This window comes from Pinus tabuliformis, chromosome 2_2 (assembly GCF_031772625.1).
Source record: "Pinus tabuliformis cultivar Carrire ecotype Pingquan chromosome 2_2, CPIR1, whole genome shotgun sequence".
NCBI classification, from domain to species: domain Eukaryota; kingdom Viridiplantae; phylum Streptophyta; class Pinopsida; order Pinales; family Pinaceae; genus Pinus; species Pinus tabuliformis.
Window position 1 is genome coordinate 484,655,195 of NC_142300.1, and position 72,089 is coordinate 484,727,283.

Here is a 72,089-nt window from a genome sequence, read left to right on the forward strand (position 1 = left end):
AAGGGGGCTTCAACCCAGGCCTGGATAACCTCCGGAGTTCTCTAAAGCGTTCTATGTCAAAATTCATTTTCTTCATCAGTCTTCTCTGCGTGGCACCGAAGCGAATGTTGAAGAAGCTCTGGAATGAAGGATTTGTGGCTGTGTTCAGGAAAAATATATATCCAGCCATGAAGTAAATTGATGTAAGAAAGAAGCAAATGGGCTCCATCACATCCCATGACAATTCCCAGAATGTCAACCTCATTAAACCCGCTGTCTGAAGTCCAAAAAACCCCAAACCCAACCGTAATTCTGTCATGGCATGACTCTGAGCTTTCTGATCAATCTCCACCTTCTCTTTCTCCAGTCTCTCCAGCTCCTCTTTGCAAGGATCGCTCTTCGTTGCCAGGGGCGTAGGCACGATCTTCTCGAAAGCTCTTGCTATCTGAAACCACGCCAAAGAAAAAAGAATATCAGTGAAACCACAACCAAAAACCCCAAACCAGTGAATCCTGAGCCCGGAAATGCAAGTTCTTAATTAGATATACCTTGTAAGGACGTAGATAGACAGTCTTATTCAATACAAGAACATGGCCCGATTCGTCAAGTAGCTTCGCTATTCCTTTCGCTTCTTCCTCTGAAGTCCCCTCCAGTGACTCCATGCAAACTCGCAGCAGCTCGTCATATGAAATGCAGTCGTCGTGAATCCACTGTAGTCTTTTTTTGGCATCCTCCAACCGGACGAATCTCAGCAATCTCCTGCCGTCCTCCGTCCTCCGCCGATATCTGCCCGCAGGAGGGCGGGCGTTCAAATACTGCAACTGTTCCTGCCACTGGAAGAATAGTTGGGAAGGCGGGAAAAGGTGGGACTGAAACTGAGAATGGCTCACCTTCGTCTGTTCCTGCCTGTACAGGAAACGGGAAGGGTGGCCACCAAAGAAGGTCTGCAGTTTAAAGGTCGAACCTCCGCGGAAACGAAGGGCATCAAGGGCATTGTGGAGGGATGCGCAGGTTCTGCGATTGGCAATAACCATGAATTCAAATCACAGTGAACAATAGAGAAAAAAATCAATGGAACTTCCACCACAAAAATAGCACTGAAGATCGCTCAACAATCCTAGAAACGCATTGCACACACAGAAGGGAGAGAAAATAGATGACACGCGTAGACTCTTTCCTCGTCATGGTATCTTATAAGGACAAGGTAGGCGAACCCCAAGGAAACAGGTAAGGAATCGGGTTCGACCACGGTTATGATTGACAAAAATATTGTATGATGACGTGGACAAGTGAGTATGGTGGAGAACCCACGAAGCCTTTGCATCTGCATCTACAACATAAAGCATTCACCAGTTTGGCGCTTCAATTAAATTTGAGTTGCACGCGGCGGCATGTCAAACGCATCTCGTTGCATCCAATAGATGAAGGGTGTAGTGTAGAGAAGGCAATGTTTTTTTTTTTAATCACATGGTGAATCGGTAACTATCAAGTTTAATCCACGGAGACCCAGGATCAAACCTCATTGCTGCCACTATAACACCAAGAGCATAACCAACCACCTGCAAGTGGTATACTAAGATCCTATGTTTTAGCAAGAGCACACCCACGGTAGGGGTCCTGCCACCACATAGGTCACTGTACTCAATGAGATTTGAACGTCAGACCTCCCGGGCTTCGCCATGTATCTTACCGTTAAACCACACATCACTGTACGCAGAGAAGGCAATGTTACCGGGGTTTTCAGGTTGAGAGTCACATATTGCCCGAACACATTCATTCCGTGTGTGACACTGTCTACATCTAACAACACATAAGTTAAACCTTAACCATTGATACACCGAACATAAGTTAAACATTAACAATTGGTACACCGAAGGAATAAAGATTTACAAAGATTATCCCACTATAGACGGAGCTCACTTACAAAGTTTGCATAATCTATTTTCATTTTACTTTCAAACATGTTTAAAAGAAAACAACAAAGTTTGCATAATTTATTTTCAGATACCGGGAAACATGTTTAAAAGAAAAGAACATTTAATCTCAAATATGTTTAAAAAACAAAATATGGATGCTTAAAATAAAAAATGAATTAATGGTTGCGTACCCAAAAGCAGCGTATAATAATATACTATATAGTTATTATATGATATCAATTGTATGATTCTTATTATCTATGGTTGTGGTCGGGTTGAAGTGGACGAGTAACCAAATTCAGGTTGATTTCTCTAGCTAACGCATAATCTCATCTATATTTGGCCTTGCAGATGGTGTAGGGTCTATATAATGTATAGTTAATTACAAAGTGTTAAGCAACTCATATCGGGAATGGAAGTTTCTTTCATTAATTCCAAGTCAAAAATTTCATTAGTCTACTCTTCTTTCACAATAGAAGCAACCCATTCGGGAAGGTCCATCTCGTTTTCTGCAGTCATGGGCTCTCCTAGTGCCTTGCTAGTCAGAAGCTCTAGTATGACAATCCCAAAGCTATATACATATGTCTTGATGATGGTTTTCTTTAGTTTTGGGCGCTGAGGAGCCCTGTATCTAAGAGCCCCTAATGTGGCAATCACATTGGAATTGACAGTAGTTGTCATCAACCTATACAAGTTAAAATATGCAATCTTGGCATTCATGTTTGCATCAAGCAGGATGTGGTTGGAAGTGAGATTTCCATGAACGATGTTCTCATTGTTGTGTAGATAAGCAAGTCCTCTCTCGACACCAATTGCAATTTTCATTCTCGTGTGCCATATCAAAGGTGTCTCTGGGCCTCTTGCATGAAGAAATATTGTAAGGCTTCCACCAGGCATGAAGTCAAAGACAAAGATATTTTTATCAAGATATTTTTATCTTTAGGACCCCATTAATAAGCTCTTAGAGCAAGCAAATTAGGATGCGTGATCTTCCCAAGAGCATTAGCTTCTGTCTCGAATTCTCTTTGACTCTTTGCTATTCACTCCCTCAGCCTCTTCACTGCAACTTGATTCTCGTCCTCCAAAGTAACCTTATACACAGTTCCATAAGTGCTCTTGCCCATTACTTTTGCAGTTGCACAAAGTAGGTCATCTGTTGTGAAATTTAAGGCCTTAAATTTTGTGGGGTATCTAACAAGTTCGCAAATATTTTTGCTCGTTGAAGTTAAGAATTGTAGTCAAATTCCTTTTGTGCGTCACACATGAATGGTTGTTTTTTCCTTTTCAAAAATTTATTCAATGTTTTATGCAGTGGAATGTGGCGGATCCCATCCGTTTTGCGGCATTTCATGAGTAACAGGGGCCGCTGATCTGGCTCAACTGTTGTTGTACAACAAGCGGGTAACAATGTCAAACTATTTTCTGCTATCGGGGTAGCTGAAGAGAGTAAATTTGCTTTTCTTGGTGTGCCAAATGGAGCTCCAAGCATGAACATTAGCGCCCGTAGGTTGTCGTGCGAGCCCAAGATTCGACCCGTGAAGTATGACGATGGACGTGAGGTCCAGAACGTGAAGGGTGCTGAGCTGGAAAAGTGGAGACTCGAACCTACTTGAGGCGACATGGTCTGATGAACACTTGCAACATTGTCAAAATTTCATAGAGGAGGATGAAATTTCAGCTCTCTCATTCGTTGGCATTGGAGTGAATAATGTTGGACATAGAAAGTCCATAGAGAAAACACCTTCGGTGTAATTAACTAAATACGATCTCTATCAACAATCGACAACATGGAGGAGCAATGAAGTTCTAAGCAATGAGTAGGCCATCCCATGGATTATAAAGTAATTACATAATTAAGACGAAGCCCACAAGCAAAGCAACACTTGAGGGAGCTTTCCAAATCAGAGCTATTTACATCCTATGGTACGTAATGTCAATTTCATTATATTTTAACTTTATTGTTTAATTTTTTTTTACATAAGTTTTATAATCATAACCATGTTTTTAATGATGATAAGGCTAATTTCACTCAAGAGAATAGGATAAGAAGTATTTTCTTTAATTTTTGGATTGTAGGTTATAAATTGTTCTTAGATCAGCTTTATATTTTCTTCATAATTAATTAGAAAAGTTACAACCCAAAATTTTTTATCCATATAAAACGAAAAGAGTGACTAGAGTTTCAAAGAGGACATTTTTTTAATCCCATATTAAAAGATCTGCTAACATGCAATTGTTTCCCATCTTAAAAAAAGTTTTTATTATCTATATATTATTTTCTCAATGCTATAACTCCAATTGATATTGTGATATTAATTCTAAAATATATATATGAAGAAACTTAAACTTCCTCCACATAATTATTATCATAGGGAAATAAATTTAATTATTATAACTTTAATTGTATCCATATTCATAATCATATTGATATGGTAACAAAAATCTTAAAAAATTCTTATCTAAATTACTTGTCATAATCGTAATGGCCTCACCAAGAAAACAATATCGTTCACATAAATGACCAGAGTTATTGTTGTACTAACAATATCGTTCACATGAATGACCAGAGTTATTGTTGTCCCATTGAGTATAAAACAAACACACGTGGCATCTTCTAAGTACTCTTCTAACTTATATTAACATATAACATTGCATTATCAAATGTTACTATCATATACAATAACATAATCGATTATTAAAAAATCACATATAATTTAGCTGTTAAATACATGTTATTTAATTCTTAAATTAATGTAACTAATAGTTATAATTTAAATTAAATTACCATATTGTTTTGTTTAAATGTGATAATGAATCATCAAAAGAAAAAATATTACGTAACTCATCTTTCCGAAAATGATAAGTGAATCTAAATTATTGTTTGTAAAGACAAAACAAAAGTTTTTGATAATAAGAATATTTGGTGTCGGGTTAAAAAATACGCACTAAAAATTGTATTAAAGGTGTAGAAGTCGAAATTTTATAATTCATATTGTTATTATATAATTTATATATTATATTATATTTAAAATATTAAAATATTATAAATTTATATATTATTTTATTAATTGAGTGTATTTTGAAGTTGGAAGGTAGGATGGAGAACAATATATTTTTTTTTTTAAATAAATAATTCCTAAGAACAAAACACATATTTTATATAAACATATTTTTTTATATAAAAAAATTATATATTATTTTATAATATATAATTAATATATATTTTATGTAATAATAATTTCTATATTATATTTTTTATACATGCGTATATTGCTTTTTAGCCTTAATTTATCAGTGAATTTGGATATATTCATATCTTTGGACATATTCGTTCTCACAGTCCCACAAATCAAGTTTAAATCCTTGTGCTCAACTTTTGTTGCCCACTCAATTCTTTTCAGAGGTCTATCAAAGTGGGGGAATATCCAAATATTATGGGTCGGTTGGAGAAAAAGGTATTGGATTATGATAAGGAACCTACACAAATAAATAACTTAGTTGCCCTCCTCACCTTTCCTGTCACACCCAATTCTCTTCTTGCGAGAAATCCAAGGTAATATTGAAAGTGAGATTCTAAACACTACTTTGTTTATACATATACATAGCAATTTTGTGTACGAATCATATTTAATATAGTTTTGGAAATATTATTACTTAAACATTTTATGTATAATTAGGTTTCTCTTTTTTAAATAGGCTGAGTTACATTAGGGTAGTTTATTTTTCCTCATTATCCCGAAAAAGAAAGGCACTTGAGAGGAGTTGAGGTTCCCAACTTTATTTGTACAAATGAGAAAGAAACTTTATTTGTACACATGAGAAAGAATATAAATGTATTTTTTGGACGATGTGTTGCTTTTCATTTCACATAGTATTCAAATTAGAATAATGGTATGATTATCCTGGTTCTAGTTGTGGCATGCGATATTATCATCAAGGTTAACTCTTAACATTCAATATTACTTATGTCAATGGCTAACTATGCTAATGTTAAATTTTGGGATTTATGGATAACTAATGCCCAAGTAAGGGGTTGGTTTCTTCTTACCTAATTTTATGGGTGGAATTAGTAATTGCTTTGGTTAGGTTTGGCCCCACTTAGGCTCAATGTATATATTAAATCCCATAACAATATATGTTTACAACGTTGGATGCCCAAATCCATGTGTGTATGAAATTTGCATGACCACTCCAAGAGCTCCCTTTACTAATCACGTTTTGGTAGTCTTCCTTTAATGGTTTTACACAACTAAGGAATTTAGTCACACAATGTCTTATTAACCTAAATAATTGGAACATGTACTTGTTATGATTACTAGTGAAAATGTTTGTTATGAAGAGATGCAATGATGTGTCAAAGATTTAATGCCTACTACGGACAAGAATTTGTTAGTCCTATAATTAAGGAGGTTCTAGTTGTGATAACCGTTTTGTCAACCCTCTTGTAAAATGTTATTACAAATCATAAATTTATGTAAATTATGGAAATGTAACACATTGAGTGGCAAAGAATTGGACATTAATTTAGAGGACTGAAGAAGGAGGAGTTGCTTGTAAACCCACACCTTACTTTTATCTCATCACGTAAATCCCTGTTGGATTAATAACATTGTTGTGTACCCATTTACTAAGAGGAATCGGCCTCTTGAAAAGAGGACAAGTCTACATACTTGCCTCATAGTTTGTGTTGATAGGGTCAACATGCAAGAGGGGATGGGGTAAAAAGGGAGCTATAGGGAGTCGGTGGACACATAGACACGATGGGAGAGATGCATTCTTGAAAAGAAGGGTGAACGAAGCAGTGATCTCAGAAAGGAGTTAGAATTTGTTGTGGATTTACTAGGAAGACTCGATATTTCTCTAAATTGTGCTCATGCATGAAGGTTGAATTCCCCGTGTTATTACCGATGCCATTTTTGGTGTGCATGTGTGATGTTTTCTTGAGGCTTATGCATGTGCCTATGTGTTTTTTGGCTATACAAAGTTCAATGCAGCTAGGATTCTTAGGTGCTTGCTGGGTTGATAAACCCGTGACGGCTTGATCACTGAAAAACCACCTAAGCAATGGCTTTCCCTAGGGCTAATAAACCATTGAGCAAACTTGTTGGGTTAAGAAACTACTAGATAGGTTGAGACAGCTTAGTGCTTGTGGGACTAATAAACACCGAGTGTAGCCTTAGGGTTGATAGCACCAGTGCTAGTACCCTCTGATAAACTACTAGGATGGGTGTGCTCTTGTCCCTACTATAGATAATTTTGTCGATAAGCTTCGCATTGCACATACATGTCCTTCTCCAGAGTTGAATTAAGACTCCTTGTGCCTATTTGAACCCTTGTGGTGTTCTTGTTGTTGGTTGAGGGTTGTTGTGGTGCTACACCTGGAATTTGTTCAAGAAATTACCGAAGAAGTAGTCTCTGCCTCTTATAATAGATTACGTGGTTGATAAATATTAAGCAATTTACCTCCTCAGACTCTGAATCCAGCTTAAGGGTGGTTGACTGTAAGAAAGAATATCAATGTAGTCATCCTACAGTTGGGTGGAGAGTTGAAGTCCCACTAAATCAACAGTTGATTGCATCATATGATGTTTACTTGTGTCACTGCACATGTTAATGTAATGCAAATTTTATCTATTTTTGTTTCTGCGGCTATATTTTTTATTAAGGAATGTGTGCATCCCTGTGAGTTGGTGATGAGGTATTTATATATTTACTCTCTTGATATGAAGGATTTGGAAATCCCTGTACTGTTGGTATGTTCACGGTAGATGTATGACCATGATGATTGCTCAAATGTTTCAAATATGTTTCCATGGTGTGTGAATCACATGGCTTGTTTGTTTTACTTTAGTAAGGGACACCCTTGTATTCAAGAAGTTGTTATTTAAAGTGTTGAGCATGCATGTCACGTGGTTATGGAGCTTGCAAGACTTGCAGGCTATTATATTACTTACACATGGGGTAGTGGAAGGCATAACATTTCATGTTAATAAGATTTTGAGATTTGGTATTACTATGGTCGAGTCCACAAAGACTTGTTCTCCATAGATTAGTTGGGTGAATGCCTGAGAAGAGGGCTTAATGTTCTCTTCGAAAATGCATTTCATTGTTATCATACGTTGAATATATTCTTGATTATCTTAAATGGATTTAATTGTTTATATTTTTTGGGAAAAGATTCGGTTCATAGAGAAACTTGGTTACACCCCCGAAAGAGCTACAGAGGACTTAGAAAAATATTATAAGTTAAGACAATTCAGCCTATGACTTGTCTCTTAACAGATAAAACTTTCGTAGCACCTTGGGAGTTAAGTGGATTTTTCCATTCCATGATGGTCCTGGTAGACTGGAGATGTGACATGGAAAGTTTTGTTGTTAAGAGATGGGGATGTTTCATGTCATGGTTGTGGGTCCCTAGCATGTCTTGTTGAAGCCTCGAAAATCGCTACAACAACATGGGGGGAAACCGAGTAGTCGGGGACTTGAATACCGTCCCTTTTTCGTTTGGATTAGTGGCTCTGACTTGATATAATGGGACCAATTTCCCAATCAAAATGTGATAGGATGGATAGGGTGTTTTATTGATAAAACTAAGTGATAGATGGGGTGGTTTTCAATTAAAACACACACACACACACACACATATATGTAACCTATCTATGTATATTACCCAGGAATTTAAACTTATATTTGTGTTATCTAAAATGATGAGCCTTAGTATTTGATAATGAAGATTAAATAGATACTAACAGAAGTGAAAAACCTTTGAATTAATTATTCTGATTAAATAGTTAATCAAAATAATTTATAAATCATATATCACATCAAATATCATTTGACCAATTGCTCATCAATATATTAAAAATAATGGTCCTGGTATGTTCAAAAGTGAATCGATACAACACCGTATGAGAAAAGATACATATGATAAACAATATATAGAGTGGTTGTTAATTCATGAACAAATAAATACACAAAGATAAAAGTACCCAATGCATATCAGTCCGCTCATAAAATAAGTAGCTCCAGTCTAGTTTATCTTATTAAGAGGGTTTGCAAAAGTACAAAAATGCAAGCTTCTGTAAGCCTTCTCCAACAAAAGTTCAGGACTCTGATCCAAGGATTCTAAAAGAGAAACTTTAAAGTACAAAAGTGTAAGCTAGTAAAGAGTTTCTTAATAGAATTCCGGACCTTTTCTTAAAAGACATGAAAGGGTTTTTATATTAAAATATAATTACAAAAATAGGCAATGCATGAAGTTCTGAGAAGGTTTAAACAACCCTCCTGGAAATAAGTGACAGAATTATGTAAAAGATAAATTATGGAAATGAGTAGTTCTAGCATGCAGTGGTGTCTACTCTTTCATTTGTTGTCTAAGATGATATATATCTAACATCATCTTGAGTTCAAGAGGTTGTTTCATCCTTGTACGCATTTGGCTGGTATACACTGCATCTGAGAATGAAGGCAACATCTGTATGGTTGAGTCAGCAAGATAGGATAACACTAACCACTCACTGTGTGGTTTACTAGATACCTCCAATACACTTCCCAATTCAGTTTTGTAAGTTGTTTGATTACTTCTTCTTTTTTTGTAGAAGCTTCTTGCCATTTTGTTTCTAAGTCTTTGATATTGGGAATACCTCCAAGTGGGCATTCTTGTATCAAGTTGGCATTATATAAATTTTCATTGATGGTCTTAATGATCTTTATTGAACCATGAAGTAAAATTATAAGTGCAGACACAAACAAATTCCTCTAGCCCGATAAGGGGTCTAGCCACAATAGATACATTCTATGGAAGATTTCCTTAGGTTAGAACCAATCAAGAGGGCTTACCTCTTCGTACGCTTATCCTGTTTGATGATGTCCTTGCTTGCTCGCTCCAACTATTTCTCACTTCCTTCTTCAAGCACATGAAACAAGTAAACAATAGCAAACAACAACCGTAATAATAGACAAATTGTAATTCAAACTACTTAACAAGTCAATAAACACTAAGCCATGAATATGTAAGATGACAAAACATGTAGGAAATCAATCGATAGTTGCACTTATTAATACAGAGAGATTACAACCATTATCTTGATGTTGTGGTTCTCCTCTGACAAGACCAAGTTCCCACACACTAATGTTGGCATTCCATGATGGTCTCAATCAATAATAGTTTTAAGGCTCTTACTTTTAGGCTTCACTCCAAACCAAATCACACTTCTCCCCCACACAACTAAATAGCTACAACTTAGAATAGCTCGTTGTTTACTCCAAACCAAAAGAGCAATAGCACACTAGCATAACACTAGCTTGTGCTTGGGAAGAAGGGAGGTTTATATAGGATGAATGGATGGGAGATGGATCCTCTTCTCATGGGAGAAGGTCTTATCCCTTGAGGTAGTTCCATCATTATAGAGGAAAGGAGCCCAAACTGACATCCTCGACCCCATCCGGCTGAACTATTACTAGACTTCTGTTACGAAGCTTCTAGAGCTGGAAGCTTCGGCTCCTAATTTAAAAAAAAATTCCATAACAGGACTGGCGCGACTGGAACATAGCTCAATTACTCCGATCGACGCTAGGGATAGTGATAATCTCTGCACATAGACGCAGGGGAGACAAAGGTCATTAGCGTCGACCTTGTAAACTGGGAAAAATAGAAGTTTCAAGGGAAATGGTGCAAAAGGGAATTGATTTGCTCATGAAGAGGGACACAATGAGGGTTTCTTCTTGCAGGGGAAGCATGTAGGGTTCATTGTAGAGGTCCTCCAGGATCAAGGAATGAGGAGTATAGGGATAGTGACAAAATGATGTGTAACAGATGCCCCCTAAAGCATGAAAGCTAAACTAGAGTGAGGGATGAAATGCATTATGAATCAGTGTGGAGAACCATAGTCTATTGTCGGAAAACCTGCAAGCAAGTACAAATACATATACGTAACTGAGAACTCTGTCAAATGATACATGAATCATGGCATGGACGCAGCCATCCAAATAATGATCATGTAAATTGATCCAAATGGATCCTAGAACAGTCTCTAAGTTTTCATAAACTATTTAAAAATCATTCCAAAGATTCAAAGTCTTATAAAAATCAAGCTATCAGAGGGAATCCTCAGAGATTTGCAATGGCGATCAGCGCGGATCAACGAGGGCCGTCGATCAAGCGCGTAGAGCGGTGGACCGTGGTAACGCGCGCTGACACCAACCAACGAATGCAGGGTCAAATTTAAGCAACAGAGGTAGTTTCCGATATGTGATTAGTGACTTCTCAGTGAAGAGAAGCCCTGAGCACCTGGACCCAAAATAATTATAAAACGTGGAAAATATTGTTTCGTTTCGTCAGAGCGGGATTCCACAAAACCAACAGGATATCAGATGGGCTTCAAGCGGTAAGTGGTTTCAATCAAGTTCTGCCCGATGCCATACAATGATTGCCACGCGTCCCAGCGGAAGAGAGAGAGAACCACTCACATTGGACGGGTAGACATCATGCTACTCAGCCGCCCGATATGAACGACAACCATAGGATCTAAGGCCCCCAAATCAACGGCGGAGACACATTCCAATGGATGACCAGATTTGACAAGATTATAAAGCAAGATCACATAGGATTTGAAGTCCGATATGGACGATGCATTGGCAGAAGGTCGTGTTTCGCGGGCATTCTTGGAGTTAATGGAAAAAACGGTTGTTTCAAATATGTCCAAGAGAACTGACACTCATCCGTTATGAAATAGGTGGCCACCTCCCTGTGAGGCGTTATACAGTGACTGATTACGTAGGATAGAGAGATTCAAACTGACAGATGCAGGGGAACTGAAAAGTCAGGAAGAGGAAACGAATAGTCAGAGAGCAGACTGGATTTAAAGCCACAAACTGATAGAGAGAAAGCAGGAGGTAGTAAGCCAAAAGTAGAGAGAAGAAGCAAGTTAGGAACTGACCTGAAGAAGCAAAGGCAGCACCGAGCCAGAGTTAAGCCAAGGACATAGAGAGTCAGAGAGTCTATGTACTTTGGAGAAGGCTTGAGAGGTTCAAGCAAACTCCTCTGGACACCTATCATGTATTGAGTCTCAAATTGGGTTCATACTATTGTAATCAACAGAGACCAAGATTCAGTGAGGAGAGTTTGTGTACTCAAAAGAGACTTGGGGGATCCAAGTCCAGTCTTACTGATTTGTATCTGTTGTGTGAGACTCAAATTGAGCTCACTGTTGGAAAAAAAAACTCTGCTATGAAGACATAATAGAGAGGCCACCACTGAATGCTGGACCAGGAGACATAGCCCAGGAGTATTGGGTGAACTCCTTATTAAACTTGTTGTGTTTATATGTGTTGCCTATTATGTTTTCTTTTACTGCTTCATTGCTTTTGTATTTCACAATCTTATTGATTCGTTGCACAAAATAACATGGGCACATCCATGCACATGAGTCTGTAATACCTTATTAATTGTCTTAGATCAAATATTAGATCAAGTGGTATCAGAGCTTTAGGTTGCTAAGGTTAGACAAACTTGTGTTGGATTGTTTGTGAATGATAACTAGATCAAAGCTTAAACTAGGAGGAGGAGAATTGGCTGAATTTAACCCAAAAGTTGGTAGAGTCTATACTAGGAGGAAAATGTCAGAAGAGATTCCCTTGGAATCAGACCCTCAGTTCATGGACAGTTTCTTGACTATGAGAGCCATGGTAGAGGAAATGTATAGAGAATTTAAGAAAGGTCAAAGTGAAGCTTCTTCAACTTCCCAGCATAACAAAGGAGCAGAAGAATCTCTCGTCAATGACCATTCTAAAGGTAAAGGGAAAGAAGAAAAGCTTCCCACACCTCCTAATAGCCTTGAGAAAAAAAGAAAAAAGAATATATATATATATATATATAGATAGATAGATAAAATAAAATAAAAAATAAAAAATCTTTGATTAAATTAGATGTTAAATTTGATTTGCCAATATATGATGGAGAGTTGAATGCAAAGAAACTAGATAATTGGATTAGACAGATTGATGTGTATTGCAGGGTGCAGAGCATTGATTCAGATAGAAGTAAGATTCAGCTGGCCAGCCTACGCCTTGGAGGAACTGCCTTGGTATGGTGGGAAGGTAGAACACAAGCTGACATGAAGAAGCATGGTAAAATCCTTTCTGTCTGGAGTGAATTTGTTTCTGCAATTAAAAAACAATTCTGTCCACTAGCTTATATGCAGCAAGCTATGACGAGTTGGCAAACTCTTTGCCAATTAAAAGGGAAAAGTGTACAAAGCTACACCCAAGAATTTAGAGAAAGAGCTTTGATTCTAGGCATTTCTTTAGACTCACCTGAAACTCTGTTGAAGTATATAGGTGGTCTACACAGCAATTTAAAGCACACCATTCTCATGTTTAATCCTACTAGCATAGATGAGGTATCTGTTTAGGCTACACATCTGGAGGCTAGAATGTGAACCCAAAGATTGGGGGATCATCAAAACCCACTACAAGCAAGAACAAGGAAAAGAGAAAGCATAAATGGAAAGAGAGGAAGGCAAATGTAGTACAAAAGACCAAACCTTTGTGTACTCACTGCAAGAAGGATGAGCATGATGATGAACACTGTTGGATTTTGCATCTGGAGCTGAAACCCAATAAGTTCGGTCGCAAAAAGAAGAAGACTATTGCAGCTATTCAGAAGGATTTGGGGTCAAACTCAGGCGATGAAACAACAATCATAGCCACAGGTATAAAAGGTAAAAATTCTAAAGAATCTACTAGTAATTCTACACAATCTACTGATAATGAAGAAAATGAGAGGAAAAGACCTGGGCTTTTTCATATTAGTGTTATTTCTAAGCATCAAAAGATTGATACTTTGTTTGATAGTGGCTCACAAGTGAACTTAATTTCTGAAGAAATTGTAAAGAAACTGGGATTACTAACCACACCTCACAAGAATCCATATCCATTGGGTTGGTTATGTGATAAAACAAAGCTACAAGTGATTAGACAGTGTAAACTTAGGTTTGCCATTGGTTCATCATTTGTATATGAGGTTGAGTTAGATGTAATTCCATTGGATATATGTGGAATTGTTTTGGGAAGTCCTTACTTGTATGATAGAAAAGCAATTTTCTATAGAGCTGAAAATAAGTATCAACTCGTTAAAGATGGAATTGAATATATTGTAAGAGCTCATAAACTCAAGAATAATTATACTCTCATAAACTCAGGGCAATTGAAAAGAATTGTAAATTCATGCAAGCAATTTTTACTAATGGTTGCAAAGGAAAAGAACCCTGATAAAACCAATGTATTTGAGGGTTGTGATGCTAAATAGAAAGCTGATTTAGAAAAATTTGTTTCAGAATATGATATCCTATTTCAAGAACCTAAAGGTCTGCCACCCAAAAGGGAGATTGTACATGATATTCATTTGCAGCAAGATGCTCCATTGCCTAACATCGGAATGTACAAGTTATCTGCTTTAGATAATGCAGAGATCAAGAAGCAGGTATAGGAGCTACTCGATAAAGGGTTCATAAGACCAACAACATCACCATGCAGATCTCCAATCGTGTTGGTGAGGAAGAGAGATGGTTCGTGGAGGATGTACATTGATTACAAAGTACTGAATAAAATAATGATCAAGAATCGTTATCCTCTTCCTCGCATTGATGATCTATTAGATCAACTGAAAGAAGCAGTTTACTTTTCCAAGTTGGACTTGCATAGTGGCTATCATCAGGTCAGAGTAGCAGAACAAGATGCATGGAAGACTACTTTCAAAACAAGGCAAGGGCTGTATGAATGGCTAGTTATGTCTTTTGGCTTAACTAATGCTCCTGCCACTTTCATGAGAGTTATGAATGATGTACTCCGACCTTTTATTGATGATTTTGTAATTGTATATTTAGATGATATTCTTGTTTTCAACAAAACATGGGAAGAACATTTGAAGCATGTAAAGCAGACTCTAGATGTTTTGAAAAGAGAAAATATGTATGTTAATTTATCAAAATGTGAATTTGGCAAAACATATTTAAATTATTTGGGTCATATTGTAGGGGGTGGTGAATTGAAGATAGATCCCTCTAAGGTTGAAGTCATTTTGAACTGGCCTAAACCCAAATCTGCTACAGAGGTTAGGAGCAACACAATATTGGAGAAAGTTTATTGCTAACTTTTCCTTGATTGTAGCTCCCTTACATGCTTTAACACAATTGAACAAGGTTTTTCAGTGGGGAGGCAAACAGCAAAAAGCCTTTGACACCTTGAAATAAAAAATTAGTACAACACCAGTACTAGCACTGCAAGATCTTCAATGACCATTTGAGATTGAAACAGATGCCAGTGACTATGCCATGGGAGCAGTGTTGATGCAACACGGTAAACCCATATGCTATCATTCTGAGACATTTAATTCTGCAGTAGTGAATTATCCCACATATGATAAAGAATTGTATGCATTAGTACAAAGTGTGAAAAAGTGGAAACATTACCTAATGGGCAAAGAAACAATTATACATACTGATCATCAACCACTTCAATATTTTCACTCACAAACTAAATTGCAGCAATTGAGACACTATAGGTGGATGGGTTTTCTACAGCAATTTCATCTTGTCATCAGATATAAGAAGGGAATACACAATAAGGTTGTAGATATGTTATCCATACCAATCATAAATGCATTTACTATACTTAAGCATAACTCAGTAATGCATGAAAGCTACATTGAACAATATGCTCAAGATGTAGATTTTAAAGATGTATATGCAACCTTAAGTCATGGAAAACAAGTAGAAGAATTGGATTATTATGTTAAGGACTAACTCTTGTATCATTTGGGAAAGTTATGCATTCCACAAACTGAAAGAGTTAACATAATTCGGGAAGCACATACTTCTCTTATATCAGGTCATTTTGGTGTAAGTAAAACAATTGCATAGCTGCAAAGGTTCTATTATTGGCCAAGAATGCATGAAACAGTTTCTAGATATATTAGAGGGTGTACTATGTGTGCTAAAAGCAAGCCCAACAATAGAAAATTAGGCTTATACACTCCACTACCAATTCCTTCCCATCCTTGGGAAAGTGTTTCCATGGACTTTGTTGGGGGATTTCCAAAATCTAGAAAAGGTCAAGACTATTTATATGTTATTGTGGATAGGTTCAGCAAAATGTGTATTTTAATACCTTGTAATAAGCAGATTATAGCTAAACAGACAACGAAGTTTTTCTTTCAGCATGTCTGGATTCATTTTGGGTTACACACTTCCATTGTATCTAATCAAGATTCCCGATTTGTTGGGAAGTTTTGGTCAAGTCTATGGGAATTGATGGACACCGGATTGAAGAAGAGCACAAACTTTCATCCACAAATAGATGGCCAAATAGAGGTGGTCAACAGGATAGTGATCCAGTTGCTTAGGGGCTATTGCAGCAAGCATCCCAAGCTTTGGGATGAACATTCATGTTATGTGCAACATGCTTACAACCGTGCTAAACACTCTTCTACACAAAGATCTCCTTTTGAGACTTGTTTTGGTTTTACACCAAAGTCTCCCTTGGATTTTGTCTTTGGAAAAGACATAGCAGTTGATGGACACAGTGATGTGGACAAAAAAACCAAGTTCATTGAAAAAATACAAGAAATTCACCAGGCAGCGTAGGAACAGCTGGAAAAGAGCTAGGCCAAGTATAAGGCAAGGCATGATAAGCATCGAATTGAACATAGCTTCCAAGTTGGTGATAAAGTCTAGATGTATATCAACAAAGACAGAATTCAAGGTGAAGGTAAGAAGTTGAAGCCAATAAGGTATGGGCCTTTCAAGATACTTGACAAAATTGGTGAGAACGCTTTTCGCCTTGATTTTCCAGCTTACATGCACATCAATTCAGTAGTTAATGCAGAGAACTTGAGACTTTTTTAACCCTCATTGATTAAAGATCCCGAAGAGCAAAGTCATTTTCCTTCTATTGATGATTTGTTGCCTGAATATCTCAATGAGTTGCAGGAAGATATAGTTCTGGAGATGAAGGTGAGAACCACGCATAGAGTGGATGTTGAGTACCTCAGAATCAGACTCAAAGGTTCAAAACCAATCAGTGCAAGATGGATAGAGATTGGAAAAGTGAGGAAGTTGTATCCTCACTTGATTGATGCTTAAAAACCAACTTTTGGTGGTCCAAAAGCTTTTTCAGTGGGAAGGCATGATCCAAAATGGATACTAGAAAACCCTCTAAGTCTTCAAAGTCTTCTAAAGATCAAAACTATCGCAAAAGAAGAACTCTTAGAAATGGCGGATTACACTATCAGGAGTGAAAAAAGATGAAGAAATAATGGAAAAATAGAGTATCGGAGGTCAAAGAAACAATGCATAGGATCCATCGGATCTAGCCGATTAACAGTCTAGATTCGACTGGCATATCGCAATCGATGGAGGCTATCAGAGGCTATCGGAGGAAATATGCGATAGCGATCAGTGCAGGTCAACAAGGATTATCGATCAAGTGCATAGATCGATGGCCCAGGTTAACTCGCAATATCACAATTTGCAGATTACAGGGGAGCGCTCACAAACGGCCCGAGCTCTATGCGATATGCGATTGTGATCAATCGCATCACAATATTGCGTCAGAATAATACAACGGAGCAGGGCTGATATAAATATGACTCGTGATAGCTGAACCCGATGGGATTATAGATGAAATTTAATATATTTTGAGATCCGTAAAAAGGCATTTTTAATGTAAATTCGCGTTTTCGTTAAACAAACGAAAACCAAAAGAAATGCGAATTGGGCGATCTAACAGACCCGAAAGGGTTTCTAGATGCAACGATATATGTTTTAAGTTCTGAAATGAGCGGGATTTCAGGAGTGCCGTAGGCGGTAAGTGGTTTTGGCCGGGCTCCACCCGAGCCCATACACTGGCCGCCACGTCGCCAGGTGCTGGAGAGAGAAAACCACCCTTTTCGAGCGGGTAATCTCCATGCGTGTTAGCCACCCGAAATCATTAAACAATCATTGATCAATGATTACTTGTGATGCCACCCAAAGACGAATATGAAAGGATATAAGGTGGAATTACTAATATTTCAGGTCCGGAAAAAGGCATTTGGGAAGATTTTTACAGTATTTTAGTGTATCTCTCTGTGTAAACAGAGAATGACTATTCTGATGATTTCAAAGGCGCCAATGGTCCTTCCGTTACAAAACAGGTGACCACCATCCCTGAATGCATTTAGTAATGATTGCTAACGCTCAGAGGGGGATTTGCGCGGACAGAGGACGGGAGCCAGAGAGCCTAGAAGAGGAAATGAACAGACAACACTGATTGGCTTAAAAGCCACAGAAGACAGAAGACAAGGACAAGCAGTGTTGAGACGGAGAGAAAACAAAGCTAGAGAAGGAAAAAAAGAGTCTGTGTACTCAGAGAGGCTTAAGGGATTCAAGCAAACTCCTGTTATTTTTTATCTATTGTGTTGAGACTCAAATTGATCTCACACTTTGTAAAACTCTGCTCTTGAAGACATAATAGAGAGGTCACCACTGAAGGTTGGACTAGGAGATGTAGCCCAAGAGTTTTGGGTGAACTCCATATTAAACTTGTTGTGTTATGTGTGTTTGTCTATTATGTTTCTTTAACTGCTTCCTTGTCTATATTATTCACAATCTTATCGATCCATTGCACTAAGTAATATAGGCAAATCCATGCACATGAATTTGTAATACCTTAAAATTAATCTAAGACCTTCATTTTCAAATCACTTGGGCACTCTTTGCCCCTGATGGCGAGTTGATCGATTTATAAGGTATTTTCCTGGGATAGACAACTAATAAGATTGTCGAATACAGTGCAGTCATTGAACTGTTATCCGAAGTAGTTTCTCTTGGCATTAGGAATTTATTTGTTAAATTAGATTCAAAACTCGTTGTGTTAAAATTGAATAATCATTACTCAGTAAGAAATCCACAAATTTTGCGTATGTATCTACATGTTCGATTACTAGAAAGAAATTTTGATTTTATCACATATCAACACATTCCACGTAACTTGAATACATTAACAGATGCATCAAAAAATTATGTTTTTGATTGATATTTGTGTAATTTATGAAACTCATCATATCATCATGGTATATGGACACATAAGTAGAGAATAAAACATGCATATATATATATATCACGTCTGTCAAAGTTTTTCCATGAAAATCTCAAAAAATAAAGTGTTCTGAGACAAATGGCTTTCAAAGCCTACAATAGTGCAAAAACAACTGGAAAGGCTATTCGCCCACATGATGCTCGCAATAACACAAGACCTCTCTAATCACTCGGCCTAATAACCAACATAGTCTCACAAACACTCCTACTGTATGCCTCTGGTATCGCAGTGGCACGTCATCTGTAGTCACATATTCTAGAATCCCTTGGGTGATCACTTCCAGATTGCATTCCATATCCACCATCGGATCTACTTCTTCCTCATATGGAGCATGCCAGGAGGCCTTTTTGTTCCATCATATACACATTTATCACAAGTTCAATCTTAGATATACTTAAAAAAAAAAAAAAAAAACTCATATAACTTAAAAAATCCAAAAAATAAGTTTTACTTGCATCAGTCCACTGTTTGCTTGGTGGTGGAGGTAGATTTGGATCCCATCTGAAATCTGTGCCCACATAGGCATAGTCATCCACAACGATCAGTTGACGACACAACTAACTAAAAAACTATGGAGAGAAATGCATCTGCTAGCCCCCTCCTCCACGAGGCATGAGTTCACTCCATATGACCAACCTCGGATATTGTGGAGTGGGATTCGGCACCTATGTCCACTAATACCAAAATAGTTACACTCGCTCCAAAAATAAAGTGACCAAGATTGAACTGAAGTCGATCTGCTTTAGGTTTCCCCACTTACCTTTGTTCAATTGCCTCTTCATATTGCCCAACAACCCATCACACCAGTTGAATATTGTTTGAGTAAGGCAGTCTACTGCATACTGGAATTCAGATTTTGAAATCTCGTGTAAAGCTTATGACCCAAATATATGAGCCATGGTTATTATAGACATATTTGGGCACTTCAACCCCAATCCTATATGTTGATAAACTAGGGCTCTTTAACCCCTAAAAGAGTTTTTTCATACCCTAAAAGAACATGGTCATCTGATTACATCATTCCCCAAAAGTTCCACCTGAAAAACCATCCAGAATTGGCCTAAACTGGACAATATTGACTGCTCCACTATCAAGGTACGATGCATACTGACTTCTACACTAGCCAGGTGTGATGCATACTGATGAGGCCTTCTATGGGGTGTGATGAGCGAGGATGGACAAATGTCCAGGACAGTTCGCTAAGTGGATGCTCATAGAATCTTCTAGAAACTTCCCCTCTAACGCTTGCCTCTTTGAATTCGCCCAAGGATGAGTAAGAGATATTAACTTTAAGTTATCTCCCCTCTTGTGGAACCAAATGTAACAAGTGGAATGACACTAATCAAACCCCAGAGATGACTCACACCCTTGCACACATCTATGAATGGATCCCTCATCTACGAAATCCAAAGGCTGGAATATTGTGAATTGCAAGTAAGTGCTGATAGTTTGAGGAAAGAGCATTGTATTGTTGGTGTGATCTTGCTATTTCATGAGGTGAAGAGGGCTTGATGTTGGATCAAACAACTGGGTTGTAATTCTCTCTTATATATAATAAAGTTCTTCGAGTTTTCTTCTGTATAACTATGCAATTGTGAATGTTATTATTTGTGAATGCCATTGTATGTTCATTATATTTCTGATTCTGTAATGATTATGATATAATAGATCAAGATGCTTTGACGGTTCTTTGTTACTGTGTTTCTACAGGTACTCTCCAAGTGGGATAAGTACGGAGAGGAGTTGCAAGCTCTGTCAAGGGGGAGAGAGATCAAGTAAGGTGTTAAGTGGAAGATCTAGGTTGGTTCCTTTTGTCTTTCTCTTATCTATTATACATAGAAGAAATCACGAATTGCTTTAAAATGTTGTTTCTAGGGTAGCTGCCAAACCTAGAGGGCTAGTTGCTCGAAAAGACACTAGTTTTCCCAGAAAAAATGGTGTGTAGAATCGTCCTCAGGGGAAGATTATTGATAGTTAGTATCTTCACATTCTCGTGCAATGTTGTCTCTACACCAGAGAAATGTCTCCTAATTAGGGCATTGGTGCTCTCACCTCCAAAACGAGATTCAAAGATTTGAAGCCTTTCCCCTCTTCTAGACAATCTAGTAATGAATTAAATGTCTGCTACTTCCAGCTCTAGTTCTTGGTCTCCAATAATGAAGATTTCTCGATCAACATCCCATAAACTGATCAGGTAGTGTAGCAACTCGTTTTGGGCTCTGAGTCTTATGGTTCAGAAGAATTTTAGTAGCCCACAGTTCCTCAAAGCATTCACGCATTCCGGATCTTGGGCAGCTTGGTGATCTTCTGCCTCATGGCCTCTCTCCTTCCATTCAGTGACCATGTTGCTGAAATCTCCTGCAAAACAGCCATTAAACATTCATTAGATGCTTTTCAGTGGATAAAAACTCAAAAATTTCGCTCCAAGAGGATGTTTTTCTTCAAATTTCCACCCTGAGGCCATCGCATCTATTTTGATTGAACTCGTGTTGGCAGCACAAGAGCCTTTTGGGCTTAGGGGTGACCATTGTGAGTCCTATGAACAAACCCGCAATGATCGCCCCCCCTATAAAAAAAAAATGAAATCCTCCCTTCTGTCAAGAAAAAAAACAATGAAAAAGAGTGAAAACACAATGAAATGCAAGAGAAACGGTAGAGCTCTTACCTGCAGCCGATGGTTCATGAAACGATGCCCTGGATCTCCCACACTGCTCGCCTAAAAAATCGAAGAAAATGGGGTAAAATGCACTCTCCAAGTTACTCCAAGTGAAATGGTAAAAGTGTTTTTACCTTTTGTCTATTTATAAGTTTTGAACTCATTTTTTTCCAATATTTTATTATTTTTCAAGATATCAATGATGTGTGGTTGTCTTTGTGCAGTTACAGGTCCTTTTTGGTGATTTAGTGATCATTTTTACTAATTCAATGACTTTTTGTTTTATCTCTTTTTCAGACTCGTTAAAAATAAACAAAAAATGAACCCCCCCTTGAGTCATCTTTAAGCTCTTTTTTGACTCTCAAAATATGAAAATATCGTCGAGTACTTGTATTTTCGAACTCGTTAAATTAAATGAATTGACATCGTCTTAGTATACGTTTCCCCTTTTTCAGGTTGAGATTGAATATTTATAAAAAGGTACACCTTAGTCGACATGGCCAAGAGGTTCTCTCGAATATTGTTTTCTACCTTTTCGGGTTCGAGAGACAAATTACAAAAAGGGACATTATGGAGTTTTCCTTTTCGTCTCTTTTTCAAACTCTCTAGATATGAAAAAGATACCGAGTTATCTTATAGTCGGGCTCGTTAAAAATGTTTACGACGAAAGAGTTGTCACCATGACGATACTGAGTTTCTCCTTACTAACTTACTAGGATGGATTCATTTGAAGAATGAACTTATATGACAAGCATATTCTATCCCCTTCAAGCTTGTGATTAAAAATAATTAGGATACTCACTAGAAATAGTGGGAGAAAATGAAAGTGACACATCCCTTGTGTAGGCAGCATGTCGCTCTTGAACATGACACTCATCTATTTCTCGTGTCGGGTTTGGGATATCCTCACTCAGTCACTTGTCCTTTCGGGTTTGGGTGATCCATTTTTCCTCTCATCTACCTATTCCTTTTCATCATCATGACCTTTGGTCTTATGTTGAGTCAAACGCTTCCACACTCTAGAGTCTTGTCACTGATGTTCAAGAGAAGTCCAATATGTATTTCATTACCTATACATTGTCTGACCCCTTACTACAGTCTTGGATCCTATTCATTCATTCCATTTTATTCCTTGTTTCTTGTCTATGATGGGGGAATCATTATGTCCCTCCTTCAACCGGTCGGTTCCTGTCGACTTTAGCTCATTATCCAAGAAGATGACTTAGAGACTCCCTTTCAGTACCTTACAGCTTGCATGCGTTAATTGCAAGTTCTTCGCATCCAATGACATGTTTTCATCATTGTCCTTCAATCGGATGATTCCACGAGTGTTCAACTTCAACTTCATTTTCACATTCACGGATTTCACTTTCGTACCTTGAGAACCATTGGCATTATTGGTGGTTTCTCTCGTGCCTATTAACGACTCACATCATTGGCGGTAATCACGTGGTTTTCTAGCATGTTCGACTTCAACACATTCATTCGCATGTTAGAATTCGTACTTTGATCGGGTTGGGATGGAGCGCAAGACCCTGAGTTTTGTCTGATATGACTCAGGTTGTGGATTTATGTATTGTTCTTTATTTTACACATGTTTCTTCTATGCTGATGGTTGTGACCATACCGTGGGACTTTACATTTATGATGATCCTTCTATATCAGGTGGTTATGTTCATACCTTAGATCCTAAATTTACAGATGATCCTTCTCATTCGGATGGTTGCGCCCATACCATGGATTCATGATTTGATATTATATATGTCTATGTATATGCATCCTTGATTTGTAGGTCTCCTGACAGTGTTTGTTCTCGTCCTTACAAAATATCACAAAGCATCTCAGCCATCACTCCATGTTCTGCCTTCATGCTTTAAGGGGCATCTATTACACAATATTTTGTTACACCTCCCACCCTTCCGTATGACATACCTCGAAGTGCTTGAAACCTGGAAATCATGTAGTGTACTCATCCTGATATGTAGCTCAGATCCTCCCTAAAACACTGATGGAAATATTCCTTGAGCTTCCCCTGAAGAAAATATCTCTAAAACCCTAATTTGAGGATCATCGCTCCCCTCACATTGGCAACCCATGTTGGTCACTAGCTGCATTTCACTAGCCTCGCGCTGCCAGTGTGATTTTGACTTGGATACTTGCGATGATCCCTAAAAGGAATTTTTTCCCAAAGAGGAAAATAAGTTTCGTGCTCTAGAGGCTTCCAGATTGACGAGTTGCGGGTTGTTCGGCATGAATGAGGTCGAGTTCTCTCAACTTGGCCCTTTAGTCTTATCCCTATGAGCTACCTCCTTGAGACGAGGGCCTTATCCTATCTTTGGAGAGATACTAACTCCCTTTCCCTGCCTATATATTCATCTTTTTCCATTCCCAAATGGTTGGTATTTGGCTATTTGCACCCTTATGCTAAGATTGTGCCTACATACCACTCATTTGGCTTGGAAATGGAGTGCTTGGAGAGCTTGAGCTTGGACTTGGACATTAACTCAAGGAGAGGTGATTGACATCAAGGTTTGGTTGTATGTTTCCTCCATTATTCTATTAATATATACAACTGTTGGTTCACTTTCCATAAATGTGTGTGTTAATGCATCATTTATCTTAATGCTCCTTGATATGTTAAGTGGATTACTTTTGATTATGTTATTTGTATTCGTATGATTTTTTGTGTCTTTGATATCTTGTGAAGGAATTCAAACATTGTGAGAAGTAGGACTGATCCCGAGGTGCAAGTGATTCGAGGTCTTCAACAAAGGAGGACGCTATAGCATCAGAACGAGATAGGAAATCTTCCTCTTCTCTCATTTCGATTGTAATTTAGGAAAGTGTCTTGTAGATTGTCATGTAGGTTTCTAGTCTCACTCATTGGGTTAGAGGGAATGTCTTTGTCCACAGAGAGGATTTTCCTAGACAACACTCCACCCGAAAAAAAACAAGCGTACATGGAATGCATATGATCCGCCATCTCCCATGTAGCTTTTGTGGGCCAAAAGTGCTTCCACTGCACTTTGAATTTCTCTATATCTTTGTTCCTCAGGATGTGTTTCTTCTGCTACAATATGCACTGAGGCTCCAACTGGAATTCTCCTTCTTTCTACACTACAATATAAACCAATCAGTAACATTATCAACATCATTTATATACCTTTCAAGCAATGAAACATGGAAAACTTCATGGACTTTCATTGTTGGAGGCAGTGCAAGTCGATAGGCCACTGGTCCAATCCTCTCAAGGATCTCAAAAGGCCCGCAATACTATGGTGCCAACTTGGCACATGATCCAATCCTCAAAGAGATCTTCTTGGGCTTGATGCACAAATACACATGCTCCCCAACCTGAAACTCCTTGAATTCCCTATGCTGGTCTGCATAACTCTTTTGTCTATCTTGTGTTTCCTTTAGATTCTTCTTTATAACCTACATTTCTTGTTCCATGTCTTCCAACATATCTGGTCCAATAAGTATCATGTTCATTGGATCACTCCAACTGATGGGAGTATTACAACTCTATCCATATAGTTCCTCGAAAGGACTCATACTCAATGACTCATGATAATCATTGTTGTATGGAAACTCAACCAATGGAAGATATTACTCACATCTTCTCTGTTGGTGCATTATGTACATCTTCAGCATATCCTCCAAGATCCTGTTGACCCTCTCTGTCTGTCCATTCGTCTGCAGATGATAGGTTGTATTGAAGGCCAACTCTATACCCAAACCTGAAAATAACTCCTTCCAAAACTTGGAAGTGAACTTCACATCCTTGTTTGAGATGATCTTCTTCAGAACACCATGTAATCTCATGATCTCCATGATAAAAACTTGTGCCACCTCACTAGCTTAATATGTAGTCTTCACTGGAATGAAGTGAGTTAACTTTCTCAACCTATCAACCATGACCATAATATAATCGTGTTGTCTCACTATCCTTAGAAGACCTATAATTAAATCAATGGAAATGCCCTCCCATTTCCATTCTAGAATTAGAATAGGTTGTAGTAGACCTCCTGGATGCTTACACTCTGCGTTTACCTACTGACAATCCAAACATCTAGCCACGAACTCTGCCACTTCCTTCTTTGAATTAGGCCAATATTAGAAATTCTTCAGCATTGTCAATGTCTTCTGATATCCTAGGTGACCCTAGTATGGCTTAATGTGAAACTCCCTCAAGATAAGCTTCTTGAGTTTACTGCAATCTGACACATAGATCCTTTCCCTAAATCTCACCAAACCATCTACCGTGAGGCGATAGTCTACATCATGATCACCTGTACCTGTACCTGTAATTTTATCTGTACCTACACATGTACTTGTACCTATACTTACACCTATACATGTACCTATATTCTGCTGTAACATGTGCATAATCTCCATATATCTGTCATCCCACTATCCTGCCTACAAGATCCTATCTTGTAACTCTGTCACATAAGAGCTCATAGTTGCTATATAATTCACCTATACCCCAGTTCTCCTTTCCCTTAATATATCTGATCTCAAATTCAAACTCTCTAAGGGTATCCAACCATCTAGATTTCCTAGTGTTCAGATTCTATTGCTCAAACAAGTATCTCAACCCACTATGATCGCTCATCAATACAAATCTCCTGCCAAGAAGATAATGCCTCCACATCTTCAAGGCGTGAATAATAGCTGCCAACTCAAGATCATGAGTCACGTAGTTCTACTCATGCTCATTCAACTTCCTGGACTCATAGCACACCACTTATCCCTCCTACATAAGGACTCCACCAAGTCCTATTTTACATGCATCTATACACACTACAAACTCTTTATTTGGATTTGCAATCTTAAGGACTGGAGCATTGGTCAACAACTGCTTCAACTACTTAAAACTAGCTACACATTCTTCTATCCATTCGAACTTCTTACCTTTCCTCTGCAAGGATGTCATAGGATATGAAATGCATGAGAAGTTCTTGATGAACCTCCTGTAGTAACCTACCAATCCCATGAATGATCTCACCTCATCCACATTCTTAGGAGCTTCCCACTCCATGATGGCCCTTATCTTTTCTGAATCTATTGCTATTCCTTCCTTGGAAACAACATGTCCCAAGTAATGCACCTCTATCTAAAAGAAGTTACACTTTCTAAGCTTGGCATACAACTAATTCTCTCTTAGCAATATCAACACTGCTGCTAAATGCTCGACATGCTCTTCTTCATTCTTGGAGTATATCAAGATGTCATCAATGAATACAATAACAAACTTGTCCAAATAAGGACGCAACACACTATTCATCAAACACATAAATGTAGCTGGAGCATTAGTCAAACCAAATGGAACTACAACAAACTCATAATTCCCATACCTGGTCCTAAAGGAAGTCTTGTAGATATCCTCTTCCTTCATGCATACCTAATGGTATCCTGATCTCAAGTCAATTTTAGAGAACACTGTTTCTCCCTTCAAATGATCAAACAAATAATCAATCCTTGACAATGGGTACCTATTCTTGATAGTTACCTTGTTTAGTTGCCTGTAATCAATGCACAATCTGAGAGTACCATATTTCTTCTTTACAAAAAACACTAGCACACCCCAAGGTAATACACTTGGCCTAATGTATCCCTTGTCAAGTATCTTCTTTAACTACAATTTCAACTCTACTAGATCCAGGGTACTCATCCTATAAGGTGCCTTCAATGCTGGTGTTGCCCCTAGCACCAACTCAATAGAGAAATATAATTTCGTGTGACGAGGTAACTCTGGAATATCTGCTAGAAACACATCTTGATACTGTTGAAATACAAGGTACCTCTTGAATATTTCTACATCCTCAACATCTTTACCCTTGTCACTAGATATATAGACTACAAACATCACACAACCTTTTATGCAACTACGCTTATCTTGCATAGCGGTAACCATCCTCACTAACGTAGGCTTCTTCTTTCCCTACAAAATTCTCTTTTCCCCATTATCATCCAGACACTCAATGGCCTTATCGAAGAAATCCACTTTGGTCCTATGAAGGTACAACCAATCGGTACCCAAAAGCATGCTATATGATCCCAATGGAAGTACATTCAAATGTGTTGTTGTAGGCATACTATTTAACTCAAATTCACAAGGTCTTACCCATTGGTGAACTCTCTTCTTTGTACCTATAGCCAAGTGTACAAACCAAGATTTTGCGTGCACTTCTCCTCTCAAACCACACTTATCCACCAAGTTAGGATTAATATAACCATAATTAGATCTAGGATCAATCAAAATAGAAACAACTTGATCACAAAGCTTACCATCCATCTCAATGATAGAAACCTGATTATCCGCCTTCTTGTTGTCCAAGGCTGCATAAATTCGAGGAATAGTATGACCAATATCCCCAAATGTATGTGCCTCCTAAGCACTATAGATTTGAGGTCTACCACCTTGATACTGTAAACAATCCCTCTTACGATGAACCTTGCCACATATACAACACTGTAATGATGCTCTACCATCACCTCTAATCTACTTCTATCCATATCCCTTCTCAACTGTATTGAACTTCTTGTAAGGGATCACATTTTCTTTCTCACCTACATCTTAAGGTCTTCCCTGCTTTGGTGGCCATTTTCCTTTAAATTTCTCATTTCCTTTCAAGTCACGCTTAGGCTCAACTTTGTGCTTCGACAACTCATAACAATTTTTCATCTTTCAGATGGCCTCCTCTAACAATATAGGCTCATCAAACTCAATTCGGTCTTTGTATGCTACTGGAAGTCCACTGATGAATCTATGAACCTTGGCCTTCTCCTCCTTAAGGTAAGGAACATATCTCAACAACTCCAAGAACCTGCTAGTATACTCATCATATGTCATGGAACCCATATGGAACTCAAAAAACTCCTTAGCTCTGTCATCATAGTATATTTTTGACAAATACTTCTTCTTGAAGAGCCTCTCAAAAACATTCCAAGTCAATTCATCCTCCTGAATACCTTTAACATTCTTGACATCCTCCCACCAGATACCTTCTTTTGCTTTAAGACTAAAAGTGATTATCTTTGCTTTCATGTTCTCTAAATAATCATGACATCTTAATAACTTCCTCATACCCAACAACCATGCCTCTTCATCCTATGATTTCTTCATCTCTCCATCGAATATAGCTTTCTTAAACTCATCCAAAAAATATCCCCTCTCATTTCTCCTATAAGGATTATAACGATGATGATCATAATGCCTATCCGAACCAGAACTAGAATAGTACCTATGTCTATCACCTCTCCCATTTGGTGTATCCAAGGACCTTCCATCTATGATCATGTCCTCTCCATCGAACTTGTACTCACCATAACACCTGCTGCCATATGCCCCATTAGTTTTGTCCTCCTCCTCATGGCTGATCCAAAGTGGTCCCAATTGATGCAACTCTGAAAAACTCTGAAGTATCACTGCATTTTCCTCTACTTGTTTCTCTTGTGCTTGTATGATTATGCCATTATCTTCCTTACAACTCCTTATTTATGCCTTTAAACTTCTCAGTGTGTCTGCCAAATCAGAAGAGTTCCCAACACCATGCTACTCATATGAACCATAGGGAGAGCCTTGGGAACTGTAGTATACCATCTTGCTAGTCATCTTTGATATTGTTCCTGCAAGGTATATCATGTCAGCTAAACCACATCACAACAAACCAACGTACCTTAGCATAATTCAAGGAGGATACCTCATCTGCAAGGTCAAAAAAATAGCATAATACATTTATAACATAATCATGACAACATATGGAAATATACACATAAGAATATAAGCATAAAACCATCATTATAGCTAGATTCCAATCATTAATGCATGACCATATCAACTACACATACCATGACATCATGCATGACAAAAACCACCACATCATTGTGCACATGACCACATGTGAATTTTAATGTGCATAATATTGCATTATCAACCATACACTCATGACGACACACTCCACAATGACACCATCAACTTCCCATGGTGACCTCACTACAACCATGATCAACACCATGCAAATGAAACAACCACATGGTCTTACAACACAAGAAACACATATGCAAACGACATGAATGCATGACCAACACACAACCCATCCAGTCTGAGGGGTGAACCATGCTCTGATACCACTCTGTAATGACCCTCCTCCCACATCTACTTAAGTAACTGGAAAATCGGGGTAAACATGTGACGAGAAGTTACTATGATATGATTCAACATCCTATGTGACCTCAAGGAAGTGAAACCGACAAAAACACACCATATCAGATCTTTTGCACCTGCTACAGGACTCCCATAATGCATCCCAGTCATTCCCTGACCATCCCTTGGGTCTCATTGAACCCTTAGACCACTAAACCCCTAGATAATCCCTTGATATGGACAAGGGTGCATCTGGAAACCTCTAGATGCACGCACTACATGGGTATCCATGCATCTGGGGACTTTTCTCCTCAGACTTGTGCTAGCGACTCCAGGATTTGTGCCACTTTTCAAGCCCATAATCCAAGTCACTGCCCAAAAACCCCTATAGCTTTCAGAATCCATAAATTACATGATGAAAAGACTTACAAATCAAAAACTAACTCCAGGACTAGGCTTGACCATCCCCAACCAAGACTGACATTCTATCAAACACTTGGCATCAATGCAATCTATAGGAAATAAATACAAGACAGAGCATAAATGACTGATGACAAATATGATACTTTACAAGAAGGATCACCACCCTGTTCCTTTAATTGTTTTGACATCAATTTGGTATTTCATCCATTATGTAAATACATGAAATAACCATGAAAATAACCAGTCGTATAACCATGCTCATAACCAGCATTAAACCATGTAAATAACAATGAGATAACAAACCTTAAAGCCACATATTAACAAGTACAAAAGAATAGGAATTAGATTTTATTAAACATAGGCAAAGCCAACCAAGTTCGAGACTTCCACGTACCACTCAACCGTAGACATGGCTGAACCAAATATTTCTTTCAGCCAGTCACCCCCGTGCCATATTCCTAGGATGAATGTGGGATCTCATGGATAAACTAATCCAAAAACAACGAAGGGAATCCATAAGTTAAACCACCTCCACCCTCACCAAACCGTGACCTCACCAAAACCAGCACTGAGATCACAAAACCAAACTAAGCTAGGAATGCCTCTGGAATTCATCACTATCCTTGAGGAATTTTTCATCTCCTTGTCTCTCAGGCGTTACCGCAATCCACACTAGATCACTAGGCCCTAAATCGAAACACCAGCCTCTTAGTCTTTACCACAATCCACACCAAATCGCTAGGCCCTAAATTAATACTCCACCCTTAGGCTTTATCGTGTATCCCCCCAAACCGGTCAATGGATTCCTAGTCCTTTGGGAATTTTCCTAAGACCACCTCCGCCATGGATTCTTTAACCATCCAACAATTCCAAAGCTCAAAACTGAGAAAATAATCCTATCACACCATGGCTATCTAGAAAAAGGCAAGGCTAGAATGAAAGCCATTGTCATAATCGGGAAAAACCATGCCACCAACAATAAGAGAACCATATACCAACATCCAAATCAATGCATGTAAAAAATAGCTAGGAAATCAGACTTGCAATATGTTACTTGCAAGTATTCCTGCTGAATTCGTTTGATCCTACTCCTCCTTGCTTGATCCTTTCATTCCCTTCCTTTCCTTATGCGAGAGAGGGAGAATAATGAAAGAGCTCCAAAATTGAAATGACAAAAGGTTACAAACTGATCCTCGAAATCCTTTTTATCAATGAGGCCTCTATTTTCTTCACTTTCCATTACTTTCCTTCAATTTCCTCCTCACTTGCAAACTATGACCTTTCACCTTCCTTTTCTACTATTTTCCATTATTTTCATAAATAAATGTGCCAAAAATACATTTTTTCATTTTTTAATGCCTTAGCCATTGCCTTTGCCGATTTCCTTTAGCCATAAACACATCCAATGATGCCCACTAGGATATATTTTGCCAATATTCAGCTTGAAATACGTGTCCCTTAACTGTGGTCTTATTTTGCCTTTATGAAATCTTATTACATGAACTTTAACCAGGGGTTGTTAAATTATTTATAGCTTTCCAAGGGTATCAAATTTTCTTTAGGGTCGACCTGATGAAATATGCGCATTTGGGATTATAATTCAAAAATACACTTTCCCTTATCCAAATTGAGCGCTTAAATAGTCAAATTGGTCCTCTCAAAAAGAGGAATATCGTCTCATGGTTGGAATTTTCCACTAAGCTTAAAAATTAACACTCCCTCTTAGCTAGGGAGAAATTCCAACTACATCATGTAATCATTGCATGAATCATGTAATCAAATCATATCCAATATCAAGTATCTCATCATCAAATTTCATCATTGCTCATCTCTGCTCATCTCTTACTTATTCTTGCTTATCTCTTGATTGTCCCTACTCATATGCTGAACATTCTCGAATATAAAAGAAGAAGAATTTGACATCAGAGGGGAGCCTAAGCTACCACCCTATATCTATTATGGAGTCACTTCTACCACCCAAAATCACTGTCAGTGGGGAGGCCAATGTTACCACCTAGGAAACATCATAGACTTGATCATGAGGTTGCACATCTCAACCTGGAACCACATCAAGGAGATTAGTCTCAACTCGGAATCTTATTTGGGATAAAAAACAAATCCAACCCATTATTGAGTGATAGGTGATATATGGGACCACATCTCAACCCATCCTATTGCCCACTGATATTCCCAACACTCACCCTCAAGAGTCATGTGGTAGAACACCTGCATCATAATTCGAGCTTGGGTGAGATACCTGACTTATCAAAGGTAAGGATCACACACCCCCAAGCATTGTCAAGATTTTGGCCAAACGGGGAGGGACAATCCCAAAAATATCAACTTATGGGTATGGTGCCAACTAGGGTATACTCTGCATAGACCAACATAAGGGAGATACCCGACTTGTCAAATAGACAAGGGTCACACACACCTTATGGGTAAAAAATAGGGGAGTAACATCTATGACCCTATTGTCCAGATATCCCTCAACCTTAGGAGCCCTCCATCTCAATTCCCCACCCTGGGAGCTCAGACAGGGGGGAAGAGCTGCCTTAGTGTTCTCGATCAGTCCTACTTTATATTGATCAGAAATATATCATCATGCTCATGTCTAGTACCTATTTAATCATCATGTAATCAAATCAAATATCATATCAAAAATATATATCACAAAAATGAAACTTTATTCATCCTCCCTCTCATGGAGGTGGAAACCACAAGCCTAAGCTTATCTCATATGGAAATGTTGACTCAATATATGAATAGATCTTAGTCCCAACTATATACGAGATTCTATTCAAATAATATCCCACTAAATATTATCACAATGTATCCCTGTCATATTCAGAAATTGCTCAAATAGCTCTCCAAATAGCTTCTTCAATATGTCTCACAACTAGCCATGCCAGCATCATCGTACTCAACCTCGGTCATGCTTAATGCTACAAACTTCTCATCCAAAAATATCATAGTAGATATCATACCAAGGCAACACCCAGATGTGCTCATCTCATCAATAATGATACAAACAACATCAGTATATCTATGTAGTCGCATATAATAGAAGAATGTCTCATACCAAAAAATCTATCATCCCATGAAAATATTTTGAAGTGTGTCCAACGACATCTCAATGTGTATGAATATGCTCAAACATGAATTCATTCAAGTTGATCTATGCAATAAAAATATATGGGATGGTATTCACACAGAACATTAACGATTTAATTGACTATCTATTGCCAAGGTAGGTTCAACAATATATCTTCATAACTTCTTCAAACTAAATTAGAGTGTCCAAGGATTTTAATTTCTACTTTCCAAAAACTCTTCAATAGCTTCACATTATAGATTTTCTTTTCCAATCTTTAGAAAAAAATTCATCATGCCATGATTCTTCATTTTGAGCTTCAAAGGTCAAATCCCTCTTACTTTGATCACCATAGGCTAATTACCTGATAAGAATAGACTATCAATATATAAAACCAAAATTAAAGTCATACCTTGGACCCCTTTTGAAGTAGAGGTTCAGATCGACACATCTTCCTGACTTCACCAGATAACTATCAATGTGAAGATACTAGGCTCAGGGAGCTTGCTTCATACAATGCTTTCTGCAAACATAACACTTGACCAAACCAATATGCTCAGCCTTACACAAATCAATATTGTGCAATCAAATCAACTAAGTCAGCTTATCAAGCCTTAGATGCTAGATCAAAACTAATATCAAAATCATAAAATGTTTCTGCCAATATCCCTGGGACAAACATTTCAGACCAAATGTCAAGAGGAGAGCACATCCAAATACCAAGTTACAACAAACTTTTATTTACCAAGCATTATCCAATCTAACTTTATCAAGCCATCCTTATGATCATAGCATGAATCATTTTTGCCATTAAATATGAATGGATACATCAGGGACAAGTCATATAAGTTTCATGCATATATAAAAATGAGTCATATAAGTTCCATCCATTCATTGTGATATTACTTCATACTGAATCAAAACTTTTTATACTTCATCCATTGTGCCCAATCCAATGAAGTTAATATAGAGAATCAATGCATATATAAATCACTGAAAGTCATTATGCCCATGTAGCATTGTCATCAAGGAAAATCATCAAACATCAAATACCAAACCAGATCAAAACTCTAACTTGTTATCATTCTAGATTCAAACAATCCATAATCCAAAACATATCTATGAACCCTCAAGCATCAAGTCAGAGTTATAAAGCATCATGAATCATCCAAGCCAATATGCTCACTAATTCAAGCCAATAAGCCAAATCTTGTCAATCCCTTGCAACTGTTATCAAATACTTCAATGGTTAAATCATAATGACATATTGGTATGCATCTTTTAGTCATCTGCAAACACAATTTTAGTCAACACATTCACATTCTCTCTAGTAAGTCAAATATTTAAACTTCTCTTCTCATAGAACCTTTTGATGTATGCTCCATATCTGTAGGTCTGCCATATTCTAGGTACATTTCTGCATCAAGGTTCAGATTTTGTGACCTACAGGAATAATTGCACCCATAGGCTTTCTTCTGTGCAGTTGAGAGGTTACAAATGCAATCTTAAGATTGTTTCCGTGTGGCTGAGAGGCTACAAATGAACGCTTAATATTTCTTCCATGAGGTTGGGGATTAGAGTAATAAAAACCCTCTCTTCTCACACTAGAACGTGTTGTAAACCAACAATATTAGATATTTGTCTATTTATGTCCAAAAATATTACTTCAACAATAAATAAATTTCTATGCATATAATTCAAATGATATTATGTGTAGGCATCTTAAGGAGAGATTCTCCCTTTGAGTGAGAAGCCACTTTAGTCATCATTATTCAAGACATCATCATGTCTATAATACTAGCATGCATCAACAAAATTGTTAGATCATGGAATCAAACTATATTAGGTTCTAGGACATTTATTCATCATATTCATAGCATGTTAGCATCAACTACTTCATCATCAAATCATGACATCAATATTTCATCACAGGTTAGTGTCAAATGCATAACAGGAGTACACTTCAAGAATCATGATCACAACACCACCCATTTATCACATAACTCAATCCATCAAGTCGGGGCATTCAATTTTACCATATGTCATAATTACTAATCTCATCAAAACCTAACCACAATCAACAAGAAGATCATGAATATCAATCTCATTGTTATACTTATATCATCATGCTCATCATGCTTATCACAATCATGAATCAAGCTATCATATGTCAAAAATGATGAGCTAGCCTTCTTATGAAATCCATCATGTCTAAGATGTGAGATGCTTGTCCAAATATCAAGTATACCAATATATCAAAAATAGATGTTTCTAATTAGGTTTACAATGACTTAATATAATGTATGATACTTGTCCAATACCAAGTGCACCATCTCACCATAAGTACCATGAATCAAAATCACTTTCATATGCATGCATGAGCCATTTGTGAAGGTGATATACTCATCATACTTTAGGGCTTACATTGTCATCCAATATTGCAGCTGAAACATAACATTGAAACAATACATCATATATACCTTGTGGTATTCAAAACCATGGGAAACTATAGCATTTTGTCAATTTCCTTGTCATAGCTCTTCTCTTCTTGCACTATCCATTCTTTCCTGCATATCAGATGATCCTCAAGAAGGATCCACTTATCAAATCTCATCAAAAGGTTAGAAATATCCAAACACTCAAATATATATCTAGGAAGCATAATCAATGATCAAATCAATAAGTCTAAACAAAAGTAAAGACATAAAGAAGTAATATAAAACGAAAAATACTTATCTTCAATAAGAGGTTATCATCTCCCTCTTGAACCAACCTTCAAGATTTGTGAGTGTTTATTTACCATATAACATTATTGCCTTCAATATACTTATCACCTTCATTAATGTCAAGGCTTGATTGAGACTATCCCATCTAGGGCTACATCAAATCTGTTACAAGTGCTTGAACGTCTTCACATTGGTCATGCTAGGGTTTCTAAAGTGCATGTATCCAATATTTGTCATAATCTAGGGTTTATTTCAAAGCCTAACCTCATTATATTCATCAAACCAAGATACACAAATTAGATAGGGTTTCCTTCAAACCCTAGTATTCTTTTAGGTCTCCTCCATCTTCTCTTGCATCCATCAAGGGTGTCTTCATAGGAGTGATCTTCAATGAATTTTCTTCAACCCAACTCTAATACCATGTTAATTATTTTCTTAGGGCTATACTATTCTTTGCTTTGATAATTGTATTTCAACACTTTCTTATTAAATTCACCCCATACGATCATGCCATTATTCATATTTACAACATTATTCAACAACATATGCAAGTATATAGAAAGGACAACATCATCATCAATGCAACAGAACGTAAAGGAACAATAGAAGAAAATAAATTGCACATAGAGCCACCAAGATTGGTCGGAGACCAGGGAAAAACCCACTACGGGGAAAACCCTTTCAAATTCTTCTTCTTATTAGATTGTCATTGAATGATTCGGAAAAAGAGAGTACAATGATCCATATCTTCAATCATAAACCCATCCAACAAAATCAACTAAACAACATCCATAAAATGAACCCAACAATGCTCATACTCAAAACCCTAATTCACAAGCTTGTGATGAACTGTCACTGTTTGCGGTCAACTTTCGAACATTGCGATCAATGGGCGAAAACTTTGGTCAACTGAAAATTCAACCTTTAGGTTCCATTCATAAGTAGGTGTGTCATGCATGCAGCTGAAAGGTTGCCGTCAAAATTTCTCCATGACATGCTTACAACTGAGACCCAAAACCCTAAACACAGAGATATGAGCTTCAGACCCTGTAACTTCACCTTTGTGCGAACCTATTCCTCCACAGACCTACCTCAAACATGTGCGAGCCAAAAACAAGAAAGAGAAAAAAAGAAGAATGATCCAAGATGAATGTCCAAATGAGGTTGAGTTCACTTGTATTAATAGCCTTCCATGGGTGTCGGATTTTCTTTAGGGCCGACCTAATCAAGTATGCACATGTGGGCTTATAATTCAAAAATACACTTTCCGTTGTCCAAATTGAGTGCTTCAATAATCACAATTGGTCCTCTCAAAAAGAGGAATCTCGTCCCATGGTTGCATTTTGTCACATAGCTAGCAAATTAATAAGAAAAACTCCAAGAATGTACTTTTAGACAAATTTTATTAATATAATCAATTTGAAAACATTCGTTTGTCAAAAATTGATTGATTATGACACTGAAAATTGTTTCAACCAAATATCTACTAACATTCAAAATGCTACTTTAATAAAAAGGAATTGAAGCCTCCTTCACTCTAGAACTAACAAGTTATTGGTCATCAAAAAGCTTAAAATCAATACACATCCTTGCCACAAACATGTTTGCCAATAATCTTAACAAGTACATGTTCCGATCATGAAATATATTAATTAGATACAGGATCACTAAATTCCTTACTTGTATAGAAGAATAAGTGTCACTAAATTATTTAGTTGTATTAGAGTATAAAAGAAAGACAACGACTATCTAAGAATCTAAATATTACTAGCAATTGTCCCAAAAGGTACAAAAAAGAGGCCGATAGGATTATTACATTAGAATTGTTGAATTTTTCTAAAAGAGATGTTGATCCAAGTAAATTATTAGGCAGTATAAGAGGACCCCGACCATGTTCTACCAATCTAACCATTAATTATATAGAGTTTTTAAAATAAATCTAATTTTCATTAATTAATTATTATTTTTCATATTAAAATATTAAGCGACACCACCAGAGCGGTTAAAGTTTATTAGCCAATTATACATGAATATTGCTCTAGTTCTGTCAAGGGCAGAGATAAAAATCGAGTTGAAAAGCATCCTCCGAATGCCGTGCACATAACATTGAGCTAAACGTTCTTTTTCTTTGGAGACTAATACATATATAAAGCTTTTGAATTTTTGGTGGGAGATAATATGTGAGGGAGGTACAAACGACCACAATCGATGCTGTGAAAGGAAAATTTGAAATTGTTTGTCCAGAACTTCTTTGTTTTCACCGGTTTCTTCTTCCTCGGCTTGCTTGGATTTTGATTCTATAAATTGAGATTCCTCTCAAGCACCAGCGTTTGCACATACTGCCTGCCTGCGTGTCTTTCGATATTGGTGGTTCCCTGCGAGAAGAGTATTGGCCAAGCTTAGCCGCCGCTTCTGTTTTTCTCCCTTCCACCAATTCCTTTTGCATTTTCATCATTTTTTCAAATCGCCTCCGGACGACTTGCGCTTTAACACCCTAGATTGTTCCTGAATTGAATCTTGTTTTGATTGTGGCAGGAATCGCCTCTTGCTTCTGTTGTTCGGAGATGTGATGCAAAGGCAAGGAGATACGCAACGTTTGATCCCTAAACTTGGCCCTGATGCGCCCATCATTATTCAAATTCTGGGAATGTCGAAAGCCTTTCTCAAATTAAGTCCGTTGTCATTACCGGGATCTACAGTCCAATTTGTAAACATGTACAAGGCTGATACTAAAGGCTTTGTGGCATTTTTCTCTGAGTCCGTTAACTTTGGTTCACAGAATACGAGGAACATACTCAGATATATTACAACATGACGACCATAACTAATGATATTTAAACCATCCGAATCAGATAAATATTTCTGAGTTTAGAGGTATCTAATAGCGCAAGAGGCATGACAAGAGTTGTCTATTCAATATATCTATACATCTGAGCTAGTAGAGCCCAACCCAAATATCGTGCACATAAGTACTCTCCATATAATTCTATACAGTATAGACGTTACGCCTCTGTCGCCAATTACAATACGGTAAACAAGACGAAAGGATTTAACATGAAAGGATTTCTACAGATTATAAATTAAAAATATTGAATGCGACATGAACGTTACAGAATGCGCGAGTGTTTGGTATGTGGAAGTAGGGGAGCCAAGAGAACTTACGCCAATTAGTGGTGTTTGGGAGAAGGAAACGCGTAGGCGCCACCGCGGCGACCACGAGGGAGTGGAGATTTGTGGAGATGGTAACGCTCAATAAAAAGGGCAATATGAACTGATGCACTTTGAATGGCTCCGAGGATTGCAGGGGACAGAGTATCTCCTGTGTGAAGTTTCTCATGAGAATTTGTAAGGTGATGGTAGATGAAGCTCAATGTTGGCCAAAAACAACAACAACAACTATCAAGGAAAAAGCAGTGAAAATATCTTCCACAGTGAAAATATCTTCAAGAGACAAAAGAATTGGAAAAAGAAGTAATGCAACTCAAAGGGCGAGGTTCAATGCACAACAGAACTGGAGGTGAAAAGAAATCAACTCATATATTTGGAAAAAGCAGTGAACTTCAAATCAACGGTTGAAACTGTCAAACTTATCAAACGGTTCAGGTTAAAAGTGTTGACAATTGTTGATGCATAGGAAGGCCTATCAGCCTAATTATAAAAAGTATTAATTTAACCGCTTTTAAAAATAAATTGATATTGATATTTTACTTTGTATTTTCATATATTCTACTATTTGGTTTTGGTTTGTTTTTCTTACTGGCTTATTTAATTGTTTAATCAGGCTTTATTATATGATTTTTAATAAAAATATATAGTTTAATATTTTATTCATTGAAATTAAATTAAAATAATAAAATAATATTTTTAATTAATTAATTTAAATAAATAAATAATTTTTTATAAATATGTTATTATCTTGATGATAAACTACACTGGTTAGTTAAAAAAAATAAAATAGATAAAAAATCATTTTATATAATTTCAACTCAAAAATTTATAATAAAATAATATTTTTGTGTGATAATCTATTAGTTGGTATCAAACCTCAACAGACTTAATATATCAATTAAGCAAACTTTATTTCCTTAACAAAATTATAATATATCAATTCAATGTTCGGGATTTTAAACATAAAATTATTAAAATTCTATTATGATTTGAATTTCAAATAACAATTATTAATGTTCTTGTGATTGTAACCTTCAATAATCTTCCGTCCAATCTGGAGGAACATGTGAATTGCTGCAACACACCTTTACTTCTGTCACGGAACATATATCTCTTCGCCAACAAAATGCAGAATTACTTTCCCATTTTCACACCAAAATCCATGTGTTGGTCTGCAACTGAAAATTTGAACCTTCATATTATTAGAGTAACGCAATGATAAATTATGCGGCCATCTATATAAGTTGCCAGAAAATCCCCGAACGATGATGTAACCCTGGAAGGGCGACTGTATTCACCGATTTCACCAACTCCGTTGGTGCGCTTCCTCATAAAATTTAAATTGTTACAGGCAAATTGGACAGCATAGCAGAAGTAATACCGTTATTATTATTGCCATGGCCATCTGCTGCTGAGTGCAATGGAGGAGGAAGAAGATCACAACTGGGAATTATGGTACGCATGGCCACCGGCTCTTCCATTTTCTTGTTTGGAATTGACATCTTCGTCATCATCAATGAGGTCGGCATCTGTCACAAAACTTTTCCACAACCAATGTTTTTTCCACACTCTGTCCATCATTTCTTCGATCGGCACATTCTTCGTCTCCGGAAGGAGAAACAGCACAAAGAGGGACATAATGAAGACCCAACCAGCAAAGAAGAAGAAGATGCCGTATTTGAAATTGCAAAGCATTGACAGAAACGCCTGTGCAACACCAAATGTGAAGAGCAGATTCACGCACACCGTCACGCTCTGTCCAGCGGATCTTGTTTCCAGGGGAAACGTTTCGCTGGGAATCAACCATCCGAGAGGTCCCCATGACCATGCAAATGCTGACACGAAAACGCACACCATCAACACTATCACAATGGCCGTCGCTTGAGAAAGCTGCTCCCCGTCCTTCAATCCCGTCGCCAAAAGGATTCCAATAATCACCTGCAATATTCATACTCACAATTATCACAATTATGTTTCACCATTTCGGTATAAACAAAGCTATGAAATAGAAATGAAGGAGAAGAGCAAATGGGGATAACCTGTGAAATGAACATCTGTATTCCTGCTTCCAGAAGAAGCACTCTTCGACCAAGTTTGTCCACCGAGTAAATGGAAATAATAGTGGATATGACATTGACTGCACCAGTAATAACCGCAGAGTAAAGAGAAGCATCGCTCTTGAATCCCAGGGTCTGGAAGAGCACGGGAGCATAGAACATAATGGCATTGATACCAGTCAACTGCTGGAAGATCTGCAGAAATATGGTTATGACAAGCTGAGGTCTATTCCTGCGCTTCATCAGGGTTCGAAATGGAAGCTCAGTGTTGGCCAAAAACAGCGTGTCAAAAACAGCAACAACAACTGTCAAGGAAAAAGCAGTGAAAATATCTTCAAGAGACAAAAGAATTGGAAAAAGCATTAATCCAACTCAAAGGGCCAGGTTCAATGCACAGCAGAACTGGAGGTGAAAAGAAAGCAACTCATATATTTGGAAAAAGCAGTAAACTTCAAATCAACGGTTGAAACTGTCAAACTTGATCAAACGGTTCAGGTTAAAAGTGTTGACAATTGTTGATGCATAGGAAGGCCTATAGGCCTAATTATAATAAGACGAATTACACACTCTCCTATAATTTATAGGTCCATTTTTTATTATAAATAGTTCTCTAAAAAAGGTCGCATATTTTATACAAATATGGCTTCAAAATTGTGAACGTATGTCTAAATTTTTTTTATAAACAGTCCTCTAAAAAAGGTCATGTATATTTTATACAAATATGGCTTTAGACCGTCAAAATTGTGAACCTATCTTATTGTAGCATTCAATATAAACTTGTGTGAAAATTTTTGTTACATATAAAATATATTAAAAAAACAACTTAACTTCTTAATTTACTTAGGAAACAAAATATCTCATTTTATTTTTAAATTTTACAACTAGGCCAAAATGTCATTAATTTAAAAAGGAAAAAAGAAAAGACAAAAGAGGCGCTTGTTTTTCAAACATTGAAAAAATACCCATTAAGTTGAGCAAAGAGTTACATCATCTCATTTTCTACTATATATATCCACCCACATTTCTATTGGGCGTTACCTTACACATTTTCTGGATATATGTTAATTTATGTTTTATTAAATGTCAAAAATTCTTTGATAAGGCATTAGCCTCATTAAATATGTTTAACGAATAGTAACCCATGAAAGTAGAGCGTTGAGAATCTCACTTTGGTAGATAAAGAGATGTTATCACGTTGTATTTGTCACAAATTTTAGTGTTATTGTTAGTGAGATTTTTTGAATTTGGTAAAAAAAATTAAGTGAAATTTTAATTTGAGTTATTTAAATTCATTTTTTATAGTATATATAGATTGAGTATTTTGAAAAATTTTAGGGCATTTTAATTGTGTAAGAATTACTCATTAAATTTATGAATTCAATAATTTTTTTTCAGATTTTAGAAAAATTAAATAAAAAAATTCATAAAAAAAACTTAAAAAACTCACTAAAAACAATTATAATAAAAATTATAATTATATAAACATAAAAATTATTTATTAACATACAGTCCTTAAAAGACGCCAATACTCCATTCTGATAAACTTTTCAAAATAGTTAGGTGGGAGCTAAAGGAGAATTAAACTTTATTTTTTGTGACTACGTGAGAATAAATACATCCAGAGGTATATTTTTCACTTGCCAATGAATATATTCAAATTCATACACTAAAAAAAGGCTGTTGTTTTGTCGGAAAGTTATATATGGATAAATAAAAAGATAATATTATCTTTAATTATATTAAAATAATATAATATATAGTATCTAAATTTAAATTAGAAATATATTATCATATATTAATATAAATTATTTAATAAAATTAATAATTATAAAAAATTAACTTTTAATACGAACATTTTGATCTGGCAACAAATATCTATGTTCACGTTTATTTTTATAAAGAATAATGATAATTTCTTTACATAATGTTGCTTAATTAGTTTTTTTTAATGAGCGGATGATATTTGACAAAATAGAGCAATTAATTTTAAAATAATTTAATCTATTATATTAATAAAAAAAATTACTATAATTACTATATTTTATATTTTAGATATAAGTTAATTACATAGTTAGGATTTGGCTGACAACTAACTAATGTGATTTATTTTCAAGATAAGGTGAGAAATTAATCGATCTAAAGAAATAAATAGCAAGCATGTATCATTACCCAAAGTTAATCGTTGAGAATTAGCTGTTGGTAAATTAGTTAATAGGACAAGCCAAATATTAGTTAAGAAGGAGATATCTAATAAAATATTATATATTCTATATATTTTATATTTTAGATATAAGTTAATTACATAGTTTTGGTTGACAACCAATTAATGTGATTTATTTTCAAGATAAGGTGAGAAATTAATCGATCTAAAGGAATAAATAGCAAGCATGTATCATTACCCAAAGTTAGTCGTTGAGAATTAGCTGTTGGTAAATTAGTTAATAGGACAAGCTAAATATTATTTAAGAAGGAGATATCTAATAAAATATTATATATTTAGATTAAAAATTAGTTGTTATAGAGTAAAAAATATAATTTATTTCAATATTTTTAATTTATATAATATAATTATTTATTAATAATGTTTATTAATATTTATATATTTATATTTGTTATGGGTTGACTAGTCCCTATTTAGTTGAAAGCTAGCTCTTGGGAATAATTTAATATGATTATTTATTAATATTTTCAATGATAATTTGTGAGAGGTTAGCTTAAAATAGAAATAGAGTATTAGGTAAAGAATTGTTAATATTAGTAAGTTATAAAGGAGGTATGATTAGGGGTATACATATACACTTAATAATAATGCAAAAAAAAAAAGAGGATGTTCCAAAATTCAGATAGATGAAAGGTCAAGAGGGGAGATAAAACAAAAATCCAAAGTTCAGAGAGATGAAAGGTCAAGAGGGGAGATTTTCATCTCTCTCAACTTTGGACTTTTTTTTTATCTCCCCTCTTAACCTTTCATCTCTTTGAATTTTGGAACATCCTCTTCTTCCTTTTTTTCTTTTTTTTTTTTTGCATTATTATTAAGTGTATTGATTCTACTAAAATATGTATACTCCTAATCATACCTCATTTCTAACTTACTAATATTAACAATTCTTTACCTAATACTCTATTTCCATTTTAAGCTAATCTCTCACAAATTATCATTGAAAATATTAATAAATAATCATATTAAATTATTCCCAACAGCTAGCTTTCAACTAAATAGGGACTAGTCAACCCATAACAAATATAAAGATATAAATATTAATAAATAATTATATTATATAAATTAAAACTATTGAAATAAAATATATTTTTTACTCTATAACAACTAGATTTTAATCTAAGTATATAATATTTTATTAGATATCTCCTTAAATAATATTTGACTTGTCCCATTAACTAATTTACCGACAACTAATTCTCAATGGCTAATTCTCGGTAATGATGCATCCTTCCTATTTATTCCTTTACATCAATTAATTTCTAGGTAATGATGCATCCTTGCTATTTATTTCTTTAGATCGATTAATTTCTAGGTAATGATGCATCCTTGCTATTTATTCCTCTAGATCGATTAATTTCTCACCTTGTCCTGAGGATGAACAACATTAGTTGATTCGAAATGTCAACCAAATCCTAGCTATGTGATTAATTTGGAATACTTATATCTACATTATGGATCACAAAAGTATTAGATCTAACAATGTATATATTTTTTATAATAAATTTATTTTGTTACTTAACTTTAGGTATTTATTTTTTTAAATACATTTATATTTTATATTATATTTAAATCTAAATTAAATAGATTGTATGAAGTTTTATTTTTATTTATTTTTGGGTTTAAATTTTATAATAAGCAATGGGGGATGGGGATGAGACTTAGTGGTTAGGAAAATAAATTTTAGTATATCATATTTCAATTTGATATTTAAATTTCTCATAAATTTAATAAAATCAAAATTTTCATTTATTTGGGAATTAATTTTAATATGGAAAGATGTATTTGGGAATCAATCATAATTTCAAAAGATTTGTTGGTTATTACTGGTTCCATCGTTATTGGTTTCTAAATATTTTCTAGGGGACTAATGGGACATGGGAGTATTAAGACGGATGTCAAAGACAAAATAGTTAGAAATATGAGAAGCATATATGGTGCACACAAAACTATTCGTATATTACATTCAAATCCAAGCCACATAAATAGTTCTCATGAGATCCAACAGTTTCCAAACAAGGAAAATATTGTCGAGAAAATCTCTCAACAAAACTCCAACAACCAACAAAACAATCCTACCTATATACTATTGTAAGCATTACACCAAGTCACCCCTTTAATGCTTATATTACATCATTAGAAAGATTAATATAAAAATGAGAAATTACAATTCACATGTCACATCTATCTGACTGGCCTTCCTCGACACTTATCTCCACTTTGAAGTCTCCCGGATAACGTTTTTTTCACCACCACAATCTTCGAGCTTCCATTCAACTCATTTAAGACATAACCGCCTCTAACCATATTTGATAAACTTTGTATAATTGATGCTTCTTTATCTCCTCAAGGAAAATGTTGGTACTAGATGACCCTATGCACAAACTCCCATCTATCAAAATGCAGTGAACTATAAGTTTGATTATTGTATAGGTGGGTTGTCTAGGAGCTAAATGTATCCAAAAGTCAATTATAAAACTGACCTTTCTACACACATGGATCTCATAACATAACCAATAAATTATGATCTTGAAGCTTGAAGTATAACAAGACCCATCGGCGTATAACAAACTCACACAATCAAATTAGTGATACGTTCTCTCGGCACCGAAGAACATCGAGAACCAATAATTTAATTATATTCCTCTGTTCTTGAGTTGGTTCTTTGTCATATATGTTTTAAAAAAAAAAAATAGACAGAAAGTATAGCTAAATTCTAAACACAACGACATTTACTACAATTAAATAAATAGACAGAAGTATAGCTAAATTCTAAACACAACGACATTTACTACAATTATGCATCAAATCCATAGACATCTTGGTCCTGACTTCAAAGCATGAAATTTACTTGAGAGGATAAGAGAGAGCATTGAATTTATCCTCATGGAACTTGAGCATAGAACCCAAGCTAATATGATCTGGGGTGATGGCATAAGGCTTGATGAGCGAAATAAATAAAAACTTCGCCTTGTCTCTACCGATGCTGAGAGATGGAAGGGAAGCTGGCACCACTGCAACATAAGTCTATTTGGATGGGAAGTTAGTCATCACCCAACAAAAACACTATCACGCATATTTCCCAACACCTGCTAATAGATCCACTGCATTGTCACTGCTTCACTGCCCAAGTCTTCACACCATCGTTGACATCCATCACACTCACGGACACCACTAGATAATAGTCACGCTGCCGCCCGGACGAGATTCGAACTTGAGACCACCAGTGAGAACTATATTTAACAAGGAAGGCTGTGAAGCAGCTAGTCCCTGCACAGAGTTCTTCGTGTACTCGGCAAGTTTATACTATGTTTTGACGTTCAGAGATTGACCAGCAGCAAAATCATGGGTTTGTTATTGCCAATTTCATGTTGTTCAAGGAAGCATGTGGAAGCATGTGGACATGGGCTGTCGTAGGCTTCAGTTTTTAAGAAGTGGTAGCAAGAGCTCAAGAAAATCTATGTACACAACACAATTATAGTTAATTTCAGACAAATAGGCAAAGAAAATTGAAGCCTATATCATAATATTATGACAAATGAACCAAAGCACATTAAAAGGAATTAGTATTATGAAGAATCCCGGCTGAATTGTGAAATAAATTCAATCAATTGAATAATTGGGTAGTAAATATTCAAGCTAGGAGATTGAGCCCGTGAACTGCCAGCAATAACTCCTGAGAGTCATGACAATACTTTCCACTATTGCCACTCCTAGAACAGCAATTGGAATGGTCAGCCTAATGGGATAATAGTATATGTGCATATAGAGTAGACCAATTCATATTCATTCACGAACTTTGATCAGAAATAAAATCAAGATGAAAGCATTCACACCAAGATGTGGCATATCATGGTCTCCTTTATTTTAAGAAGCTTGCTGATCTACTCCCAAAATGCGTGCATAGGCCTTCTGATAAAGACATTCTTGTACAGTAGATGTGCTATGATACACCAATGATCTCACCTTCCCGGCAGGCACCCACTTCAATATCAAGGCTGGACTTTTTGGATGCTACCACTCTGCAGCAGTTTCGCCGTGGTGACTGCAAGAATTGCATTCACAGACATTAGAAGAAATCAAAAGGGAGAAAATTATTCAAAATAGTTAACAATTTATGTTGATCAAAGATACTCCCACTTGGGAACAAACACAAGTGCAATAGAGACTTGCATAAGGGTTTTAACAACCTAATTATAGAGACTGCCATAAAGGTTTTAAAAACCTAGAGACTAATGAACTTTAAGGGGTAAAAATCTAAACATAAAAGATCAACACTAAAACCTAGAGACTAATGAACTTTAAGGGGTAAAAATCTAAACATAAAAGATCAACACATGATTTTTTCTGGTAAACTCCAGCCTGAGCTAATCTTGTTCTGGCACAACTACTAACAGAGACAAAAGCAAAAGGCTTGGACTTGGACACAAGTCACTGCAAGAGATTTGCAATCCCTAGAACTCTCTGCCAACAAAAGATTTTCCGGTAAACTGCACAGAGTTCTTCGTGTACTCGGCAAGTTTATACTATGTTTTGACGTTCAGAGATTGACCACCAGCAAAATCATGGGTTTGTTATTGCCAATTTCATGTTGTTCAAGGAAGCATGTGGAAGCATGTGGACATGGGCTGTCGTAGGCTTCAGTTTTTAAGAAGTGGTAGCAAGAGCTCAAGAAAATCTATGTACACAACACAATTATAGTTAATTTCACACAAATAGGCAAAGAAAATTGAAGCCTATATCATAATATTATGACAAATGAACCAAAGCACATTAAAAGGAATTAGTATTATGAAGACTCTCGGCTGAATTGTGAAATAAATTCAATAATAGCAAGAGAAAATAAATTCAATCAATTGAATAATTGGGTAGTAAATATTCAAGCTAGGAGATTGAGCCCGTGAACTGCCAGCAATAACTCCTGAGAGTCATGACAATACTTTCCACTATTGCCACTCCTAGAACAACAATTGGAATGGTCAGCCTAATGGGATAATAGTATATGTGCATATAGAGTAGACCAATTCATATTCATTCACGAACTTTGATCAGAAATAAAATCAAGATGAAATCATTCACACCAAGATGTGGCATATCATGGTCTCCTTTATTTTAAGAAGCTTGCTGATCTACTCCCAAAATGCGTGCATAGGCCTTCTGATAAAGACATTCTTGTACAGCAGATGTGCTATGATACACCAATGATCTCACCTTCCCGGCAGGCACCCACTTCAATATCAAGGCTGGACTTTTTGGATGCTACCACTCTGCAGCAGTTTCGCCGTGGTGACTGCAAGAATTGCATTCACAGACATTAGAAGAAATCAAAAGGGAGATAGAGACTTGCATAAGGGTTTTAACAACCTAATTATAGAGACTGCCATAAAGGTTTTAAAAACCTAGAGACTAATGAACTTTAAGGGGTAAAAATCTAAACATAAAAGATCAACACATGATTTTTTCTGGTAAACTCCAGCCTGAGCTAATCTTGTTCTGGCACAACTACTAACAGAGACAAAAGCAAAAGGCTTGGACTTGGACACAAGTCACTGCAAGAGATTTGCAATCCCTAGAACTCTCTGCCAACAAAAGATTTTCCGGTAAACTCCAGCCTCAGCCATTCGTGTAACTACATAGCTACTAACAAAGACCAAAAGCAAAACACAAAATGCAAAACATGCATAGACTGACATTCGAACTAAAAATTGCAACAGCTTCACTATTCACTTACAAAGAAACGTAAGTTCTCCCGGCTGAATTGTGACAATTTCGTTAGTCATGACTAGTTTTATTCACTTACAGAGAAACGTAAGTTCTCCCGGCTGAATTGTGACAATTTCATTAGTCATGACTAGTTTTATGCCAGGTAACACACACCTACAATCCAAGCCACAAGAAACAATCAGTTATAATCTAGCTCACAAAAGCCTGAGTTTGCACAGAATTCATTGTGTGCTATTAAGAGACAGATCAATGATGGTGCACTATATTATGCATTCTACAGTTCTATCAAAACCAAATTATGAGAATGAAACACCAATTTAGGTAAAGATGAGTGCCTCTACCATCGAAACCCTACTCATTTTAAAGGGCAGTGAAGCATAAACAAGTATGAGTTATCACAGTTAACAAACAAGAGACATTCAAACAATTATGGTGAAAATACTAAATAGTACAGGATTTTAAGTGCTAAGGATTTCAAATTTTCAATAGGAGAAACTCTATGCGTCTCCATGTAAGAATGTACTAGAAGATGCTTGGTACATAGGTTCAAGTGCCACCAGTCACATAGCACATAACAGAGAGTAGTTTCCCATCAACATCCAAGATGCAAAAAAATCGAAAAGTACATGGAATACATTGCAGTCCTTACATAAGACTTCCAGTGCAAACAGAGTCCCGTATTTGGCTTATAAATTACAAAACTTAATGATGGGCAAAGGTGATCAAGTCACAAAACCCGTGACAAAATTTAATGATTTGAAACATTCATAGATTCCAAGCAGTGATAACTGATAACATTGCAAAGTAGGTTTTCAATTACAGTGGTACTCAATAGTTTGTGTCACTCTGTTGGAGTGTCTTATAATACCTAAATTTATCATCTAAAATTGAAGAGTTGGCCATTGATGAAGTTGGAGGATTAGTTTTACAGCATGAGCAAAGAAAATAACTATAACAATAGAAAACTTCAAAAAAGTTAAAACCATGGCCAGCAAGGAAAAGAGAAGTGATGGTCAAAAACGAGGCTATACAAGGTATTAAGAGTCAAAGAAAGGAAACACCAATTTAGGTAAAGATGGGTGCCTCTACCATCGAAACCCTGCTCATTTTAAAGGGCAGTGAAGCATAAACAAGTATGAGTTATCACAGTTAACAAACAAGAGACATTCAGACAATTATGGTGAAAATACTAAATAGTACAGGATTTTAAGTGCTAAGGGTTTCAAATTTTCAATAGGAGAAACTCTGTGCGTCTCCATGTAAGAATGTACCAGAAGATGCTTGGTACATAGGTTCAAGTGCCACCAGTCACATAGCACATAACAGAGAGTAGTTTCCCATATTGGACCCATAAATTTAAAAACCAGAACTGGGTGAAACCAGCTATCAAACAAAGCCACCTACCAAACCGTAAGCATAAACAAGTATGACTTATCACAGTTAACAAAGAAGAGACATTCAAACAATTAAGGTGAAAATACTAAATAGTACAGGAGTTGTGCAAGGACTCTTGCCCCAAAAATTTATAACTCTGTAGTAAACCTACTCTGTGTGAATATTAACCATTCAAGGGCAACCAGTGGTGAAGTGATTCAAGTGTTAAGTTGTGCAAGGACTCTTGCCCCAAAAATTTATAACTCTTTAGTAAACCAACACTGAAAGGGAACAGTTGTGAATCACATGCGATATTAGCATCATTCAATGAATACTATTCATCAATTCAATTAATGGATTACCTAGGATGTATATGTCATATGTCCGAGAGCAAAGTAAAGAAATACAAGCATGCAATTGTAAAAAAATTCAGAACTTACAGGCCCAACACTGAAACCGAACAGCTGTGAATCACATGCGATATTAGCATCATTCAATGAATACTATTCATCAATTCAATTAATGGGTTACTTAGGATGTATATGTCATATGTGCGAGAGCAAAGTAAAGAAATACAAGCATGCAATTGTAAAAAAATTCAGAACTTACAGGCCAAAAAACTGTAAACAAAGCAATGTTCAGTAGCATATCCTAGAGCACAGGGCTCAAAATCACGGAGATAGATAGAGAGTGACAGGACCTTCAGCTGCTGCGCAATAAGAATCGCTGGATACAGCCTGCACTGCTTCAATCTGCCATTAAAGTCACTTTCAGCTCTCTGGTAAGAACATAGCATATAGATACAGAACTTTTAAAGAAGAAGTGCTGGCTTTAATTAGGACTCACCCCTGCAGCTTTCACGAAACTCTCAGTTACACTATTCAGCAGAGGATGACCCAAATCGAAAGGGATATTAGCATCATTCAATGAATACTATTCATCAATTCAATTAATGGATTACCTAGGATGTATATGTCATATGTCCGAGAGCAAAGTAAAGAAATACAAGCATGCAATTGTAAAAAAATTCAGAACTTACAGGCCCAACACTGAAACCGAACAGCTGTGAATCACATGCGATATTAGCATCATTCAATGAATACTATTCATCAATTCAATTAATGGGTTACTTAGGATGTATATGTCATATGTGCGAGAGCAAAGTAAAGAAATACAAGCATGCAATTGTAAAAAAATTCAGAACTTACAGGCCAAAAAACTGTAAACAAAGCAATGTTCAGTAGCATATCCTAGAGCACAGGGCTCAAAATCACGTAGATAGATAGAGAGTGACAGGACCTTCAGCTGCTGCGCAATAAGAATCGCTGGATACAGCCTGCACTGCTCCAATCTGCCATTAAAGTCACTTTCAGCTCTCTGGTAAGAACAGAGCATATAGATACAGAACTTTTAAAGAAGAAGTGCTGGCTTTAATTAGGACTCACCCCTGCAGCTTTCACGAAACTCTCAGTTACACTATTCAGCAGAGGATGACCCAAATCGAAAGGGATTGCCCGTCAAATTTCTTGAGATCATTCAGAAGACAAGTTATTATATTTAAACATAAATTGAAGTTCATTAAAATTATTAGTAAAGTGAATATGCCGGTTAGAAAAATGAATACGACAGGCTGCCAAATGTTGCATGCACAAAGAAACGTGGCCACATGTTAGCAACGTAAAGTGTCTTCTCGTACAGAAGACCAACTAAACAGCAAGAACCAACTGCTGCAAGCTGTGGTGTACAGAAGACCAACTAAACAACAAGAACCAACTGCTGCAAGCTGTGGTTTTGTGGACCGAGCATTTGTCACAAGAGACATAAATCCCTCTTCAGTTGCTAGAAAAACATTCCGTATCACCGCCAAAAGCATCGCTGCAGCTACCAGAGAAAGGAATTTCCACGACCCGAATGCACGTTCATTCAGAACGGAAGATTTACAGAACCTATGTCAAGTAAGTTCACCTAAAATATCTGGTTATTTCTCTTCTTACTTTTCCTGGAATATCTAAAACGCTATATCATGCACAGTTTTATTAGTTTTAATAGTTAGAGTATGATTTTCATATATTCCTAATTGCATAATATGCAGATGCCTTCCAGTCTCAGACACATCGAATTTGAATTAAATTCCCCTCGCTTCCAAATCTCTTCCCAATGTATTCAGCAACTAAGCAATTTGCGAGTACTGAGACTGGCGAAGGCACAGTTCAAAAGCATACCTGAAGAGCTAGGAGATCTGGGAAATAGTTTGGAGGAACTATTACTTGATAGTTGCCAATATTTAGAGAAATTACCGGCATCATTTTCAAGTCTGGGCTCTTTAACAGTGTTGAGAATGTCTAGCTGTTCTGGTTTGACGCAGCTACCAGAACATTTGGGATCATTGAATTGTCTGCAAGAACTCTGTTTGCAACGCTGTAAAAGTCTAGAAGTGCTTCCTAGGGAGCTTGAAAATCTTACAGCGTTGCAAAAACTCGATTTATTCGGGTGTGAAAGTCTAAAAGCGCTTCCTAGCCGTCTTGGAAAGCTCACATAGACAAGGGTTTCTTCAGAGTACTCAGAGCAGGCAGATTCCCAATAATAGAAAGAAGATGTAAGGGCAACTTCATCAGAAATCGCACAGGCCTCCCGTTCCTCCCGTTCAGCAACTTCATCAGCAATCGCAGAGGCCTCAAGCGCTTACCTTGCCTCCGGAGGAGTTGCTTCCTACCGGCTTTGGTTTGCAAGGTATGATCTGTCTCTGCCGCCTCTCGCGACTCATGACGGTCAATTATGGCCGGCATCTCCCGGTATCTTGAATCAAGTCGAGAAGACCCATTCGAATTCAGAGAGAGGGCTTTGACAGGCGAGTTTCAAATTCAGAGAGAGGGCTTTGACAGGCGAGTTTCAAATTCAGAGAGAGGGCTTTGACAGGCGAGTTTCAGATGAATAGACCGGGACGGACGCTCACGCTAGGCTTACCGGGCCATACGAACCCATTGCCAGACATACCGGGCATTTCATAGCGTTTCATAGCGTGCGATGAAGGCTAACAGCTGTTGAACCATGGTGCATCATGGCATGCACCAGCTGCCAATGTAGAACATTGTAACACGGAACACCGAGCTTTACTAAACCGCATACCCGGGCAGAAGTAATGCTAGCATTAAAACCAGACACCCGTGACGGTTAACGCGAAAATGCACCGGGCTTATTGCTTTAAGCTATGGTCGAGCCTCTTCCGCCTCGGGAAGAGGCCAAATAAGATGGCGAAGTTCAGCTGCGAATGAAACTTAGCATAAGCGCCTAACAAAGCATTTCGAAACTTTAGGTTAACCACTGAAACAGCCGAATAACACCTTCGAATTAATGCTATCTCCGGAACGATCGATTACTATAGTCCCTGCCGGATGCCAGATGGCAGGAACTAATAAGGCACACGATGAATATCAATTGAGAGTTCCCTAGATCTTGCCACAACAGATGCCACAAACATAAGCATGGAATCATGTTGCGTAGATGCCATGGTCTTCATCCATTCTTTCCATTCTCGGTGCAAATTTGAATTAAGAGAATTGAGATATAGAAGGCATTGTTCTTTATCAATTCGCGTTCAAGAGAAATGACGTGCTGCATTTGGGAGTGTTTAAATGTGTGGCGCTTGACATAAAACAATCGTTCAAAAGCATATGATTTAATTTGTAGTCCAATTCTTCTAACTTGCTCATGACCCATAGCGAGCCATCAACATTCACCATCGCAGTAGAGGGGAAATTCTGGACCTTCACGATTCTCCTTTGCTCACAGCTCCATGAATTTTCTTGACAACCTGACAGTGATGATAGTGCTTTGTTACAGTTACAAAGTGAAACACATAAGAAATTATGAAATTCAACACTCCAGTGGAAAATAAACACTCTCATATACCACCTAATCTATGTGCAAATGATTTAAAAATTACAACTTCCTATCTCCCGAGCCCTCTCTTGAGGGATTCAGACCCATATGGGTTCTAATACCAAGTAAGTGTAGGTTTTAACCATGTACAGAAATTACCTGCAAACGAATTTTTAAAAAAGGAAAAATATACAATGGTGAGAAATACAAAACAAATACACATATATTTTCCCCTAGATCCCAAAACCAAGACTACCAGATTAATTTTTTATTATATTCCTTTCAATGTTACAACACACACACACACACATATATATATGTCGAACCATTCATAAACCCCAATCCATTAACCCTGAATTAGAACATAACCATAGTTCCCTTGACTAGATCTACAAAATACCATGGGCAGAAAACCATCATGCCCAAAACCATGGGAGAAACCCATGCACAAAACCATAGGTAGGTCCGCCCACCTAATATAGGGTCTAAAAAAAACTCCTCGAGACACCACCACCCTACAAACCCCCCTACAGGGAGGGATGTCACCCCACTGCTTCACGTGTGGGGCTAGTCATGGAAAGAATATAACACACACCCATCTATAAGAAATCTAAGAAGCATACATGGTGCACAAAAAACTATTCGTATATTACATTCAAATCCAAGCCACATAAATAGTTCTCATGAGATCCAACAAATTCCAAACAAAGAGAATATTGTTGAGAAAATCTCTCAACAAAACTCCAACAACCAACAAACCAATCCCACCTATATACTATTGTAAGAATTATTCGAAGTAAAATGTGATACACAAGAACATAGTTTCGGATTTAAGAGTAACGTGGTTGACTTTCCCTAGAATATAATATTTTTGGGAATATATTTTAGAAGCCGTGTTTTTTCGAGGAACAAAATTATGTGAATATGATTCAGAAAAAAATAAACTTGTCGTTATATGAGGTATTTATAAGAATATATTTATAAATAACATTTTTTGGAATATAAGTATGTTAGGGATCTGTAGTCATTCAAGATCTTGTTCTCCTATGTCAACATCAAAATGCTAAGAAAAATACAGAATTACAGATCTTAGAGATCATCACAATTACAAACTCAAGTGCGATGGTAAGAGGGCTTCAACCAAGTCCTGGATAACGTATGAAGTTCTCTAAAGTGTTGTATGTTGAAATTCCTCTTCTTCATCATTCTTCGTTTCCTTGCATGAAAGCGAATGTTAAAGAAGCTCTCGAATGAAGGATTTGAGAATGTGTTGAAGAAAAATATATATCTGACCATGAAGTACATTGATGTAAGAAAGAAGTATATGGGCTTCATCAAATCCCAAGACTGTTCCCAGAATCATGGATTTACAACAATATTGAATGATGATGCGGACAAGTGAGTATGGTGGAGAAGGAACCCACAAGGCATTTGGATCTACATCCACATGATGCAAACATAAAGAATTTACTAGTTTGGTGCTCCAATTAAATTTTGAGTTTCATGTGGCAGCGTGTCAAACTTATCTTGTCACCTCCAATAGATGAAGGGTGTTGTGCAGATAAGGCAATGTAACTATATGGTATCTTCATGTTGAGAATCACATATTTCTAAAACAAATTCATTCCCTATGTAACAAGACACAAAGTGTTGGCTTAGTGGGTCCTAACCCAGGTTCAGAGTTAAGTTTGCCAAACAAATCCCTACACTACTAGCCCTTTCAGCATCAACCCACAGAGCACGGATTGAAGTCTCACTAGAAGCAGTAAAGGGGGGTGCTGGAACCAAATTTCCGCACCCAGAGATAAGCGTGATGTTGTTTTGTGCCCTAAACCTGCCTTCACATAGATCAATAAGCCTCTAAGACTTATCAATATTACTTCCTTTATCCAACCTCTAGACCTTCGCAAAGGTTTACGACTGTCTTTCGTGGACCCTAAACAGGTGAATCAACCACTTACACACCTCTGTAATTACCCTTAGTTCTGTATTTACCCAGATCGACTTAAGTGTTTGATAACATTAACATGTAGCAAGATATTCTTCATGTAAATAGTTATTATTACTTGCGTTCATATGACAATGTAAATCATGTAAAATCGCAGATCAATACAGTATTAATTCATAAACCTGCCATTCATCATAGCATAATTGCGCATTCATTCATAACAAAAATAGATAGACAAAACACATATATTTCCATAATAATCTCTTTATTAATGCTTATGTTCTTCTTACAGACTCAAGAATTCCTTGCACACTCAGCTGCAGGGGTCCGTGCACTCAGCTGCGAACTCTACTCTAGGCCTTTGCACACACAGCTGCAAAAACCTCTCTTCTACTCTAAGACTTCTTCGCTCTTACTTCTAATGACCCATTACATTCATCTTCATCATTAGTTATCATGCCTTAGACTCTCTAAGACTCTCCCTTTCATACAATCCCATGGTCCGCGGACCATGGGTAGGTCTATACAAGCCGACAAAACTTACATAACAGAAGGGTAAAACCCTTTATGAAAATTTACCATCTACGCACTCTGCGACCACATTTTGCGGAGACTTTACACTTTTTACAACAAAACATGGGATTTTTTCCCCTAAACTTGGGCTTTTGCCAAAAAATTGACCTTAGGGGACCACATTCTTCAAAGTGCTGACAATTGCCTTGTCAGTAGTCGCCTCCATGTTCAAAGCTCCATCAAACAGTGCGATTGCCCAGAGATCCATTGACCAAACCAACTCTGCTACTTCAGTGTTCCCCGGTGCAAAACAAGTGGATGATGTGCTTCTTTGTCCTACAACGCTTGGAGTCTAGTTGTTTGGATCTGCAGCTCATGCAGACCCATTTGTATGGTGCCTAGTTCCTTCTTCTGATGCTACTCAAACTGCTGCAGCAGTTTTGCTGTTGTATCCCGCACCTTATCGCCAATATCATCCAAGTTGCCCTCTGTCAGGGTAATTGGATCTAGTGATGACTTGGAGGCTTTCGACTTTTTGCATGGTCCTTCCTTCTCCTGCTCCCTATACCGCTTTACCCAGAAGGGAGTGCTTTCCTGTTGATCTCCACCGCCCTGGTCTGACCACTCTTCCTCCTCCGTTTGGGGTGAAGGAGATTTGTGACTCCTTTCGGAGCCGTGCTCTTCTTGCTCAGCCTATTCTTTTGCGGTGCGCTCCACGTCTATCGGGGCCTTCTCCTCGACCTCTTTCTTCCACTTTTTAGCCAACAACTAAACCTTCATTCTGACCACTTCCTTTTTCCTTTTCTCCACGGACTTGCTAGTCCCAGCGACCTCATTGGATGCAACATGCCAATGTGCTGGCCAACACTTAATGACATCTGTAATCACGTCATTCGTGGCCAGGTAAGGTAATTCAAACTATTTCTGGTCGGGGTCCTTGCGCGCCCAGATGTAAATATGGTGGAAGTCCACCTTGAACTCCATATACCCCGACAACTGCTCGAACACAGTTGGTGACAACTGTGACTTATGGTTGATGGCCATGCGAATACTCGCCTCCATCAACACCCAGAAGACTTTGCTTTCCGTTACCCGTGCAACATCTTTCGTGGCCCAAAGAGACGTGAACTTTGTTGCTTCTAGTAAATCCTTCTCCACAGGAGGAAATTGGTTATCCTTCGGCAAGTCCCATGCAACCAGCACTATTGAGAGAAACAAATACGAATACTGAAATGTTTTACTATCATTCTGTGCCTCTCTACAGTTCGCGAGGAAATCATTACACATGTAGCACGCCCAGTTGAACTATACGCCCTCCGCACACTAAGCTGCTAAAGAAACTACTAGTGTCAGCACCTCGTCTGCACGACACTTCCTCATCACCTTGCCAGCCAACATTTTCATGGCAATCTTGACCGTGGGGTCAGTAATGCTGGTAATCGAATACCTGCGCGACTTTTTGACAAGTTTAAACTTTTCCTTCATCTTCTCAGCGAGGTCGCGCTTGCTCGTCTTTCCACCAAATGCCTTGGCCAGATTCAGTCCAGAGTGCAGTAATAATGTGATCCTATGGATCAGCATATCAGTGATAGGGATCGGCTCATTTAACCATAAGCACCCGTCATGGACTAGGCACAGCAGCTGCTTAATGACAATTAGGTTGATGTTTGACTGATGATAGTGTGACACCCATAACAAGTTCAAAAACCATGACTTGTTGACTCCATGAATCCATTCCACTGGCTCTAACGCGGTGACACCAGATTCTTTATAGAAAACCCTTTGCATGAAGGTGTCGGTAGCAAGGTGGGGGAACCACTCATGGTCTGCCAAATCCCAGTCTTCAAGCTTCAAATGTGGGACCCGCGCCAAGCGCAGACCTTCAAAGGTAATATTATCCGACAACGGGGGAGTTTTGAGGGAGAATTGTCCGGCATATGGGTCCTTCAGGACCTTCACCTTGCCCTTTCGCGGAGGGATATACTCTGGAAGCTTTGAAATAGGGTCTACTCCCTCAATATCTATGTCTTTTATGCCTTCCTCCGCTTCCAGGTCTACCACCTTCCCCTTCTCCTTCGCGCTCGACTTTTCTTTCCGCTGCGCCTATGTAGCTGCATGTTTCCTCGGTGACTCACGCACTGGCATCGGCTTCTTTTTCTTATCCTTCTTCAGCTTAGGGACCTCTCTTGTTGGTGTAGGATTCGGCCTAGGTGACCTCAGTGCCATAGGCACTGTTGCTGGAACCTCCATACTCACAACCTCAAGGGAAACTCCCTCAGAGGAAACAATCTCTCCAGCACTTAATGTTTCTACGGGACCTAGTCCTAGCATGATGTCGCAGATAAGCTTTCTATCTGACTCGGAATACTGAGCGAACACGGGGCTTGCGAGAAAATCCTCAAAGAACTCACGGTTCATGCACAACAGACAACACAACTCAGAAATTCTCAGAATGCAAAGTGTTTCTTGCTGGACAACCACCTGTAATTTATAGGCAAATTCGAATTCAAATTCAATCGTTCCCCCTAAAATCCATCCATAAATGCGAGATTGGTGACATATTTCCAAAGATTTCACACTTGATTTCAGCCTTAAATGCCTTAAATGTCGGTCGCCCACTCCTCCTAACGTCTTCTAGCATTCAAATCATGAACAATGACAATAACAATGATTTTCGGGTTGTGCTACGTGGTCTCCACCCCTATAGCGCAGCTCCCTTAGTTCTTCTTCTGGCACTGTGACACCCTCTTGTTTTGCACAGACCTCTCAACACACAACTCTATAGCTCGGGCAGTGTAGTTTATAGTCCCACACCTCCTTACAGTTGCCTGGAGTGGTAAGACTGTGCTACCATCATGTAGTCATTAGGTCAGATCCCCAATGTATGGCTTCAATCGGCTCCCATTTACCTTTCGTGGAAATGGATCTCCAGTTAATTTAACTAGCTGAACTGCTCCACCATCGGTAATCTCTTTGATCACATATGGCCCCAGCTAATGCATTTGAAATTTTCCTGGAAATTTATCAAACTTGCTGTCATATAATAAAACTAAATCATTTACCTTGAAGGTGCGCAGTTTGATGTGTCAATCGTGCCATGCCTTCTTGCATTCCTTCTGAACTTGTTGATGGAATCCATCCAGAAACTTGTCTTCCTCAAGCTCTGTCAGCTTTGTTGGCTTAGTGGGTCCTAACGCACATTCAGAGTTAAGTTTTCCAAACAAATCCTTACACTACAGGCCCTTTTGGCATCAACCTGCAGAGCATGGACTGAAGTCTCACCCGAAGCAGTATGGGGAGGTGACAGAACCAAGTTTCTACACCAAGAGATAAGCGTGATGTCATTTTGTGCCCTAAAACTACCTTCGTGTAAATCGATAAGCCTCTAAGGCTTATCGATATAACTTACTTTAACCAACCTCTAGACCTTTGTGAATGTCTATGACAGTGTTTCGCAGACCCTAAACAGGTGAATCAACCACTTACGCACCTCTGTAATTACCCTTAGTTCTGTATTTACCCAGATCGGCTTAAGCGTTTGATAAAATTAACATGCAATAACATATTCTTCGTGTAAATAGTTACTATTACTTGTGTTCATATGACAATGTAAATCATGTAAAATTGTACATCAATACAGTATTAATTCATAAACCCGTCATTCATCATAACATAAAAGCACATTCATTCATAACAGAAATAGATAGACAAAATAAAAATATTTCTAGAATAATCTCTTTATTAATGCTTCTGTTCTTCTTACAGACTCAAAACTTCTCTATGCACATAGTTGTAGGGTCCGCGCACTCAGCTACAAACTCTACTCTAAGCCTTTGTGCACACAGCTATAGAGCCTCTCTTCTACTCTAAGACTTATTCGTTCTTACTTCTAATAACCCATTACATTCATCTTCATCCTTAGTTATCATGCCTTAGACTCTCTAAGAATCTCCCTTTTATACAATCCCATGGTCTGCGAACCATGGGTAGGTCTATACAAGATGACACAAATTACATAATAGAAGGGTAAAACCCTTTATGACACTTTACCATCTACGTGCTCCACGACCACATTTTGCGGAGACTTTACACCTTTTACAATAAAACTTGGGCTTTTTCCCCAAAATTTGGGCTTTTGCCCCAAAATTTATCTTAGGGGACCACATTCTTCAAAGTGCTAACAATTACCTTGTTAGTGGTTGCCTCCATGTTCAAAGCTCCATCAGGAAGTGCGACTGCCTGGAGGTCCATTGACCGAACCAAATCTGTTGCTTGAGTGGTCCCTGGTGCCAAACTGGTGGATGTTGCATTGCTCTGTCCTGCAGCTGCCTAGAGTCTAGTCATTTGGATCTGCAGCACGTGTAGACCCATCTGTATGATGCCTAGTTCCTACTTTTGCTCAAACTACTACAATAGTTCTACTATTGTATCCTGCACCTTATCGCTAATATCATCCAAGTCACCCTCTGTCAGGGTAATTGGATCTAATGACGACTTGGTGGCTTTCATCTTTTTGTGTGGTCCTTCCTTCTCCTACTCCCTATACCACTTTACCTAGAAGGGAGTGGTTTCCTATTGATCTCCACTGCCCTAGTCTGACCGCTCCTCCTCCTCCGTTTGGGGCGAAGGAGATTTGTGACTCCTTTCGGAATCGCGCTCTTCTTGCTCGGCCTATTTTTTTGCGGTGCGCTCCGCATCTACCCGCGCCTTCTCCTCGGCTGCTTTCTTCCTCTTTTCAACCAATAGTTGAACCTTCTATCTAGCCACTTCCTTTTTCCTTTTCTCTGCGGACTTGTTAGTCCCGGCGGCCTCATCGTATGCAACATGCCATTCTGTTGGACAACGCTTAGTCTTCGCCATCCCTGTAAATGTCGTTATGCATAGACTAGGAAGGATATAATCCATAAGCATTACAGCCTCTACGCCATAGACCAACCTAAACGGTGTCTGACCAGTAAGCTTCTTACAAGTAGTTTTATAGGCCCATAACACAGCTGGTACGTGCACATCCCAATCATTCCTTTCCACATTGCAAACCTTTGTCAGCGTGTTCTCCAATATCTTATTAAACACTTCAACTGTCCAATTGGCATGAGGGTGATATGGCATAATCTTTTGATGATAAACTTGGAATTCTTCTGTTAGCATGTTGATTGTTTCATTAAGGAAGTGCGTACCGCAATCACTCATTAAAATCTTCAGGCAACCAAACCTGGTCAACACATACTCAAACAAAAATTTCACTGTTGTTGCCCCTGTACAGTCCTTCACGGGGGTTGCCTCTGCCCATCTAGTCAAATACTTGGTCGCGGTGATGATATACTGCGCACCCATCTTCTTTCCTGTAGGCTGAATTGGTCCTGCAAAATCAATTTCCCACTTCACAAATGGCTGCAATGATACCTCCATATTCAAAGGCAACTCAACCCTCCATGATGGCCTACCAGTTCTATGACATGCATGGCACGCCCTACAATATGCTTTGGAATCCTTATGCAATGTTGGCCACCACAACCTAGCGCGTAAAATCTTCTGCGTTGCTGCTTTTCCTGCATAATGGCCTCCTGCAGCCCCTCCATGAGCTTCAACTAGGATACTGCTACGTTCAAAATTAGGAACATAGCATCTCAATATCTCATTTGATCCCATTTTATATAAGTGACCTACAATAACAGAAAAATCTACCATGCGCACCACCAATTCCTTCTTCTGGTGTATCCTTCTAGAGTCATTCCCGTAGTCAGGAAGTGGATAATGTCTGCAAAATGATTGTCTGCTACACACACCGCAAAGATCTTTGTGTCAGGCAGTCCTTCCTCCAAATTGGTAGCTTCCTCTCTCGTTTCAATGCGCGACATATGATTTGGTCCTGCATTCAATCGCCCTGGCTTCACAATAACTTTGAAATCATACTCTTGAAACAACATTAGCCATCTGCATATTCCCCCCCCCCCCCAACACAGGCTTGTTGACTAGGTACTTTAATGCAGAATGGTCTGTATACATCTTAAAGTGTCTACTTAGCAAGTAATGCCTAAACTTCTGGAGCACATACATAATAGCCAACCCTTCGTGCTCTAGTGTCGAATAATTCTTTTCAGCCTTCAACAACTTCTTTCTTTCAAAGGCTATCAAGTGATCCAATTCTCCTTCACCAACCTGTGTCAGTACTGCTCCCAACACAATACATGACGCATCCACATGCACATGAAATTCCTTCTTCCAATCTGGGAAGACTAGGATTGGCGCGGTGACCATTTTCTCCTTTAACACATCCAGGCTCCGCTGACATTCTTCATTCCAACAGAATGTAGCATCCTTCTTCAACAATTTTTCCATCGGCGTGGTAATCTGAGCATAACCCTTGATGAACTTTCGATAATATCCAGTATGACCCAGCGTTGCGTGCAACTATTTAACACTCCTTGGCGCCTCCAAATTAATTATGACTACGATCTTAGTAGGTTCCACCAATAATCCCTATTTGCACACCACATGACCCAACAAGATTCCGAAAGGGACGCAAAATAAACACTTCTTCAAGTTTAGTGTGATCTGATACCTCTGGCACATATCCAACATCAAGCGCAAACTAGCTACATGGTGCTTTACCAGTCCAAACACTGTCCAATCATCAAAATATACCTCCAAAAACTTGTGAATGAACTCTTTGAACGCTGCAATGACTACGCGCGAGAAGATTGCTGGCGCATTCTTAAGTCCAAAAGGCATTACCGTATACTGAAAGCATCCCCACTTAGTCACGAAGGTAGTCTTACTCCTATCTTCTAGCGCGATCTTTATCTGATGGTATCCAGAGAACCCATCAGTGAATGAATATGCTTCATGTCTGCCAACATTATCCAATACCTCATCTGTGAATGAAGTTGGAAAAGGATCATGAATGCAAGCATTGTTTAGCTTCCTGAGATCTACACAAATTCTTATTTCATCCTTCTACTTCTTTTCCTAAAATACCATTGGACTCACTGAATCGGATTCCTCCACTGGTTCAATAATACCCGCTGCCAACATCTTGTCCAACTCCAAGTGGACCTTTTCCTTGTACTTAGGATTAAGGCGATATGGCCTCTGCTTAACAGGCTTCATGTCTGGTTTCAACGTTATTTTCATCACTCCTAAATCGCCTATTATCCCCTTCAAGTCTGAAAACTTTGTAGGGAACAAATCCTGGTACTCGCGGAGAAACTCAACAACCTTATCGACCGTAGCATCATCCCAGTAGTCCCCTATCTTCGCAAACTTTGGCTCCACCTCTATTCCAATGTTCACTTGTCTAGTTTTCAGCGGCATGGTGATATCTGGATTCTCTATATGCGGCCCCTCAACTTTGCAGTGACCTTTTGCCTCTCAGATATTAATGTTCCTTGGATCCTCCTCTTCTTCTTTAGCAGTCACATTGTAGCACTCCAACACATGGCACAGTTGGGTGGTCCAATCTGGTTGAATAAAATCGAAGGGATCCTGCGGTATTCTGAAGATCATTTCCTTGACCTCCTGCAACGCTTCATCGATGCACTCGAATTCCTCATCAAAGTTGAATGTCATCACGAATCCCTGTCTCAAAATGTCCCACTCATCAGTGTCGTAGCAAAGCTCTGTTTCCAAGTACCAATTCATTGGTATTACATACAAGGTGTGACAAAACAAATGTACCCACCCCAGTTGCAGCTCTGCTCCATAAGCATCAGTCCATTTTGCTAAGTGATTGCGCGGGTCACTCTTCCCATCGTATTTCTCTGTCAATCGCACTTTTGGGTGACCAAACTGCACCCTCATCATTCTTTTGTAGTCGCACCATCCATCAAAAATGTCTTTATGCGTACCTCACCATCTTGAGCGCATAGCGCGTAGTGCAAAATCCAATGCTTGGACGTGATGCTTCTTAGGCACTTCCCTTTCAAATGCATACAAAAATTTATCTACGTCAGTTAGACCATCATAATAAGGAAAAATGCTTACCCCAGTGATACACATCATAACGATTTAGTCATCATGTTACAGTGCAACGTAGATAATTCATGCAACCTATTCTACCAGTGTTCCAACTCTTCATCTGAATCTGATGTGTAGGAACTTTCACGGTCCCATGCAATGCATCCATCTGCTGTTGGATTCACCCAATCTTGGTCTCACGCTATTATTTTGTAGATCTAGTCCAAATCATCGTCACTTTCATAATCACGGACTGATTCAGTATAGCACGATCCTTTTGCAGGGTCCAAAGGTACTACTACGTGGAGTGATTTCCTCTCAAATGACATCGTCCGCTTCTTCAAATTGATCACTCATTCATGTCAATATCCCAGTCAATCCCAAGGAGCACAGGGTAGGGATTGTTGTCATCAACAATTTCTATCACTTCGAAATTAGCCAACACGCTCACGCCTTCAATATCTATTGTCACTCCCTGCAATCTTTCCATGGGGATAATCTTTTGCTGATTCGCCATCCTCAATTGAATCGGAGACCACTACAGCGCAGGTCTCCCCATTCTCTCCCACGTTTGTTTAGGCAAAAAATTTGCTTCTGACCCAAGATCCAGAATAACTTGGTCCATTTCATATTTTCCTATTTGCGCGGTGAGCCTCATCTCACACCCTATTCTTGCCTTATGCTTACCAATTTTCCTGACCACGCGCGGACCCTCAAGAGCATTTTCTTTATGCACACATTTATTTACCAACTCCTGTAATCCTTTCACGACCTTGTTATCGCATAGTAGCTTCATACAGGTCTCCAAAAAGGTAGCAGGCATGGATGGGTCCATTTCTTTAGACTGCTTATCCTGACTCCCTGAGGTAGAAGCCTCAACGAAGCTTTTCTTCTCTTCCATGAAGGTTTCTTTCGTGCGCTCTAAATCAAATCCAACCTCCTTTTCTGGAGCTTTACAGACCCATTCACTTTCTTCAAGCTACTTTCCCTTATCTTCGCCAATCGTCATTCCACTTTGTAGCATGTTAGGATCCTCTTTGCGAGGTTCAGGCCTCATCATCTGTAGGTTCTGAGTAGGTTGTTGAGTCTACGTCCCCTTTTCCCACATCTTATCTATTAATACAGGGTAGTCTTTTATTGCGTGGTCAAACAGAGTATAGTATCAGCACAACAAGCACATCAAGTTCGTACACTCTCGTGCGTAGTGTCATGACCCTCCACAATTGTAGCAAATAGCTTTTCCCCAACCTCGCTCAGGTCCTCCTCCACCTTGACCTCATACGTACGCGTGATATCCTCCTCACACTCCCCCAGCACCTTGGTCCGGAGGCTGAGTTTCTATTTGCATCCGATATGTGGTCATTCTCTCCATCATCAACTCATAACTATGGCAGTTACGCTCATCGTGAGCCACCGATTTATAGAAGTTGCAGAAGAGCTGTTGCAGTGTCTACACAAATTTCTGCAGCAAGTGACAATTGTCTATTACATGTTTTCCAACTACCTAACAGATAGCACACCACAATGCAAGCCATGTACTTGGTCAGACTTGAGCTTCCAACCTTAGAGGCATCGACCCTCCTCCTGCAACATAATTTGCGAAGACAGGGAAGTGATCTTTATCATGACCCTGGCTCCTACATTTCAGACACCAAACTTATTCGCACACCTCTGGCTAAGTCGCTCTATCTTTCTTCAGACTTTGGAACTCTAGGCAAAGATTCTGCAACTCCGTGTGAATTTGGTGAACTCCCAAAGCAACATCTTGAATCGGTGTCTCATGCAATATCATCGCAATCTCCAGGGCTTCCACCTGGGTCCCAATCTTTTGCTATGATAAAGCAACCCTTAAATGAGGCAACAGCAAAGCTACAAACCATTCGCAGTGTTGTCCATCCGTAAGATTCATGTTAGCTTCGCGGATCTTGCATTTCAATCTTTGGTCCAGCTCCCAGGGCGTCTCGCCAGGCTTCATCATTATTTCCTTGAATCCAACGATTGATTACGCTTCAAACTTGGATCTATTGAATTCCTTATTCAGCGCAATCTGAATGTCGGCCAACGTAGCTATCGGGTTATCGGTGCAGTACTTAATGTACCACGTTAGCGCGTGATCCTATAAATCAATAATCAATGTTTCTTTCTTCATCTGATCATCTGTAATGTTCTATGTTTTCCATACGGCCTTCGTAATGAACCAAAACTAGTCCAGGTCCTCATTTCCCAAGCCCTTGAAAACAGGAAACTTCACTGCATTTGCCATATTGAACGATGGTGGAGGTGGTGGCGGTGTGGGCGAAGGTGTATGTTGTGGAGGTGAAGATGGAGGTGGTGTGGGTGGATGGGGTATTTGTGGGAAAGCTTGCCTTATTAGCTGGACAGTGCTCTATGGAGAAGCCTGTGCTGCTCCTTCGTTGTCACTCAGAGGAGGCTCAATTAGTGGGCTATATTCAGGGCATGTTCTCCCTCTATCCCTGAATAAATTTCAACTTCGCATAGCTCCAAACATCAAGGTAATTGCATAACCCGCTTTTCACACAAGAGCATTTTAATCCAAGTATTCAAATATCTTAAACACTTACCTTGTGGTCCCTTGAAGAAGCGTCGATGTGTTTCACTGTAGCTGACCGACCTATCGACTGCGAACTCTATCACAAATCCTCTGATGACACAATCAAGCCAGTGATCGACATCATTTGTGATCTTATCTTTAGAGGCTTCCAATCTCCACACTAACTCTGGGGTCCACACTATTGGACCGTCAAGCCTCCACCTTCCTTGGCCGTCTGCTAATTTAGCGATCCACTCATATAGCTCGATCGGGAAGGAACAAAAGAAAATTTCATGTATCTCTATGTACAGATACTTGTCCAACCACTGTTCTTTCATCAATCGCAGATTCATGTTTTCTTGCAACGCAAATTCGTGGATCTTTCTATCCAACCACTCCTCAATTTATTTCTTTGTTGGATTCCAGTGATGTGACATCACACATCTCTTTATGCAGATCCTGGTCCTGGCAATGGAACCATTTGTTGGCTTAGTGGGTCTTGACCCAGGTTCAGAGTTAAGTTTTCCAAACAAATCCCTACACTACTGGCCCTTTCGACATCAACCCGCGGAGTGCAGACTAAAGTCTCACCTGAAGCAGTATGGGGGGGTGCTGGAACCAAGTTTCTACACCCAAAGATGAGCATGATGTCATTTTGTGCCCTAAACCTGCCTTCACACAGATCGATAAGCCTCTAAGGCTTATCGATATAACTTCCTTTAACCAACCTCTAGACCTTCGCGAAGGTCTACGACTGTCTTTCGCAGACCCTAAACAAGTGAATCAACCACTTACGCACCTCTGTAATTACCCTTAGTTCTGTATTTACCCAGATCGTCTTAAGTGTTTGATAACATTAACATGCAACAAGATATTCTTCGCGTAAACAGTTATTATTACTTATGTTCATATGACAATATAAATCATGTAAAATTGTGCATCAATATAGTATTAATTCATAAACCCGTCATTCATCATAGCATAAAAGCGCATTCATTCATAACAGAAATAGATAGACAAAACACAGATATTTCCATAATAATCTCTTTATTAATGCTTATGTTCTTCTTACAGACTCAAGACTTCCCTACACACTCAGTTGCAGGGGTCCGCGCACTCAGTTGTGGACTCTACTCTAGGCCTTTGTGCACATAGCTACAGAGCCTCTCTTCTACTCTAAGACTTCTTCGCTCTTACTTCTAATGACCCATTACATTCATCTTCATCCTTAGTTATCATGCCTTAGACTCTCTAAGATTCTCCTTTTTATACAATCCCATGGTCCGCGGACCATGGGTAGGTCTATACAAGCCGACACAACTTACATAACAAAAGGGTAAAACCCTTTATGACACTTTACCATCTACGTGCTTCACGACCACATTTTGCGGAGAGTTTGCACTTTTTATAATAAAACTTGGGCTTTTTGCCCAAAAACTTGGGCTTTTACGCCAAAATTGACCGTAGGGGACCGTGTCCCAACAAAAAGTTATAAATTAACTAAATACAATCTCTACCAACATTCCACGACATCAAGGAACAATGAATTTGTGAGCAGCGAGTAGGCCATCCCATGGATTATAAAGTAATGATATAATTAAGACGGATCCCACAAGAAAAAAGAAACTTGAGAGGATTTTTCCACGTCCTGGATTTACATCACATGATAAAGTCAACTTCATTGTATTTCAAGAGGTAAGTAATAGTAGGGTTGCAAAGCCATAAAATATTTACATAGGATTTTAACATATTTCCAATCCTATGAGAATTTACAGAAACTCCAGTTCCCTTAGGTTAGGGAGGAAGAATCCATGCTTATTATTCTCCATACATCTATCTCCCTTCATCTTTCACCATGGGAAGATCGAGATCTTTCATCATTTGACATGTATCACTCATCAATACAAATCAAGATCTTTTGTTGATGACTTGGAAATCCATCAATGAAGGGGGTCTCCCTAATGTGAAGTCCCAATTAGACTTCACATTGTTTAGAGTAGGATCCCCATCTAGAGTATCTACATGGCCACCAGGACTCAAAGGTTTTCCTCAGCTGCAATGAATAACATAAGAGAGTATGCACATAACCTTTGAAATCAATAAATAAGTTGACACTATGAAACACCAATTGAAATGTGTAAAAGGATACTTTCACAAGAGGGAAGTAAGAATGAGTCTCTAGAAGGAAAGTAATAGTATTATCCTAAGAGAGGCAAACGAGAGAAAGGAAAGATTCATTAGTTATCTAGCGAAATATTTCACATAAATGCAATGAACGTTAAAGCAAATAGAACACACGTTCAATGAGATAAGTACCAAAGACAATGAATTATTTCAATTTCCTTAGTACATATGAACAAAACATATACTAAAAATGTCTAAAGAATAGTATTACAATATTCACTATACATGTATGAAAATGTGTTGGCTCAACAAGCTTCTAATTATTAGGTGAAAGATCCAAGTACACAGTTACAATGGTGAGACACTAGCTTCAATAGTGCAACATTAAGTCAATCCTTATTTTTCCAAAGAATGATTGTCTCTCCTATGGCAAGCTAGAGAATCCAAGCCTATATTTCATATGTTTATGGCTCCAAAATCCCTTTTCTTGAGTTATGAGGTTTCTTTTATAAAAAAGGGAGTGGCCTTTCATATCCCTATGACTCTTGAACTTCCCTCATGACTCTTGGACTTCTAATGTGACCTTTTAACTTCTATATGACTTTTGGGCCTTTTCATGTGACTCTTTTTTCCATATGTAACTTTTTGTATTCCACATGTGACTCTTGGACTTACACACATTACATTTTGTCATTTTCCTTTTGATAATTACATCATTACACCCACAAATTATGTGGCAATACACATTAACACATATGACATTGTGATGACATTTGTGCAAGCCATAACTTGGAAATTATGATATGAAACTTCATGATGATGTGGCAATGCCAAGCTACTCTCTTTGTTGCTTTGACTTTGACTTCTTCATGATAGATCTTTGCTTGTTCTTTATCTTCACCCTCTAAAGGGTCTAGGTGAATTTTGGAACCTTCCAAGTCAACTTCTTTGTCTTGATCCAAGATTCCTTTGTGTTCTTCATGATGGTACTTCCTCTGCTTCTTCTTCACAAATGTTCTCCCATAGCCTCTCTTTGATGGCCTCTTTTAAGAATTACATTGTCATTTTGTAATAATGATACCTACAGATCGAGATCACTCATGCCAAACCAACATTAGTATGGAAACCATCTATTCTACCTCTACTTACTCATGAAAGATGTTGGTTGAGATGAGGAAACATGCAAGGTTTTTGAGAGCAGGTGATTGGGAATTGTGCAGTTGAGGGATGTAGAAACTCAAAGCCACACTTCCAATTAGAACTGCACAATAAATAGTAATGGAGGACTTGACATGGCTTCTTGCATAGTGAGAAAGTCCAAAAGAAAAGGTACTGAGCTTGCTAACTGATGAAGTATAGTGAGGTGTGCCTAAGGGGAAGGATATAGGGATTACACAGTTGGGAATCACAACGACTGAGGAAGGCCTCATTGTTGACTAGAACTACACAATGCACAATAGGGAGGAAGTTAGGGCATAGGATTTCGTAGTGAGGGATCTTAGTCAGCAAGACTAGTTAATGTAACTACACAATGCACAATGATTAAGGACAAGCTTAGTGAATTGCGCAGTTGAGGGGTTCAATGACTTAGAAATGACCCTTTTCTCACTGAAACTACACAATGCACAATAAGAGGATTAGCTATTTCAGGGAACTACGCAATTGGACAACTTAGAGAGACAAGGAGGCAGGGTTTCTCATTGGAACTGCGTAATGCACAGTTCTTGAGGGAAAGGCATGGGAAATTGCGCAGTTGGGAAAGTTAGTGTCAAAGGGAGGACTAACTAACCACTAAAACTACACAATGCATGCACAATACACAATTCAAGACAAGAGAGGACAAGAATTGCACAATTTACAGAGTCAGACAGTTGAATTGATGGCTTAAGTTCCAAGGTTGCTTAGTGTGCAGATGGAGGAAGGAGACTATCTTCTAGGGCCATGCAATACATAGTTTCAAGAGACAGAGGGGCTTCACTATGGTCTGGGAATGCACAATGCACAATTCCAAGAGGGAGGAAGGTTGTCTGAAGATTGAGAAAGTTGCAAAGACAGTGAAAGCTCTGAAATGACTAAGTGTGGGATCAGTAAGGAAAGAGAGAACAAGACATGTAATCAAGTCATGAAATGGTGATCTCACACTCATATAACATTAAAACACACCATAAAACTCAAAATTCACATGCATACCTTGAAACGACAACAAATTGATACTTATTTATAAGTGCGACAGTTGAAACGTCACATTGCGACACTTAGAATACAAGTAATGACAAGAGTGTTGAATTCAATTAGTCAGTACACTAAGTTGTGGGGAAGTGTATAACATGTATTCTTATAAAATAAAGGATCAACTAATTTAGAAGAATGTGTTAAGGCGACCTCTAGTGGTGCACTAATATCTGACACATGCAAGAATGAAAATCATCAAAATCAACCACTGTGACAATAAGGAAACTTGAAAACGACACTTGCAAAATCCAAATAAAGTGAAA

General features: G+C 37.9%; 1 long non-coding RNA gene and 1 pseudogene across 2 annotated transcripts; both read right to left on the reverse strand.

Annotated features, from left to right (window-relative positions):
* Window positions 1-40,641: 40,641 nt before the first annotated feature.
* On the reverse strand, window positions 40,642-41,670 carry LOC149193459 (sugar transport protein 13 pseudogene; annotated as a pseudogene). The gene is made up of 2 exons (XR_016255034.1): window positions 41,290-41,670; window positions 40,642-41,188 (listed from the first exon to the last, which is right to left on the reverse strand). The product of XR_016255034.1 is annotated as a sugar transport protein 13 pseudogene (transcript).
* Window positions 41,671-48,357: 6,687 nt separating this feature from the next.
* LOC149193460 (uncharacterized) lies at window positions 48,358-51,364 on the reverse strand. The gene is made up of 4 exons (XR_016254458.1): window positions 51,233-51,364; window positions 49,257-49,402; window positions 48,607-48,815; window positions 48,358-48,483 (listed from the first exon to the last, which is right to left on the reverse strand). It is a non-coding gene; the product is annotated as an uncharacterized LOC149193460 (long non-coding RNA).
* Between the last annotated feature and the right edge of the window lie 20,725 nt (window positions 51,365-72,089).